The sequence below is a fragment of the Cynocephalus volans genome, chromosome 4, assembly GCF_027409185.1.
Source record: "Cynocephalus volans isolate mCynVol1 chromosome 4, mCynVol1.pri, whole genome shotgun sequence".
In the NCBI taxonomy this organism is placed as follows: domain Eukaryota; kingdom Metazoa; phylum Chordata; class Mammalia; order Dermoptera; family Cynocephalidae; genus Cynocephalus; species Cynocephalus volans.
In genome coordinates, this window is record NC_084463.1 from 41,764,878 (window position 1) to 41,836,966 (window position 72,089).

A 72,089-nucleotide genomic window follows, 5' to 3' on the forward strand; every position below is an offset into this window, starting at 1 on the left:
TTTTTAATTTCACTGAACTATAGTTGTGCATAAATATAATGTCTAAAGTTATAGTAGATTTTCACTTTTTACTGTGGAGTAAATCTTTTTCATTACATTGATTCTTAGTTTTATTTTAAATCATGTCAACTTCTTTCCCACACTTAAAAAGCCCTGTCTGAATTTTGATTGAATTTGCACTGAACTTAGATATTACTGGGCATCCACTTGGGCTAGAACACTTCATCTAGGTGGGGTGGGCCATTCCTAGGAGACCAGGCTACAAATGCAGTGTTTGGGATACAATTCTATATTTAATAGATCTGCAACATAACCACTGCCATTTTAGACAAGCCCAAGTACAAAATGGCATCAGCCACCTCCTCCCCTCCCCTTCCCCATTCTCTTTTACAAGAAGCCTCATGGTTTCAGAGAAAATGAAACTTGTTATTTCCGCATATGCAGAACTCTCCATTCCCGGGACCTAACTCAATCCCCACCCTGGAATTACATCACCTAGCTCTTGGCACCAACATACCAATATAAGCTTCCACTCACTGCCCTATGTTAGCCGCTGTCCCCCATTTTCAGGGCAGTCCCAGTCTGTCCTCCATTTTGAGGACAGCCTGGCAGATTTCTTTCTTTAATAAAGCTTGAGCAGTACCCAGCATCTCAGCTCATTTTCTTTCATTACGGTGCCCAAACCCAGGAAGGGCCCTGGCTGGACCATCGGATGATCCCCTCTCTCTTGGGTTGATTAGCTCCTGGCTGCTCTTCCCAGACCTGCCAAAACTGGATGCCTCTGGGACTCTCACTGTTTCAGACCAATGCATCCAACACCAGTCTCAATTCAGGGTGAGTCAGTGGGTCTGTCCCGCCTACTTCTACCAGTTCCCCTGACTACTCTCTATGGCTCTGGTCTCTATGAAGCCCAAGTGCCTAGCCAAAGGAACTCTTCTTGTGCCCCCCAGATATTGGAAGATGCTCCTCTAGCTGGTCAGTGGCTCCTCTCAAAAAGAAGGTGGACACCAAAGAGGACGCCCTTTGCTGGCACTCTTGTGCCAGGACTGGCTGCCCTTTCTTACCCTCTACATAGGATCCTCTCAATCCAAACCTCCATGCTCTACACCCTTGGGCTGTCTCCTGGCCAATTTTTTGGTCTCCAGGGAGATGTTAAGCCTAAACTTCTTGTTTTCTGCTGACTCCACACTCCACGCCTCTGGGCCATCTCCTGGCCAATTTCTCCACCTCCAGGGAGACAATTAAACTTGAATGCCTTGTTACAATGGATCTCAGTGGCCACAAGATGGCACTCAATTTAGATACTCACCAAAACAACAAAAGTTGTAGAGATTCCTGTATGTTCAAGCCTTCTCCTATCTCTGAATGTGTTCTGTCAAAATTGTCCTATGTCTCAAATTCTCCTACCTCATGCTCAACCTCCCCTTCCAGATTTGGATCAGTCTTCTGATCTGTCAGCCCTCCACATTTCTCTCTCTTCCCTCTACCTGGTCTTGAGTTGCTCATCCTCAGCCACCGAACACCTCTCCTCTGCCTTCATCAGGTAACAACCCTGCCTCAGCTCCGGCTTTTTATAACTCTTCCATGAAGTGGCTGGTATGGAAGGAATTTTCTGAGTCCATGTACAGGGAGCAGGTCTGGATGGTGGCTCAGGTACATGCTCAAAATAATAGGTGGCCTGTGGGAACCATTGCTGTTCCTTGCACAGACCCCAGTTGGAACTACCAGGCTGGCCACGGGGATCAGGATCTCCAGGATAACATGATCACACACTTGATTTATGGCCTCCAAAGGCTCACAAGTCAATTATGACAAGCTTAGAGGAATCACAGAGAGATACACTGAAAATCCCAGTGAGTTCCTAATCCACCTCTCTGAGGCTTTATGTGAATACACATGTATAGAGCCAAACTCCCCTGCAGGCATGGTCCTCTTACACTCTAATTTCATTACCCAATCAGCCCCTGATATTTGGGGGAAAAAAAAAAGTATGAAAGAGATCAGGCCAAATGCCAGCTCCTGGCTAATGCCATCCATGGCTCACATACTCCAAAGCCAGCTTCCTTAAGAGGCAAGCCACCTGAGAACTTCAAATGCAGTCCACTGGACCACTTGGCACAGGCCTGTCATAACCCTAGGCCCCCTCCTGGGGCCCTGTCCTCACTACAAATGGCCAGGCCACTGGGGGATTGACTGTTCCACTCTCCAGAAAGGGAGTGGCCCAGTCCCTAACCCACAACCTTCAGCTCCACAAGCATCTCTACTGGAGCTTCTAGGCTTTGCCCAGGAGGAGGACTGATGATGCCCAGGGCCTGAGGCCCCCATGGAAATCAAGGCGCCTGAGCCCAGTGTAACTCGCCTTGTCACAGGTAAGCCAATCTCTTTTGTCATTGATACAGGGGCCATTTACTCTACCCTTCCTGAATATGCAGGACCAACAACCCCATCCTCTCTCACAATAGTAGGGGTCATGGGATGAGAATACCACCCACAGATCACTTAAGCCCTCCCCTTCACCCTACATTACACCCAATTAACACACAAATTCTTAATAATGCATCAATGCCCATCCCCCTTACTGGGACAGGACATTTCTTTTCAAATTCAAAGCTACTCTTACCCTAAACACTTTAACTCCCATCTCCAGCAGGAAGTAGCTTCAGAAGAATGAGATCTCCACTCTTTTCTCCTTTTTCCTATACTTAAAAGGCAGGAATAATAGATCTGCAACATAACCAGCGCCATTTTAGACAATCCTAAGTACAAAATGGCGCCATCCACTTCCTCTCCTCCCCTCCCCCATTCTCTTTTACAAGAAGCCTCATGGTTTTGGAGAAAATGAAACTTTTGACATTTCTGCATGCACAGAACTCTCCATTCCCATGACCTAACTCAATCCCCACCCCGGAATTACATCACCCAGCTCTTGGCACCAACATACCAATATAAGCTCCCACGCACTGCCCTATGTTAGCCACTGTCCCCCATTTTCAGGGCAGCCCTGGGCTGTCCGCTTTGAGTACACCCTGGCAGATTTTCTTTAATAAAGCTTGAATGGTACCTGACATCTCGGCTTTCTTTCTTTCAATATTTTAATACATGTACTTATTGTGGAATAATCAAAACACTCACATACCTATAATCTCACATCCTTATTTCTTTGTGGTGAAGACGTTTAAAATCAACATTTTTAGCAACTTTGAAGTATTCAGTACATTACTATGAATTGTCTTCACTGTGCTGTGCAATAAAGCACCAGAACTTACTCCTGCCTACCTGAAACCTTGTTCCCTTTGACCAACATGTGCTCTTTTTCCATCCCCTGCTGTCCCATGCCTCAGTCTCTGGTAACCTCCATTCTACTCTCTGCTGTTAGTCTGATGAGAGCTCCCTTATAGGTGACTTGATGCTTTTCTCTTGCTGCTTTTAAGATTCTCTGTTTTTGAGCTTTGCCAATTTGACTGTAATGTGTCTCAGAGGATCTTTTTGGATTGAATCTGTTTTGGGATCTTTGAGCCTCCTGGATCTGAAGGTCCATCTCTATCCCTATACCTGGGGAGTTTTCCACTACTGTTTCATCGAATATGCTTTTAATTCCTTTTCCTTTTTCCTTTCCTTCTGGAACATCCATGATTCAGATGTTTGTGCACTTTGGGTTGTCTGCTAGCTCTCTTAGATTTTCCTCATTTTTTAAATTCTTTTTTCGCCCACCTGGGTTATTTTGAGAAGACTGTCTTGAAGATCAGGAATTCTTTTTTCTGCTTGTTCTAGCCTGCCATTTGTTTTTTCTTTTATCAGATGAACACTTCAGCTCCATTAACTCAGCTAAACTCTTTTTTAGAACATTAATGTCTTTGTATGTTTTCTCCTTCAGACCCTGGATACTTTTTCTCATTTTGTTGTGCTGAGTCTTCTTGTGTGTCATTGACTTTCACTAAGATTGTTGCTCAGAATTCCTTTTCAGTCATTTCAGGGGTTTCCTGTTCTGTAGGATCTGGCATTTGAGAATTACTATATTCCTTTTTAGTGTCTTCTTTTCTTATTATTTTTTTAACATAGTTTTAGTCTCTCACGTTGATTTCTGGTCATCTGAAAGATCACTTGCTTCTTTTATTACTCTGGAGTCTGGAGTGGACTTTGAGGAGAAAGACTGACTCTTCCTTTTCCAGGCAGCTCTGGTGACTCTTCTCTGTGTCAGGGCAGTTGAATATGTGGTGGGCCCCCCTGCATGGTGGTCATGGCTGCTCTGTGGTGGCAAGCTGTCCTTGTGGAGGTACAATCTGTGGTGGCTGCTGTTGTGGTCCACATCCATGGAAGTGGTTTGTGGCCTCTCTGTCCCTGTCGCAAGACTCCTCCTGCCTTCTGCATGGGCCGGAGTGGGGTTGTTTGGGCCTGGGCATTTCCCTGCTCTAGGCCTCACTGTCATGGCACCTGTGCTTTTCCTGCCTCCTGCATGGGTGGGGGTGGAGTTCTTCCCTTCATCTTGAGTGTGGTGGTTATTTATTTGTTTTACCAATTTCAGTATACACATCTAGAACCCTGATTTGGAGGCCTTGTCTAGCCAGGGGTCCCAGGATCTTCCTTCAGACATACGACATCCACCCAGTTAATATTCACAGGTGCTGTTTTGCTGTCTTTGTGTGCACATATGCAGGGACCCTCAATGATTCATCTATCACCCATGGAAAGAGTGAATCATTTACCAGCTGCTGGAGTGTCCTGCATCATCTATGCAGATCTCCGAATACCTGTAGGTCACAGATGCTGTGTGCAGCCACCTGGGCCTCCCATAGCAGAGGAGGATACGAAACTGTGGTAAAAGGGTTAAGAATAAAAAAAAAAAGAATAAAAATAAAAAATAAAAAAATAAAAAAAATAAAAAAGAATAAAAAAAAAAAAAGGGTTAAGAATATTTTTAAATTTTATTTACACAAAAGTTTTCTGATTTATCATGTTTGATGCCTCTATAATTACCATTTGTATGTATGTGCGTGCATAATATGTAAAAGTTATTTGATTAGTTCTGTGTTGCTGATTTCTTAACTTAATTCTATTACTCTTCTCAGTTTTGAAATCTGCTCTAAACATTCATTTAAGGTCACCTTCCTTGCATATGGGCCTGAGATAATTCTAGGACATATTAACTGGGATTAAACCCTGGCTCTACCATTTACTGGATATTTGACAAAATATTCTCATTAAAAAGCAAGATTTATGTATTTGCTCTGACAGGTTATTTATGTGGTTTTATACATTAATATATTTTTTTAAAACTGCTAGAATGACATCCTGTGTATAGTCATTGGTCAAAAACAAGCGGTGTTGCTATTCTTAATGTTATATTGAAGCCTGTATGTCACGTACAATCCATTCAGTTCAAAGTCATCCAGGAATCCTTTCCTCAGTATTCTACCTCTGTGCTACTCAAAAGTGTGGCATTTGGACCAAAGGCATTGGCATCACTTGAACTTGTTAGAAATGCTGACACTCAGGACCAACCCAAGACATCTTTAGATCAGAATTTGCATTCTAATAAGATTTCCAGTTCATTGTTGCACACATCAAATTTTGAGAAGTATGCGTCTTACTCACCATGACTGTTTTTCTTCTAAGAAATATGCATGACTTATCCTAAGTGATATAAATATGGAACTCCAAAATGTATATTCGTATACTGATGCTTTAATTTTATATTTTATATCCCATAAAAGCATAGTGTCTACACTGGTTATATAAATCTTATGTCATTCTTTTTGCAGAGTTAAGAAATACATTAGAGAATATTACAATGTTGATAAGTATCTTATTGGATAATTCAGGTCACTTATGTGAGTCAGGACATGTTTTCCTAACTCTGTAATTTTATCTTGGGTCAAATGAAGAACTCTGCCCATGGTCACATGGTTGTTGTGCTATCTATCTATCTATCTATCTATATGTATCTATCTATCTATCTGTTTTTTTTTTCAGGGACTGTCAGCATTTGGAGATGTGGCCGTAGAATTTTCTCCAGAGGAATGGGAATGCTTGGACCCTGCCCAGTGGAATTTGTGTAGAGATGTGATGTTAGAGATCTACAGAAACCTGGTCTCCCTGGGTGAGGATAAATCCCCTCTAGAATTCCTAATCCACACCAAGGTTTTTATTTCCTTTCTATGTAGAAGGTCTCTTGAGAGATTGTGATTTGCATATGTGTATTTAAGATTTCTGTTTTCAAGGAAAAAAAAGTTGGGGTTTGTTGGTGGAAAAGAAAATCTTCATGATGTTTTATCTTGACGTTAGTCTTCCCTTTCTTGAGGTGATCTTGATCCTTCACTCCAATTTAGTAACAATTCTAGAAACTCAGTGGCATAAAATATTGTCACCCACACCTTAAAATACATTTCCCCCTTTTGTATTTGATTCGGTAGTAATTGGAAGTGGAGATCAAGATCCACAAATTTGTAGTGCTTTCAAAATATTCTAATGGTTGTGCCAGGAAAGTATTTTGGGATATAGTTTTGTACAGTCTTCCAGAGTGTTCTCTATTCTCCACTGAGCACAGAATTAGATGGATTAAAAAAATTTCATCAAGAGTCATGTGACTTTTTCTGATAAAACAGGCCTTCCTGTCTTTAAGCCGGACTTTGCCATCTTTTTGGAACAGAGGAAAGAATACAGGAATATGCAGAGAGAAATGACCGTCGCCAACCCAGGTAGGTGAGCATACGTGAGCAGATAACATAGGTCAGGACAGGTCCAAAGGTCAAAGAAGAAATCAGACCTTAAAGTGGGAATTGGGAAGATCTGCTCCAGTGAAAATAATTTTTGGGGAGCCTAGGTTTATTTCTCTTGTTCTCACAGAGGTAAATCTTCTATTTAGTGCTCTTACAGTTTTCTGATCATTTTTCTTCCCCTTCAGTTATCTTTTTTCAAATTAATAGTGAGAGCTAAAGCTTTCTTTATGGTCTCACAATCTGACTACTCTTCCACTGATTATGCAGACCTGGGTTAATCTGGGCATTTGTCTGAGGACCTCTATGTTAAGTCATTTAAAGTTTTTTTTGTTTGTTTCATGTCAGAAGTGTGTGACAGGTGTGGTGAAACATACTGGGATTTAGTTCAAAAGTCCTAGAAACAGTGTAGACAGATGTCATGTATTTCCAATCCCATGAAGTTTTCAAAGGCAATTATACAGAAATTCGGACTCAGTAATTGCATCCTAGCACAAAGCATCTCCTTAAATAGAGGAAAATCTAACCCTATATCTCACCTCTAAATTTTCTTTTTTTTCTAGCCTAAAATAAGATAGGAATTTAAACAAATTCTGCAACTGTGAAGTAGTGTAGTACATTTCTTACTATAGAGAATTCTTAACTAGTGTCCATGGGAGCTTAGAACATTGGCTAGCATGTAGTAAAGTTCTGAGTGTTGCTTTACATCTTATCAGTGTATAATTTTGTCTGATTTAGTATGAAGCTTACTAAGAATGTGTCCTCTGTTTTTTCTTGCTTTTTTGCCCCTCTCCTCCGTTTCTTCTTCACTTCCCCCCCTTTTTTTTCGTGACATGGGTTTTTTGCAAATATAAATTGTATATATTAAAGCTGTACATTGTGATGAGTTGATATAAGTATATATTGTGTGATGACCAACATAACCATGTTAACTAACACAGTCATCATCTCACAGTTACCATAATTTTTTGTGGTGGAAACACAATGTGGTCTCTTAAAAAATTCCAAGTGTACAATACATAGTTAACTATAGTCACAATGTTTACATTAGATCCCCCAAATTTATCTTGTAACTGAAAGGTTATAGCCTTTGATCAGCGTCTTTCCATCTCACTACCCCTGGCTGTCAGCACCCACCATTCTGTTTTAACTCTACCTTTTTTTTCTTAGATTTTACATGTAACTTATATCAAAATATTTGTACTTTTTCTGTCTTATTTCAGATGCCATAATGTCCTATCAGGTTCATCCATGATGTCACAAGTGGGAGGGTTGCCTTTTTCTTTATGGCTGAATAATATGTATATGAAGGTACTTTAAAAAGTTAATGGCAAGAGTCAAATTATCTTTTCATTTTATTTTTCCAAGAACTTCTTGAGGTATCCTCATATATACCACATGTTACTTATCCACTCTTCTGTCAGTGGACCTTTAGGTTGTTTTTATATCTTGGCTATTGTGAATAATGTGCTATGAACAAGGGGGTACAGAAATTTCTTTGACATACTAGTTTTATTTTCTTTGTTTGTATACCCAGGTGTGGAATTGAATGATTGCAAGGTAGTTCAATTTTTAATTTTTGGAGATGTCTCCATATTGTTTTCATATTGACTGGATCAGTTTACATCCCTACCCATAGTGTAGGAGAGTTTCTTATTTTCCACACCCTCAACGTTTGTTATCTTGACTTTTTGATAAAAACTATCTTAACAGTGTGAGGTGATATCTCACTGTAGTTTGATTTGCATTTCCCTGATGGTTAGTGATGCCAAGTGGCACCTTTTCATAAACTTGTTTGCGAAATATATATTTAGGTCCTTTACATATTTTTCAATTAGATTTACTACTTTTTTTTTTTTTTTGCTTTTAAGTTTTGTTAGATCATCATTACTTACCAGGTATATTTTCTCCCAGTCCATTGGTTTCCTTTTCATTTTGTTCTTTGTTTCCTTTGTTGTGCATAAACTGTTTAGCCTGATAAACTCCCACGTGTGTGTGTGTGTGTGTGTGTGCGTGTGCATGTGTGTGTGTGTGTTTTGCTTCTTCTTTGCTCCTTTTCATTGTGCTTTTGGTGTCATACCCCCCAAAATTATTGCCACGGTCAATGTCATAGAGATTATTCTCTCTGGCTTCTTGGAGTTTTACAGTTTCTGGTGTTATATTAAGTGTTTAACTCATTTTGAGATAATTTTTGTATGTGATGCAAGATAAGTGTTCAGTGTCTTTCCTTTGCTTGTGGATATCCACTTTTCCCAGAAATTTTTTTGACGAGACTACACTTTCCGTTTTATGTCTTGGTGGTTTTGTCAAAGATTAGTTGATCTATACTCATGGGTTTAATTGTGGTCTGTCCTGTTTCATTGGTCTGTGTGTCTGTTTTTATGCTTGTGCCATGCTCTTTTGATTAGCTTAGCTTTGTAAAGTAGTTTGAAGTGAAGAAATGTGACACCTCCAACTTAGTTGTTCTTTAAAATTGCATTGGCTATTTGGGGTCATTTGTGATCCCATATGAATTTAGAATTTTATTGCTGTTTTTCTGAAAAGTGCCACTTGAATTTAGATGGATTCCTTTGGATCTGTAGATCAGTTTCTGTAATATCAACTTTTTATGGATATTAGTTTTGCATTTCATAAACAAGGAATGTCTTTCCGTTTATTTGGGTCTACTTTAATTACTTCTATCATATTTTACAGTTTTCATGGAACAGATTTTTCACCTCCTGTGTTAAATTTACTCATAAACATTTTATAACTTTTGATGCTATTGTATATGGGATTAATTTTTTTTCTTGGATAGTGCATTGTTAGTGTATAGAAATACAACTGATTTTTGTATGTTGATTTTTGTGACCTGTAACTTTACTGAACGTTTATTAATTTTATGGTTTTGTTTGGTATAGTCTTTAAGGTTTTCCATATATAAGATCCCATCATCAGCAAGCAGAAACAACTTTTATTCCTTGTGTATTTGAATTTTGTTTGTTTGTTTGTTTGTTTCATACCTAATTGTTGTAGCTCTGTCTTCCAGTACTATGTTTACTGAAGTGATGAGAGTGGGCATCCTTGTCTTGTTCCTGAGAGTAGAGGAAAAAATTTCATCATTTTTCCACTGAGTGTTATGTTACGTAAGTGCTTATTATATATGGCCTCTGTGCTGAGATATATTTTTTTGTACGTGTATTGTTTAGAGATTTTATTATGAATGCATGTTAAATTCTGTCAGATGTTTTCAGTGCATCCTTTGAGAGAGTGGTATGAACTTTGTTTTTCATAATGGGATTGTGGTATACCATTTTTATTGATTTGCATAGGTTGAGCCATCCTTTCATCCCAGGGATAAATTCCACTTGATCATGTTAGAGGATCCTTTTCAGGACCTGATGAATTTGGTTTCTAGAGTTTTGTTGAGGATATTTACTGGTATCTTTATCAGGAATATTGCCTCATAGTTTTTTTTTTCTTGTAATGTCCTTACCTGGCTTCAGTATTAGGGTAATGCTGTCCTCATCAAGTGAGTGTGGAAGTGTTCACTCCTTTTCAATATTTTGGAAGAGTTTGGTAAGGATTAGTATTATTTTTTCTTTTGATTCTTGGTAGAATTTACCCACAAAGTCATCCATCCTTGGGCATTTCTTTGTTGAGAGATTTTTGATTATTGCTTCATCTTCTTACTAATTATTGGTCTGTTCAAATTTTCCAATTTTTTATGATTTAATCTTCGTAGGTTTTCCATTTTTCAAAGTTTATCTGTTTTTTCTCAGTTATCTTATATTTGTCATACACTTGTTCATAGTGGTCCTTTATAATCCTTTGTATTTCTGTGGTATCACTTGTAATGTCTCCTCTTTAATTTGTAATGTTTTGAGCTCTCTCTCTTTTCTTAACCGTGGTTAACCTAGCCAAATCTTGCCAATTTTGTTCCCTTTAAAAAAAAAAAAACAACTCAATTCTTAGTTTGATGTTTTCTGTTCTCTTTTGAGTTTCTATTTTATCCCTTTACACTCTAATGTTCTTTCATTCACCATACTAACAGTGGCATTATTTAATAGTTTATTTTCAAGTTTGTAGTAGTCCATTCCTTTTGCTTAAAAGAAAATACATAAAACTGGGTAATTTGTAAGAAAACAAAATTTATTGCTTACAGTTTATGGAGGCTGGGAAGTCCAAAGTCCATGGAACACATCTAGTGAGGTTCTTCTTTGGTGATGGCTTTACAGCCATGCAGGAGTCTCAACATGGAAGAAAATGGTGGAGCAGAGAGAGACTCTCATGTGCTCTCCTTTTCAAGCCCTCAGGACCATACTCCTGACCATTATTAATCCATTCACTTCCACATGGTCCTACAGTCTAATCATCTCTTCAAGGCCACACCTTTCAGTTACCACACTAGGATCTCCCACCCTCCACAGTTACAATGGGGACCAAGTTTTCAACATTTGGAACTTTTGGGGATGCAGTTTAAGCTTCAGTGAGTTTGGGGTTGGACATTCAATCCACAGTATTCTACTCCTTGCCCCCCAAAACTCATGTTCTTTACCCATACAAATAAATTTATTTCATCCCCAAAGTCTTCACTTGTTTCAGCTCAAAAGACCCAAGTTCAAAGTCCCATCTGCAAAATCAGAATAAGTTATCTCCTTCCAAGATTCAGTTGTGGGACAAGCACAGGGTACATATACCTGTTCAAAAAAAGAGAAATAGGCCAGAAGAAAAAGGTATAGCGGGTCTCGATGGAGTTTGGATGTGTTGTCCCCTCCAACACTCGTGGCAATTTGATCCCAAATGTGGCACTGTTGGAAAGTGATTGAGTCATGGGGGCAGATTCCTCATGAATGGATTAGTGCTCTCTTAGGTGGGGGGAGTAATGAGTGAGTTCTTGCCCTATTAGTTCTGCTATAGCTGGTTGTTCATAGGACTCTGGCACCTCCTTCCTGTTTCTTGCTTCCTCTCACCATGTGATCTGCTTGTACCTGCCAGCTGCCTGCCACTTTCCACCACAAGTAGAAGGAGCCTGAGGCCCATGCCAGATGCTATCCCAGAATCATAAGCCAAATAAATAAACCTCTTTTCCTTATGGATTACTCAGTCTTAGGTATTCTGTTATAGCAACACAAAATGTACTGATACAGGTCCCAAACAAGTCAGAATCCCAGAAGGGCAGGCACTAAGTCTCAAGCTGGTGAATCCTCTACCTTGACTGCATGTTTGACGTCTTCTGCATGCTGTGCAGGGGTTGGGTCTCCAGGTCCTCAGGCACCTCCACTCGTATGGTTTTCCTGGTCTAAAGGCCATGTTTCAGCTCTCTCAGGCTGGCTTTGCTTGCTGGTAGCTTCACAGTTCTGGGGTCTCCATTGTGGTCCTGCTTCTACCTCTCCAGTAGGCATGGAGCTGATGGGATTTCACTTCTGCCACTCTAAGCTCACATTTCCACTCAGCATTGCTCTAGTGAAGGCTGACTGTGGTGAATTTGCCCTGTGACAGATCTCTTCTTGGGTTGCCAGGCTTCTCTGTGTCCTTTGAAATCAGGGTGCCTCCACCTTGGGAGCCTCCACTGCTCTGGCATTCTGCCAGCCTGCAGAATTAACAGTGCACGGATGCCTTCAAGGCTTCCAGCTTATATTTTCCAAAGCTGTGGGTCCACCCACACCTGGGACCAGTTTAGCCACAGCTGAAGTAGCCAATGCAGCTGAGGTGCTGCTGTGGGGAGCAGCATCCTGAGGTGGCCCTGGCCAGTGAGCCTGCCGTGGGCACCGCAGGCCTGTTCCCCAAGACCATTCTGTCTCCTTAGGCCTCTGGGCCTGTAATGGAAAAGATAAACCCTGAAATCCCTTCAGGATCTTTTTTCCCTTCTCTTGCTAATACTTTTCTGTATTCCTCTCCTTAGCAAAAGGCCCCTGGTCTACACTCTTGCTTTTGTGGCTGGGCTGGAAGTATTCAAATTATTTGAGATATGCTTTCTTTTGAATTGTAAATTCTGGCTTTTCCTCATGCCTTTACTGCTATAACTCACTATAGATGGTTACAAGTAGCCACATAGCTTCCTTGGAAATTTCTTTCATCAAGAACCCAGGGTTAGCAACTTTAAGTTCCACATTCCATAAAACTTGTGGGCATGGACAGAATGCAGCCATGTTTCTTGCAAGTTCATAACAAGGGTGATCTTTGCCCGAGTTTCCAATAAACTGCTTAGTTTGATTGAAACCTCCTTAGAATGGTCTTTACAGGACATATTTCTGTAAGCATCATTTAACCAGTCTCTAAAATATTCCAGACTTTCCCTGGTTTTCTTGTCTTTTAAACTCACACCAGTGTCTACACTTTTTCTAGCCTGCTCCTTCAGATTCTTCCAGCCTTCTGCTCATTACCCATTTCCAAAGCTGCTGCTTCCACATTTTTGAGTATGTGTTATAAGCAACACCCCACTCTTGGTACCAGTGCTCTTTTGTTACTTATGACAAAATACATGGAACTAGGTAATTTGTAAGAAAATAAAATTTATTGTTCATAGTTTTGGAGGCAGGGAAGTCCAAAGTCCATGGGCCACCTCTAGTGAAGGTATTCTTTGGTGGTGGCTTCATAGCAGTGTAGGGGTCTCACAGGGCAGAAAGTGGCAGAGCAGAGAGAGAGACTCTCCTGTGCTTTCCTTTTAAAGCTCTCAGAGCCGCAGCCCTGACTACCATTATTAATCCATTCACTGTGACATGGTTCTACACTCTAATCACCACTTTAAGGCCCCATCTTTGAATTACTGTAATAGGATTTTCTACCCTCAGCAGTTACAGAGGGGGTCAAGTTTTCAACACCTGGAACTTTGGGGGACACACTTTAAGATTCAGTGAGTTTGGGTTGGGACATTGAATCCACAGCAAATTTCCTTGGGGGTTAAACTTAGATCGTCTTTTCCAGATCCTTTTTTTATTAACGTAGAAATTATTCACTAGAAACTTTTATCCTAAAGTGCTTTTGCTTCATCTCATAAGTTTAGTTTGTTTTTATTTTTGTTCATCTGAAGATACCTTTTGAATTTTCTTTAATCAATTGGCTTTTCAGAAGCACATCTGAAGTAGATTTGATTTCCAGTTTTATGCCATTGTGGTATTTAAAAAACCTTGATATAAATGAATCCTTTTTAAATTTGTTAAGATTTGTTTTTTGTTTTTTGTTTGTTTTTGCCTAACATATATGTCCTGTAGAATGTCTAAAGAATGTTTCATGTATGCTTAAGAAACATGTATTCTGATACCTTTGGACAAAATGTTCTGTATCTGTCTTTTATGCTCTTTTGGTCTATAGTGTTATAGAAGTGCGCTGATTCCTTGGTTTTCTGTCTGAATGATCTATTGTTTTAATTCAGGTTTTGAAGTTCTCTATTATTACTATATTTCTGTCTTTTTTTACAATTCTATAAATATTTTCTTTATATATTTAGGCTGTGTGAGTGTGTGTGTATATATATATATATTTATTGCTACATTCTCTTGACAAATTTACCACCTTATCACGTAGTGATCTTGACTCTTGTGACGAATTTTTCCTGGAAGGCTATTTTGTCTAAGTATAACTACTCTGGTACTCCTTTGGATATGATTTTTATGAATTTTTTTTTATCTCTTTTAGTGTCTGTGTGTTCTTATATCTAAAATGAGTCTCTTGTAAGCTCTGTACTGTTGGATTTCATGTTTATTAATCAATTAAGCCACTCTGTCATTTTCTGCTGCTTTAACAGTACCACAGACTGGGGAACTTATAAAGAGTAGAAGTTTTTTCTGACTCATGATTCAAGAGGCTGGAAAGGTCAAGTGCACAGTGCTGACATGCTGATAGGGCCTTCTTGCTACATCATAACATCACAGAAGGCATGAGGGTGACAGGGGGCACGAGAAAGAGAGAGCTCACTCTTATTACAGGTGTATTCTCTCAGTAACTAACCCACATCTGTAATAATGACACTAATCCATTGATGAAGACAAAACATTTATGATCTAGTCACCTCTTTAATGACCCATCTCTTAATGCATCACAATGGCAATTAAATTTCAACATGAGTTTTTTTTTTTAATTATAAGAGGTTGTGGAGCAGTTGGGGGAGAGGAGGAGAGAGGAAAAGAGAGGGAAATAGAGTGGGAGGAGGAGACAGGAGAGTGTACATGGTTGAGGCCTGTGGTACCCCCCTCATTCCAGCAGGGGATACCAGGCACTTCCCGTGGTGGCTTGGTCATTGCTGGGCTGGATGCAGATGTCAAGGGGGTTTGGCTGAAGCCGTTGGCCCCTACCATCAGCCTGAGTTTTCAAGGGACATTCAAACCATAGCTTCCTTTCCCTTGCTCTACAAAACTTGTGTTCTCACATACAAAATGTATTTATTCTGTCTCAGTAACCCCAAAGTCTTAGCTTGCTTTTTAGCATCAGTTAAAAATTTTAAAGGCCTGAGTCCCATCTAAATCAGACACGTGTGACACTTTAAGCTTGATTCATCCTGAGGCAAATTTTCTTGAATTGTAGGCCTGGGAAATCAAAACAAGTTGTGTATTTCCAAAATACAATGGTGATCCAGACATTGGAAATTTTATGAAGTTTTAAAGAAAGAAATAGACAAGAATAAAGGAGTAATGGGCTCCATATAAGTTTTACATCCAACAGGGAAATATTAAATCTTAATCCTCCGGAATAATCTTCCTTGACTCCATGTTTTGCTTTCTGGGCACATTGATGCATTCTGTGCACCTGCAGAATGAACACCATTGGAACACCACCAAGGCTTATGCTTGTACCTTCTAGATTGGTGGCCTGAGTCACACCTAAAATCCAGGGCCAATTGAGCCATGGATAAGGTGACTACAAAACACTCGCAAGATTCATGGGGCAGAGACCTGAGGCAGCCCTGAGCCATGAGACTTTTCTGTCCTTAAGGCCCTATCTTTCTGAGCCTGTGATGGGAGAGGCAGCCTCAAATATCTCTGAAATGCCTTCAGGGTCTTCATTCCATTGTCCTGATGCATAGCACCTGGCTTCCTTCTGTTCATGGTACTTTGTTTAGCAAAGCTTCTCTTGGCCACACAGTTGGTTTGTTCTCCTGAAGATGCCTTTATACTCTTTACTTGGTCAGGCTGCAAATTTTCAAAATTTTTCTACTCTGCTTACTTTTTAATTATAAATTTTGTCTTTAGATAATTTTTCTCCTTTTTCATCTTACCGTGTGCAATTAAAAGGAGCACACAGCTTTTTCAGTATTTTGCTCATAAATTTATTCCATCAGATATTCTAATTCCTTGCTCTTAAATTGTGCCTTCCCTGTGGTATTTCTGAGTGGCACAATGGAAGTTTTCCAAGCTCAGTTCCCTGTATGAAGGATAGCGGGGTGGCAAGCATTGGGAGTGTCTTGCTTGGCTCTTGCCATGTGAGGTTAATAATATCACTGTTCTCTGAACAGTCTTGTTTCTGGTGCAGGTGACATCAAGCTCACCAAACATGGCAATGTACTGCTCCATGAAATGGTGAACTGATGCTGTTACCTTTAATAAAACTTAATAAGAATTAATTAAGAACTTAGTACAACTTGTATATCTTTAAGCCATGGATGTCAGGTCAATATTGCAGTCTTGAGATATGATTTTTTGATTAAACCTCAATAAAAAATGTTTTTTGGCTGTTTTCAAATCTTTGTATAGGCAAAGTAGTAGCTTAGGGATACTTATGAATTAATAATGTTTTCTATAGATACAGCATTATATTCTTTGTAGTCATGGAAAAATAAAAAATACTTTGCAGTCTTAGTGAAGGTATTCATCTTTCAGATTGGAGAAATTAATCTTATTTTGGAAATGTCACTGCATTCTAAAAAGTTCAAACCTCATACTTCTGAATATTGAAATTTTGGACTTGACATTTACTAAGTATTGATAATATAAAACTGGTAAACTTGTTAAAAAAATTAATTAATTAAAATAAATAAATAAATTGTGCCCTCCACAAGTTCTAGGACATGGACACGATCCTGCCACATCCTTACAACTATATAACAATGATGGTCTTTTTTCCACTTTCCAATAATACCTCGTTCCCCAGTTCTAAGACCTCATCAGAATGGCCCGTACTGTCTACATTTCTGCCAACATTCTGATCACAACCACTTAAGTAATCTCTAAGAAGTTGCAGACTTTCCCTACGTTTCTTTTTCTGAGCCCTCACCATAATTTCCCTTAATTCTTTGTTTATGGCAATTTAAGCTTTTCCCAGCCTGCTTCTCTAAATTCTTCCAGCCTCTACCTTAAGGGGTGAATGGGTTGTCTTCATGTGGGGAGGGGAGGGATTAGAGTGGGGACTTTGTCTCCCAGTTTCTTTGGTAGTGAAGTTTTCAGGTGTTGCTGTTGATACTGTAAGTTTTTCTAAGGCCATGGGGTTCTAATTCCCTTGGGGTCAGTTCTGTGCAGCTCAAGGCAGTGGTTCTCTTTAGTATTTACTTGTGAACTGTACCTGATTGATTTATACTTCTGTTAACAAGACACTTCTTACCTTTTTTATACACCTATTCTGTGATACGACGTGACTTACGATTGAGTGTTGAAGAGCAAAGACTGAATGTGTTTTTTACAGGCTGGCTTCCTGTTATCCTTGAGTCCCTGCAGCGTGGCACATGTCTGAGAGGCTCTTATGTCTGATGGACTCAGAAGTCCATTAGGAGAGTTTTCCTTAAATGGGGTCTCCCTTTTTCATTTCTTTCTTAAATGGTGGGTCCCTTCAAATGGAAATCTAACATTGGCCTCTGTGTGGTTAGTATCAGATGATGTATATTGATTCCATTACAAAGGTTATGTGATAATCAGTGGAAACGTAATAATCAGGAAAGAGGAGGTCAAAGAGCACGGTCTGAATTGACCTCACCTCTTCTCGGTGCACACACTTGCCTGTGAGACAGTCTTCATTGCCTTGGCCTCATTTTATTTTTGTTAGTAATTTAGAGGGTAAGTTGTTATATGAAATTGAATAGGTAATTGTACATATTTTAATAAGAATTCCATAGCCTTGACTATGAAACATAATGAGTAGGTGATTATCGTGTGTGCAATTTGTAAAGTAGATATTTCTCTCAGTATCAAACTTAGTGCTGTGGTTTTGTTTTCCATTTGCTAATGGAGATATTTAAGTGGTATTTAGTATACATTTATTAATAAAACAATTTTTTTCCAACATGAAGGTAGCTTTAGTGTGTTTATGTTGTCAAGATAAAAATTTAAGCTATATGTAAAAACAAAGCAAAAACACCAGAAGGGGCACTGTCCGCACATCCCACATTACCACGTGCTGGTGAGCACGGATGTGTGCACGTGGCAGGGTGTGTAGAAAAGTGGCCACCATCAGGGCTGATTTGCTCTTTTCACTCACGTGTTGTCAAACTCTCTTCATGGCAGTGAGTGGAGGGATTTCATTTTAATGTTGCTCTTTAAGTTTAAAAATTAGTCTTAAAAACTCCTAAATTTACTCCTAAAAACTTCTGAGAACTTCAGAGCTTTTTATTTATTTGGGTTATATTTGTTGATATTCACCCCATTTAAAATTAAAAATGAGACAAAGTTTTTATTTATTCATTTTTAAATACCTTTATTTAAAATAATAATCGTTTACATGATAACCTAACAATTCAATGAGAGAGGTGGCATTGTTTTAAAAGTTTTTACAGATCTCTTTGTCTTAACTGACAGCAGCTGGATTCTCAGATCTGCTGCTACATTCAAGCTAATATCACCATCATTTAGCTTCTGGAAAACTCTGTTATATACTCCTGAGAGGGTGACAGAGGCACAGAAAATTCTAGTGTTCTGAAAATAGCTTTGGTCCTGGGGACCTCCTGAAAAGGCAGCCCCACTGGACCACCCTTGACCACCGTTTGAGAACCTTTGCTCTCCGTGATGATTACACACGTTCTATTGTTGTTAAAGGAGAGTTTGTGGAACTGCACATCTTTAAATAAGTATGCTTCAGTTATTTACTTCAAGCAGATTTTTGAGTATTACAAGTTGAGCATTAACATTTATAATGGTTATAAAGTTATGTATCCTAATACTTATAGTTGTTTTTAAGTAACAACATTTTGGGAGGCTATTTTTTTTCTTTAGTTTTTAAGAAATTCACTTCTGGCAGCTTAACATTTTGATGAGTTGGGGGATCTGAAGGGAAAATCCTAGAGGTTGTTGTAGAACACTCTTGTGGAAAAAAGTGTTTAAAGTTTCTTCTGATACCTGAAGTGTGGATATGTACCGCTGCTTTGCACATATCAAGGGTATTTTCAAACTAGTAGAAATTGCAGATTACAAAGGCTCTCCAGGTGTGTTCCACGGACCCCTGGGAGTCCCCCAAACCCTTTCTGGGCCTGAGAGGTCAAAACTAGCTGCGCAGCAGCAGCCGGGCACTGTGAGCTGACATGTGCACTGTGGTGCAGAGGCGGATCAGAGCGCAGGTGCTTTGTGCTCTTCCCCGCCATGCACTGGGTGGTTAAAATATGCCAGTTTCCCTTCTGGGAGTCCTTGATGAAGCAGTAAATATTAATTTTAGTAAGTCTCAACCCTAAGATAGACATCTTTTCACCTGTCCCTGTGATGAAGGGACAAGTATACAGGACATCTGCTGTATCCGGGGGTGGCATTTCCAGGAAGGCTATGGTGGGACTGGCTGAGTCCTGAGCTGTTCAGCTACATCTCAGGGAAGCCAGCCCTCCTGGGCATGACAGCAGACAGACGGCACTTTTGCAACTCTATTTGGTAAATCTTTTCCCCAAAATGAATGATGTGAGTCTCAAGGAAAGCAATGGACAGTATTTGCTACTAATGATACAGTTCAAGCTTTCATGCAAAAATTAGAATTCTGGGAAATTTGTATCTGCCATCATGACTTTGATGATGTCTTCCCAGTAATTAAAGACTTCTGAGGAGGTTGGAAGTGACATTAACAAATGTGTTTTTTTAATACCCTCTGATGGAGTTTGGATGTGTTGTTCCCTCCAAAACTCATGTGCAATTTTGATCCCCAATGTGGCAGTGTTGGAAACTGATTGAGTCGTGGGGGCGGATCCCTCATGAATGGATTCATGTTCTCCCTGGGGGAGGGGGGATAAATGAGTGAGTTCTCACTCTGTTAGTTGCCACGAGAGCTCATTGTTTAAAAGACCCTGGCATCTCCTCTCTCTCTCACTTCTCTCTCTCTTGCTTCTTCTCTCACCATGTGATCTGCTTGTACCCGCCAGCTGCCTGCCACTTTTCTGCCATGAGTAGAAGCAGCCTGAAGGCCCATGCGAAACACAGTTGTCCCAGAATCGTAAGCCTTATAAACCTCTTTCCTTTATAAATTACCCAATCTCAGGTAATTCTGTTATAGCAACACAAAACGGACTAATACATCATCTAATGAAATGTGTTGACATTTGGCATCTCTGCCCAAAACTTGATGAACCAGTGTTTCCAGATGACCAACACATATGAGTAAAAGATATGTTTAAAGTGCAAAACAGTGGGTTTTAGTTTAGAAAAGTGTGAAAAGTTCATTCATATGGTTTCAGATTCCATGTTGCAGCAAACTTTTATGAAACTACTACTTGTTAAGATTTCGTATAGCATCAAAGAACATCCATAATTATGTGAAAATATTGTAAAATGCTCCTCCATTCTTAATGACATCTGTATGAGGCAGGATTTTCTCTCATTTTTTCACCCACAGAATATGTGGACTGACTGCAGAAGGAGACTTGAAGTCCCAATGTCCTCTATTAAGACAGAGATTTGCAAAAATATAAAACAGTGCCACTCTGGCTGTAATTATTTTAGAGATAATGTTACTTTTTTATTTAAAAAGTGTGCATGTATAATGGGTTTATTTTTTAATATTTAAAATTTAGGAAATATCAATGAATATATGAGAGTGTTTTAAACAGTTCATGGAAAAACAGAATTAAAAGATAATGGTAATCTTTCCATCAGCTTTTTGAAGACCCCTTAAACAAAGCTCTTTGTGGTCCTCAACTTTTAAGAGTATAAAGGAGCCCTGAGAAAAAGTTTGAGAGCTGAAGTGTGAAGATCAGCCACATGTCCTTGCTTGAATTGTCACTTTCCAGCCTTTTTGTTGCAGGCTTTGTTGTTAACAGACCTATTAAGAATAGTCTAGACCTATTAAGTCTAGACTACTATCACACATACATATATACACGTGCACAAATATATATTTATTTTTTAACCCAAGATTTTGTAGCGTTATCCTGACTTCTTGAGTTAGTAGGAGATGGAGTTTTCAGCTGAGAAAAAATGTGTGCTTAGAAAAATAACTTTGAGTTCAGTACATTCAGTGTTACCCTACAGTTTACTTTCCCAGTTTCAGAGATGCCCACTTTTCTCTTCCTTTCTGGAAAAAAAATTTTTTTGTTAATATGATGTGTTTGACCACATTCCACCTGTAATGTGCTGGGTAGTGGGCAGAGTAATGTAGTAATTCTGAGTTGTGTTGGATATTTAACATTTTTTAAAAAAATTTTTGACTTGATATTCATGTTTTTATTTCTCAAGCTAAGTGAAATTTCATATTAGATTTTTTGTGTTGAAGAAATTATGAAAAATCAATTTTGCATGTTTAAAATGGTCTATGCTATTCTAAGTATGTCCTTTATCTCATTGTACTTAACTAAAATAACTATATTTTTTTCTGATTTATAATTCAGAACTCAAATCAAATCCAGAAACATGTTTATTTTTCAGATTAACAAATAAATTGAATTTTTTAAAATGGTTTTTCATTCCTGAGAACATATCGATTTCTTTGCTTTTATAAATGTTCAGTATTGTGAAATATAAAAGTGTATTACCAAATAGTTTCTGAATTCTTAAAACAATCATTTTAAGGGTAGGTTTACTTCATTGAAGAGATTATATGACTATGGTGTTGTTATTGGGCTAGTTGGTGAACTCTGAAGTCTTAATGGTCACCGTCTCTTTAAAAGGATGAGGCGGAATGTTTGCCTCTCTGTTCCGAGGTCACCAGGGAGACCACAGTTAGAGGAGGCAGCTGGAGCAGGTGAGAAGTTAGGAGGTGGTAAGCACTGCTCAGGAGGGTGGGCTCTCGGGCAGATGTGCTAGAAAAAGTAGAAATTCTGGTCCTAGCTGGAAATAAAGGCCTGTTGAGTGAATGTTTAGGATGTGGCTATTGAGAGACTCTACAAGGAGAAATGTTTTTTAAGTACATGTAGGTGAACTGTGGAATGTTGGTGTTCAGTAATCATAAACACTAGTCTAAAAATTTTCTTAGGTTTTTAATTAAAATGATGACATAGTGACAATATTGAGAATTTTTGAATAATTAAATTTATATATAATTTTGTTCACCCTTTTCACATTTTGTTCACGTTTCTCTGCTCTGCATTGGGTTTTATTGAGCTGGGTTCATCCCAAGACCAGGCTCATACCGGGAAAAAAGCTGATGCTGGATGGCTGATCTCTGAGCCCTCATCTCCTGCACCTCTGCCAGCCTCCCCTGAGCAAGTCCAAGACTGGCCTCTCCTTCTGGGCTGTCCTAGAACCTTCTCTCAGAGTGTAGTGATAATGTATGCTTTTCTATGTAAAAGTCCTTAAAGGAGAGGGTGTTGTATTTTTTTTTTTTTCCTAACTCCCTGGGTGTCTTCTGGTTGACATAATGTACACTCAAATATAAGATCACTCAAATTTTGGTGCCTTTTTATTTTAAAACTACTGATATGCGGTTTTAGTTACAGGTATTTAAGAGCCGTAATTTTTTGTTTTTATGTTTTCTTTTAGGAACTTACTCCATGGGAGTAGTCTCTAGATATTTGAGTTGTTGAAAACATGAATCCTGTTACTTGTGAACAGTGACTGACAACAGTGATGTGAGGCCTGGTTGTCTATTTGGACCAAAAGATTTCATCGGCCAGGTTTTTTGTTGTATTTCTGATTCCAGGAGAAAAATTGTCCAAGTTTTCAGTGTTTGGCAGGTAAAGTATCAATTGTGTTAAACAGTAGCAATTAAATTTTAACTTAAGTCTGTATTTAGCATTTCTAAAGTGGCAATATGTGTAAAGAAACTGATTTAATGTACCATTCATGTTTATTTGAAATATTCTAAACTTTAGCCTAAAGTTTTTAGTTGTGTTTAATTATTTGTGAGAATTAGATTCAGGTGCTAATACCAAAGTCAAGGGTTTGGATATCCTTACCAGCCAGCCACCCAAAAAACAAAAACAAATATTTGATTCACAATGTTCCTTCATTCTTCCTGCAGGAAGCCATCCCCATGGAGGCAGGTTGCAGCGGTGGGTGGACTGCATCCATATGCCTTGTTGGTGAAGGCTCCTCAGGCTGTGTTTAGTAGAAATTCAAAGTGTGTTGTATGCGAATTGAAACTTGATCCACTTTCAAGATGTCTATCAAATTTGCTGCAAATTTGCTGATTTATGGAAGCAGAAAATTTTTTTTCCAAAAAGTAAAATTTATAGAGAGAATGAGTAAGCAATTGTGATTTAACATATGATTATATTGTAATTATAAGCTAATACTGTAATATAATAACTGCTCTGCTGTATATATTTATAAGGAGCAGGTCTCTGCATTTCATGTTATTTCTCACATTTAAAACCCACAACTTTTGAGGTCAGCGTTGCCTCCTGGATTGTGACTTGCTTTGGATCCCCAGCTGGCATGGGAAAGCCCCCCCTTTGTGTTTGGCACCATCATGGAGGTTCCTCTGCATTCTCTGGAGGGGTCTGGGATTTCCACACTGATGCTGGGTCACTTTGGCAGCTGGTTTAGTTCAGCTGTGTTGGGGGAGTAAGGAAGGGGTTTGATTCTCCCCTCAGCAGCTTCTGAGTCACCAAGGAGTGTGTGGGTCAGGTTTGCAGTCAGGCAGCACCTATAGCTAGACAGAAAACTGGGAAATGACAGCATTTAGACAGAAGAAGGAAAAAAAAGGTTGCAAGTGATTTTAAAGTTTGTGTATTTTATATGTTTTAAGGTTTTCATTTTATACCTGTCCTTCCCATCGGATGGAATATGGCATAAACCAGAGTCATAATTAATATTTAAATGTGATTAAAGACTGGACAGCTTAGAAAATAATTCTCATTGTACCGTCTTGTTCAGGTTTTGTTGGTTTAAACAAGAGTAAAAGTTTCACAAACATGACCCTTTAGAAGAATATATTAGAAAGTGAAAGAAAAAAAACAGAGAAGAATGGTATACCTTAAAGCTATTGCCTAGGTCAGTGTTTTCTAGGTGTCTAAAGTTATCTGTCGCTGAGGACAATATCCCTAAAACTCAGTGGACTAAAACAAGGCCCGTTTCATATCTCTGAACCATGTGGAATCAGGGTGGTCCTCCTCCCACTTGGCATCCAGGAGGGTCATTGAGAACTAGCTAGAGTCAGGGCTGCTGTGGAGGGTCCACAGCAGTGTCCCTCCTGGGCCTGGGTGGGGGTGGCTGAAAGCTGGGCTCAGCTGAGCTCCTCCCCTCCATGAGGTCTCCAGCAGGGGGTGGTCAGCAGCCTAGGGCTCCAGAGCCCAGAGTGGACATGGCCAGTCCCCTTGTGGGTTGTCAACCTCGCTCTAGTGATCGTGTCCTTACCCCACTCACGCTGGTGCTTACTTCCTATGTTCCCTGCTCCATGTTCTGTAAAGCCTTGTCCTAAGCAGGTAAATGGCAGCAGGACACATTTGACTTGCTGACCGTCTTTTCCTACTAAACATTAGATATGTAACTAATTGAAGTTTCCTTAATGAGTCTCTTGAAATCATCTCACACGCCACACTTCATGAAACACTGATTAACAGGACTGACTGCTGCACTGCTCCATGTCTTGTAGATAGAAGGTGGATGGTTCCATTTCCTCTTATTTACATGTAGGCAGGTTATGCTCCCTCCTGTGTGCGGTTGAGTTTGTGTGATCTTTTCACTCAGTGGCTTGCTGCTAATGATGTGATGACATTTTCTCATTAGGTATGGAAGATAAAGGTGACCCAAGCAGTGCGGAGGCACCTGAGACTGTCAAACCGACAAGGAAAGGCTTCAGCCAAACCCGGGGATTTGGAAGAACCACTGTTGCTAAGCTAGAGAGGGTGTGGGAGACATGGAGGCAGGCTCGCTGGGGCAGCAGCCCCTGCAGCAGCACAGCCTGGCCCTGGGATGCACTGGGAGGCAGCCACAGCGCACCGAGCGGGTGGAGGAATTCCTTACAGCAGCTCAGCACCAAGGAAGACAGAATGTTCCTGTCTCCCTTGCGGATTCCAGTGAGCCAACATCTTGTCCAGTCCCAGATGTTGAAACTGCCTTGGAAGGGAGCGTAGGAAGTACCTCTGAGATGAAAAGTGGTCCCCACTCTGGTTCCTTGAGTGTACAGGAGTGACCTGCCTCTTCTGGAAAGGCCACAGAAGGAGAGGACAAGGAGGACACCTCTGACAATGACAGTGATGGCCTGACTTTGAAGGAGCTTCAGAATCACCTTTGGAGAAAGCGAGAGCGAGAGCCACCTGACAGGCCCCTGAAAGGCATCCAGAATCACCTGAGAAAGAAGCGTCGGGAGGAGAATCCCACAGAAACTGTGCATGTCAAGGCAGGCACTACTGTCGAGAATGCTCTGCCCAGCAAGCAAGAGCCAGAGAATGTCCAGAGGGTTGTGTCCCAGTCAGTGACCGATGACCAAGAGAGTCAGCGGGAGAGGGCAGCAGCTCAGCAAGTGAAAGGTGAAGAGAGCAGGGACTCGGGCAAGCCTAAGCCTGAATGTGAGCTGCACGACCCAAACACCCTGGACCGCATGTGTCTCCAGCCTCGTAACAACAGGTGGGTCATGGGAGGACAGGGATGGGCTGCCCCAGCTTTAAAAGAAATCTGTGTGGTGAAAATAGTGTTTATATTTGTTTTGATTTTAAATGTTACAAAGCTAGGCTGGATGAATAATTTGTTCATTCAAAAAAGACGAATACATCATTATCAAAAAAGGAATGAAAGGCCTGCCTAGAGCCACCCCTCCCCTGTGGTAGCCACCCAACATGTGGCTGTTTACAGTCAAAGTGATGAGCATGGGAGGAGGTGAGAATCCCCTGCCCCCACCCAGCCATGTGCAGCCAGTGGCTGCCGAGTAGACCACACGTGGTCTCAGTAATCTGTCAGAGAGTGCTCCCCTAGACTGTTCCTTGGGAGACAGCAGAGGGCCAGGTGCAGACTGGTTGAACTCCAGTGTGGACCTGGGGGCAGCTCAGAGTCTTCGCTAGACTTTGGTGTTAAGGAATCTCTGTTGGCTTTTTGGTGGGACAAAGGCATCACTGCTGTTTTGAGGAAGTGTACACTGAAGTAGTTTGGGTACAATGCCTTGAAACCCTATAGCTCACTCCAGCCAAAAAAGGATAAAAATGACTTACTTGCATGTTAATAAAATCAAGAGAGGGACATATGCATCTTCTTCATTCTGTTCTCTGTACATTTCTCTATATTGGTATTTTCTAAGCAATAAAATGTTAAAACTAATTGGACTTCTTAATTTGTCAAAAAGTGAGTGTTTGTCCCTCACGTCCCATTCCTAATATCACTGTTTTGTGATTTCAGGTTTATGAGTTGCTGTGACCGATGTGAAGAACGGTTTCGTGGCGATTGTGGGAGCGCTTCTCAGGCTCGAGGAAGGCTTTTGGAAAGGAACAGGGAAGATTATATCTGCCCAAACTGCACCGTTCTGCAAGTGCAGGATGAGACTAATGTAGAAACCACAGATCATCGGGAAACTAAATTTAGACCTGGAGATGCTGATGACACAGATTTTACAAGTACAGGAACAGTGGAGCAAAAATCTAGTGAAGACCAAAAGATAAAGAGGAGAGTTGAGAAAGCTGCAAATCCAAGCAGAAAGAAAAAACTCAAGCTTTGCCAGCCTGTGCGTATTTTGCCTACCGAGGTAAATATTAAGGGGTTGACCTTATGGATTCCAGACTTGCTATTGGTAGAAATATCAAGGCTAGAAAAATTTGTTTTGGAATAAGCTAATTTTTACCAGGACAGCTGGTGTATGTGGAGTGGGGTCTCAGGAGCTCTGCCCCCGTCTCCTGCCCACACCATCTGTACCTACCTCGTCTGCTGTTGTGCACTTAATTCTTAACAATCACTTTTATTTCAATGTTCTTGATGTTACTTACGTATTTTATGTGTATCAGCAGCATTCTTTGTCAATTGCTTAAGTGCATGTGCCCCCCTATGTGCCCACACACACCTTCTCGAGCTGCCTCTTGGTTCTTGTGCCAACTCAGTGTGGGAAACCCTGAGTGGTGGTGGGGCCTGCATCAGTCCAACCCTCACTACTTCTTGTCCTCAGTGTATCACTTCTCTGTCTTGCGGCTCTTTCCTTGACTTTCCTTCCCACTTGGTTTTTATGCCCCTCTGGGGCTGTGATTGTTTATCATTTTTCCTACATATGTCAGCTTCTGCTGTTGAGAGCTGTCACATGCTGTCATAATCTCCATTCCAGTGCCAACGAGGGGGTGTGACTCAGAGCATGTTTCCTTTGGGCCTTACTGAGTCCCTGGCCCACCCCTACCCTGGCAGCTTGTCTTCTAACAGAGGCCAACTGAGCAGGAAGCTTTGAGGTTGCTGTGTCTCTGCCTTATGAACACTCTTGCACTGTGTTAGCTGGAAGGTGGAAGTGGAGGGACTGAGCCATTTGAATAAGGACTGAACCATGAAAGTATTAAGAGGGACTAAATGGAAATATGACATTACTGTCACAATCATTAAGAAAAATTAATAGGAAAATTATCTATTTCATGTCTTTATTGTCAGTGTCTTTGACTTAAGCCTATATAAAATTTTATTCTCAGTAAAATAGATTCTATGGAGGAAAAATAACTATGTTAATAATTTAATTTGAGAAATAAGTTTTCACTTAAGTACACTTGAGGGACGCATTCATGTGTATTTAGTCTTGACCATCAAAACAGAAGCAACCAAGTGTACTTCTTGTGCTGTGTTAGGTTTCTGTTACTGTATAACACACTACCACAAACTTAGCTTAGAACAACACATATTTATGGTCTCAGTTTCGGTACCTCTCAAGCCTGAGCATGGATTAGCTGGACCCTCTGCTCAGAGTCTTAACAGGACTGCAGGCACTCATCAGAGGCTCAGCAGGGGAAAGATCCCCTTCCAGAAGCGCAGAAGCGCTCATGTTGTTCAGTATATAAGTATGTCCCATGCAATTTTTGTGGCATACTTATGAAATGTTTTTTGTTTATGTGAAGTTCAGATTTAGTTGTGTGTCCTGTATATTATCTGGCAGCCTTACTCAGATCCTAACCTTGGTTGTCCCTCTCAATATGGGGCAGCTTATTTCACAATCAGTAATATGGAGTCTCCTCTCTTAAGAAAAGGCCAGTTTTTCTTAAGGGATTTTGCCTGATGAAGTCAGGCCCTTTCTGGTCACCTCATTTGGGGCCTTGATTACATCTCTGCACATTTGCCGTATAGCAGAAGCTGCTTGTGGATATGAAATCTCATCATGTCCACGGACCTTGCTCACACTCAAGGGGGAGGGAATTATACAGAGGACATGTACCAGGGGCCGGAGTCCTGAGGGTCACCTCAGAGTTCTGCCCACCACAGATGGTGTGAAGGACAGTTAAAATGTGAATGCCTTGCCTCAGTGAAATACATTCATATAGTTTGAATACATAAAATAAGGTTTTATTCATATTAAAAATACTGTTGGTATCTCTTCATTAAAAACCGTGAGCTTGGTATTCTACATCGTGATTTTACACAGCACTTTAATGCTGAAATTGGCCAGCGCACTGTCTGAAGCTCCCTGTTTTGCTCTACAGGTGGTAGAGGCTCCGGGCACCTCCAGGTGTACCTACCCTGGGCGCTCCAGTGTGGTGCAGCCCAACCTGGCCTACTGCAGCAAGGACAGTATTCTTACACATGCTGAAGTTACTATGAAATGCCTAAGTTCAGGCAAAGAACAGAAGCCAAAATCTAAGGAGAAGATCAAGATGAAGCCAGAAAAGCTCCAACTTCCACAGGATGGTGTTCAGGTAAGCTGGCTAAGACCAGCCACTTGAACAATTGGAGCAAAATTTGTGTAAAAGTGTTTTCTCCCCGAGACTTGTTTTTTTTAATTTATCTGTAGAATGTAGGGGACAGCAGGTACAGATGTACTGCAGATAGTAGCACCTTTACTTTTGTCTTCCACCTTTTCCATGTATTTGTTTTTTTATTACCCGCTAGCTGAAATTCAGTCATGTAAATGCAGTAAAGCAAAAGCAGACAACTCACTGCTGCCTGGAGAACATAAGACTTCAGGACACTGGCAGCAGTCTTGAAAAAAGAGTTGGCAGTCACCCGATGGAGTTTGTATAGAGAGTAGACACACAGGGCAGTTGGGAGGGAGGTGAGCTCTGGACAAGGCTACGTTCTTCATTTGAGACCTCACTCACAAGGACTGTTTGTTTATTATTTTCATTTATTTTTTAATAGACTTTACTTGTTGAGCAGTTTTAGGTTCACAGCAATATTGAGCAGGAAGTACAGTGATTTCCCACGTATACCCCTGACCCACACATGTGTAGCCTGTCCCATTATCAACATTGCCCAACAAAGTGGTACATTTGTTACAGTTAATGAAACGGATTTTCACATCATTATCATCCAAAGACCATAGTTTACATTAGAGTTCACACTTTTTTGCGTATTCTGTGGGTGTGGACAGATGTTTAATGATATGTATCTACCATGGTACTGTTGCAGACTTTCATTACCCTAAAATCCTCTCTGCTCTGCCTATTCATCCATTCCTCCTCCATAACCTCTGATCTTTTTACTGTCTCCATAGCTTACCTGTTTTTATTTACTTGTTTTTTATTTCAGTTTTTTTGCTAAACTAGAAATTTATTTAATACAAATGTGAATATTAGTGAAAAAGAAAGATCTCAAATCAACAATTATCTTTGCACCTTGGGAAACGAGAAAATGAACAAACTAAGCCCAGACCTAGCAAAGAATGTAAATAATAAAAATTAGAGCTTAGAAAATGAAACAGAAAATAGAAAAAATGGGAAAATCAATGAAAGTAAATGTTGGTACTTTGATGAAATCCACAAAACTGGCAACCGTTATCTAGATGGACTAAGAAAGACTCAAATAACTAAAATCAAAACCAAAAGGTGTTGTTAAAATCAAATTTACAGAAATCAAGAGGGTTATAAGAGTATACTATGAATAATGGTTGGTCAACAAATTAGATCATTAGATGAAATAAATGAATCCCTAGAAACACAGCACCTACTAAAAGTGAATTTTGAAAGAAACAGTTTGAACGGAACTATAACTAGTAAGATGAGTGATTACATTTTTTGGATTGCTGCTGTAGGACTCCCTTGAGGATTTCTTACAGGGCTGGTGATGTGGTGGTAAACTCCCCCAGTTTTTGTCTGGAAAATACACTATTTCTCTCTCATTTCTGAGGGATAGCCTTGCTGCATATGGTATGCTTGGCTGGCAGTTTATTTCTTTCATTATTTTCAATATGTCATCCCACTTCCTTCTGTCCTGCAGAGTTACTGTTGAAAAGTCTGCTGTTAGTCTGATAAGGGCTCCCTATAAGGTGACTTGATGCTTTTCTTCTGCTTCTTTTAAAATATTCTCTTTATCTTTGAGCTTTGCCAGTTTGACTGTTGTGTGTCTTGGAGAGGATTATTGGGGTGAATCTGTGTGGGGATCTTTGAGCTTCCTGGGTCTGAAGGTCCATGTCTCTCCCTGTTCCTGGGAAGTTTTCCATTATTATTTTACTGGATAGGTTTTCCATGCCTTTTCATTTCTCCTCTTCTTGAACACCCTTGATTTGAATTTTTGTGTGTTTAAGGTTGCCTGCTAGCTTTCCTTTTTAAGAACTTTTTTTTTTCTTTTCTTTTTTTCCTTTCTTTCTTTTTCTTTCTTTCTTTCTTTTTTTTTTTTTTTCCTGCCTGGGTAATTTTAAAAAGTATGTCTTCAAGATGGAAAATTATTTCTTCTGCTTGTTCTGTCCTGCTGCTTAAGGCTATTGGTTGTATTATTTTGTTGAGTGAATCTTTTAGTTCCATGAGTTCTCTTCATTCTTTTATAAGGTATTAATCTCTTTGTAAACTTCCTTCCTTATATCCTAGATTTTTTTCTCATTTCATTTTGCTGTCTGAGTCTTCTCTTATCTCAGTGAGTTCCTTTAAGATTGTTGCTTGGAATTCCCTTTCAGTCCTTGAAAGGACTTATTGCTATATAGGGTCTGGTATATCAGAATTACTGTATTCTTTTGGTGGTGTCATTTTCTTGGACTTTCTTATTTCTAGTATCTCTATGTTGATGTCTGGTCATCTGGTAGAGAATAGTTGCTTCTTCTGTTACTCTGGAGTGGGCTTTAAAGAGAGGGATGTACTCTTCTTTTTCCAGAATCCACTGGTGGCTTTCCTTGTGTCAATGCAGTCGAGGGTCTGTTGGGCTGCCTGCATGACAGCTTTGCTACTGTGGTGGTCTTGAGCTGCTTTTGCAGCAGCCATGGCTGTGGTGGTGGCTGTGGTGGCCCACCCACTTGGAAGTGGTGTTTTGGTGTGCTTCATGCCTGCTTCCAGGCAGGAGATGCTGCCCTCTGTTCATGCCAAGGACTCTGGGCATGGCCTGCTTCCGGCTAGAGGAGACTGCCCTTGGCTCGTGCCAAGATTGTCCTGTTTTGGTACTCTGTGGAATTTGGGGAGAATTCAGGGATGGCTGGAAATCACAGGTTCTTGTCCAGGCCTGTCCTGGGGCTCAGGTTGACATTACATTTATGACAAGCAAAGCATTAACTAGCACTGTTTGGAGAGTCTTCTTGATGATTTTCAAATGCATATGTATCATTTAGGTGACTTAATTTTTAAAGTTGGTAGTTTTGAATCATAGAACTGACAAAGAAGTGGCTGCTGCTGCACCCAGGAGGAGAATGGCAGCACCAAGCATGCGCTGGGCGTGGCAGAGGATAAAGAAACATCATTTGTGCTCTTCTTGCATCCTGTGTCACTGCTCTCATACCTCAGCAAGGATCCCTCTGTGTCAGGGATCTTCTTGTCGCTCAAAAAGTTGGAATCCTGAATAAGAGGTGCGAGTGGTAAGGGTTGGCTGGATGTGCAAGGGTAGTCAGACTGCTGCTGAGCAAATGTGGTGTGCAGACTCAGGGTAGATGACCCAAAGAAGAAATAGGATTATGACCTTTCTTTCTCAGTGAAATGAAGTGGAGGTGTACTTTCTGGCCTTCTTAATGATTGGGGATTTACTGATTATCCAGGGAGGCATTAAAAGCTCTTCTCTGCACAAGAGACCGGCTCCAGAAAAAAGTGAAGGCACAGTGAAGAAGGCGGTAGTGGCTTTTTCTAAGATCAAATCCCTCAGGAAGGAGACAACTTGTGAAAGCAGCATGCCGTCCTGGCCATGCAACCAGAATTACAGTGCAGTAAAGCTGGAAAAGACTTCCACTGTCTCGTCATCACTGTTGTGCAAACGTATGTATCACCTGGGGGCTGGCCTCCTGAACCCCTCCCTCTCTTTCCAGATAGCCGCCTCCTGAGCCTGTCCAGGACTGGGGGTTGCAGTTGTGTTTTAATGCTGATCATAAACAGTGGCTACACCATCAAGGCTGGAAACTAATGTCCATGTCCAAGTTACCACCTGACACTGAAAATCTATCTCTAGTCTGTTAGGACTTCCAGTCAGTGTTTTCCAAAAAGCTGTACAAACCTCATTACTAAATGTTTCATCTTGATGATTAAGTTTTTTAACCTGTTTTTATTATTAGGCTCTGATAAGTATTTGTATTGTCTTCAGCAAAATCTGAATAGACTGCCCAGCGTTTAAAATTCCTCATTGTCCAGACATTAGTTAATCTTCTTACAACCCATATAAAACTTTAGTTTTCACACATGATCTGCTCTCAGCACATAAAATCAGCCCCTTTTTTTATCTGCTGTGGGAACCTCTGCAAATTAGTGTTGCATCTGATGTTCAACTTAGGTATGCTTTTCAGGAGTTAAGTTTATTTCTGACTGGACAGGTGGGAGTTTTTTCATGTCCTACTCATATACCGCACGCCCACATAATGTGCATTTGAATTTGGAAGAGCATTTACTGCTGCTCTGTAGATCCCACAGTGTTGTGCTCACACACGTGGAGCTGCAGGGTGTCCTCACTGAAGGGAAAGTGCTGAGAATTCTAAGCATGAGTGGCTCCCTAGTATTAAAGGTCATATCCTGGCACACATTTCAAATTAATGAAATGAAGTTATTTCAGATAAATCCATGAAACTCCAGATTAGATCATGCAGCTTTAGATCTTGTTTCTCAGACTAATGCTGCACAGTTAAATTATAAAAATTTAAATTAGACTTATCAGATACATTTTATTCTATTATAAAACTATGCTCAAATCAGTTATTTATGCCATTCATGGTGCATTTTTTGCCTTTTAAAACACCAAAAAGGTTAAATAGCCCTAGATTTCAGGATTATAAATGTGTTCTGTGTTTTCCTTTTGTTTGCCTTTTAATACATCACTGACACACACACACACACACACACACACACACACACACACACACACACACACACACACACACACACCCCGTTTTAGTTATGTAAACAGCACAAGACCTAAGAAATGGAGTCCCAAGTAAATTGACTTAACCAATTACTGTATTATAACGAATCTCCATACACCTTAGCTTGTTTGAGCTGAGAATTTCATGCTAGCAAATAGCACATCTAATATGTTCATTAAGTTACAGCATGTTTACACAGCTGATGAGCAGATGTAAAAATAAGCATCACCTTTCTGTGAATGGGTTGGGAGCAGTCACCTTTTAATACTCTGGTAAAATGCTTTAACTGAGTTGGTTATAGCCACTTAACAGTAAAGGAAAGAAAACCCGGGGGGTATAAATAACTACGGGAGAGATAATTTGGGTGATTCATTTTAGTTCAGTTAGTTTTCCTCTGTGTCGACCAGAATTGGAGAGCTGACCCTGAGACTCCAAGTGCGGGGGTTGAGGAGAGTGTGCATTGGAGAAAGGAAAAGATGAAGAAATAATTTGCCCTAATCTCAATCTTATCTCCTACGTCACTCAACTTTTGATGGGGAACAGGGATGGATGGAAGCCCAGATCAGTGAGGCTAATTTCTGTACTCATAGGTTTTCTCCTTTGGCCTTTCCCACTTCTTCCATCAGCTCTTCACTGATGCTGATACGGCTGATTAACCTTCCCAGCACATCTCTACATCTCAAAATTGAAATGGATGGATATCCAAAATTTATAAGGGACATACTTTTGAGCTACTTGCTTCTGATCATTTTCTGTTTCCCCAGAAATTTCATCTTTCCAAAAGATGGTTGGGAGTAGAGTAGGGTCATGGGTAAAATAATCTAAATTCAATGTGCCTCTACCTCTCTCTCCCACCAAACATCTCTTGGACTTTGTGGTAGCAGGGCACATCCTCTGAGTCCTGACAGGTACAGCGGGAGGGGGCAGCATGAACACAGACCATCGTAACTCTGCACCCCATGAAGACCCTTCCTTTGCCTCCCTGGCTGGCTGTGGAGATGTCTTCAGGTGGTGGAGGTCTTGAGGCTGATACCGGGTCCACTTCCAGTCTGTGTGACTGTGTACATTGTGAGAAGTCCTGTGGCATAGAGCTGAGCATCGTTGCTGCTTGTGGAGGTGACTGTGACGACATCCAGTGTGCTTCCATGTGGCTGGTGCTGCCCTCAGGGTGTGGGCACAGGTACAGCTTCTCAGTGACCTGGGCCTTGCTGTGCAGGAAGCTCTCTGCTGCTGCTTTAAGGAGGTGTGCTGCCCGTTAAAGTATCCTTCACGTTCTCAAGGTGATGGGATTAACATGCAAATGTTCCTCTGATTTTTAGTAAATTGATTTTGGGGGATTTCTATATAATTTCTTTAGTTTACAGGCAAAATTTTTATTTTAGTGCTCCCCAAGAGCATGATGTTTCCCTTGTGTTTTTATATCTGTTTGCTTCCATATTGCTTCTCTTTGTTTCCACTGTTTACCCCCCATTAGTCAAGGCATGAAATGGGCTGAAATTTTTTTTCTAAAGTATTCCTCGTTCATTGCAATTTTGAAATGGAAGTGTCTGGTATTTATATTTACAGGCACAATTCCCAGTATTTTGTACTCCTAAAGGCTTGTTAAGTAATTTAAAACACTTGGGATATGAACAGATTTTAACTAGAAAACAGATTTCCACAGTTTAATTCTAGCTGTGGGAGTTGAAATGGAAAACTTGAATAACCTGCAGACCTAAACCCAGATAATTGCTTGTGCATATTCCCCATCTCAAAGCCTTGTCCTCCTGCTCATGTGTGTGTGCCACACAGGTGGCCAGACACAGGGTGAAATGGATCCAGTAGAACAGGTGTCCTCAAGGATAAATTGTGGCATGGGCTCCAGAAGCATGTTGCAATGAAATCATAAGGAGCAAATTTCCTGTAATAGAACAAATATATGGAAGAATACTAGAACCCAAGGATGTTTTGTAGAAATTTAAAGCTGGTGGTGGAGGGCGTGTCTGTATTTTAAAAGTTGCATAAGCCGTTTTTTTTGTTTTTTCCGTCTGTCCCAGGGTCGTCAGTGACAAATAAATGAGGCTGGGAGTAACCAGACATTGTACATTTAAACCAATATTCCCCTCCCAATTTGAAGAAATACCAAAATTTGTACTGATAAAGGATTTACCTTGACAGCTGGTTTTTAATGTTATCCACATAGCTGGAATTTTCTTGAAAGCCAATAATGACATTCTTTTTGTATTTAAAGTGTCTTACTTTTAAAAATATTGTTATTAGCATATTCATTATTACAAATCATGATTTTTCTTTATGCCCTTTACCTGACCCATCACGCCCCCAACTCCCTCCCTCCGTCCATCCCCCCATCTCTAGTAACCATTGGTTTCTTCTGTCCTTCTGAAAGTTCAAGGAATTGTTGTAGTCTGTTCTGTTTCTTTGTTACTTTATTTCTTAGTACCTAGTTATAAGTGAGAGCATGTGGTATTTATCTTTCCTTGTCTGGCTTATTTCACACATCATAATTTTCTCCAGACTCATCCAGGTTTTTGCAAATGGCAGAATTTCATTCTTTTTTATAGCTGAGTAGTATTCCATTGTGTACATATATCACATTTTCCTTATCCAGTCATCTGTCGATGGGCACGGAGGTTGGTTCTATATTTTGGCTATTGTAAATAGAGCTGCAATGAACCTGGGAGTGCAGGTGTCCCTTCGATATGATTTCCGTTTCCTTGGATATATACCCAGTAGTGGGATTGCTGGATCATATGGTAGTGCTGTCTGTATTTGAGGAAACTTCTTTGCTGTTTTCCATAGTGGCTGTGCTAATTTACAGTCCCACCAACATTGTAGAAGAGTTCTCCTTTTCCTGTATTCTCAGTAGCATTTGTTACTAATGGTCTTTTTAATAATGGCCAGTCTAACTGGGGTGAGATGATATCTCAGTGTGGTTTTGATTTGCATTTCTCTGATGACTAGTGATGCTGAACATTTTTTTCATGTACTGTTGGCTATTTGTGTGTCTTTGAAAAATGTCTATTCATCTCATTTGCCCAGTTTTTAATTGGATTACTTGATTTCTTACTGTATAGCTGTTTGAATTCTGTGTATATTCAGGATATTAAGCCCTTGGCAGATGTAGAGTTTGCAGATATTTTCTCCCATTTTTTAGGTTGCCTTTCTGCTCTGTTGATTGTTTCCTTTGCTGTGCAGAAGCTTCTTGGTTTGATATTAGCTCACTTGTTTATTGTTTATATTGTTGCTTGTGGCTTTGGGGGTCTTATTCATAAAGCCTTTGCCCCTTCCTACTTCCTGGAGTGTTTCCCTATGTTTCCTTTAAATTTAAAGGTTTGGGGTCTTTTATTCAGCTCTTTAATCCATTTTGAGTTGATTTTGGCATATGGTGAGATACTGGTCCAGTTTCATCCTTCTTCATATGGATGTCCTATTTTCCCAGCACGATTTATTTACTGAAGAGGCTGTCTTTTCCACAGTGTCTTTTCTTGTTGACTTTGTCAAAGACAGTTGGCTGCAAGTATGTAAAGTTGATCCCCTGGGTTTTCTCTCCTGTCACATAGATCTGAGTGTCTGTTTCTGTGACATTACCATGCTGTTTGAGCTTTGTAATATAATTTGAAACTGGATAGTGTTATGCCTCCAGCTTTTTTTTTTTTTTTTTTTCTTTTTAACCTCAAAATTGCTTTGGCTATTCAGGGTCTTTTTTTATTCCGTATGAATGTTAGCATTGCCTTTTCTATTTCTGTGAAGAAAGTTGTTGATATTTTGATGGAGATTGCATTGAATCTGTAGATTGCTTTGGGTAGAATGGACAGTTTCACAATGTTAATTCTTCCCATCCAAGAGCCTGGAGTGTCGTTCCACTTTTTATGTGTCCTCTTTAGTTTCTTCTAGGTGTATTTTGTAGTTCTCATTGTAGAGATCTTTCACCTCCTTGGTTAAATTGATTCCTAGGTATTTTATTTTTTTGGTGACTATTGTAAATGGGCTTGCTTTCTTGATTTCTTTTTCTGCTAGTTCATTATTGGAGGATAAAAATGCTACTGATTTGTGGGTGTTGATTTTGTACCCTGCAACATTATCAAAATTGTTAGTCAACTGTAAGAGTTTTTGGTAGTGTGTAAGTTTCCTATGTGTGAGGTCACGTCATCTGCACACAGGGACACTTTGACTTCATCCTTTCCAATGTGGATGCTCTTTATTTCTTTCTCTTGCTTGATTGTTCTGGTTACTATCAATACTATGTTAAAGAGGTATGGTGGAGTGGGCAAACCTATGGTTTGTCTATTTTATTTATCTTCTCAAAAAACAACTTTATGATTCATTGATTATTTGTATCATTTTTGGGGTCTCCATTTCATTTAATTCTGTCCTGCTAATTATTTCTTTCTCTCTTGTACTTTTATGATTGGATTGTTGTTATTTTTCTGGTTCTTTGAGGTGTAGTGTTAGGTCATTTTTGTGAAGTGTTTCCATTCTTTTTGATGTAAGCACTTATTGCAATATACTGCCTTCTTACTAGTGCTTTTGCAGTATCCCACAGGTTGTGGTAGGATGCATTGTTTTCATTAGTTTCAAGCAATTTTTTGCTTTTTTTAAAAAATTTTTTCTTGGACCCATAGGTCATTCAGGAGTCTGTTGTTTAGTTTTCATGCACTTGAATAGTTTCCAGAAATTTGCTTGTTATTGATTTCCAGTCTTAGTCAATTGTGGTCAGAAAAGATACTAGGAATGATGTCAGTTTTTTAAAGTTTGCTGAAACCTGTTTTGTGACCTAACATGTGGTCTGTCCTGGAGAATGTTCCATGTACTGATGAGAAAAATGTGTATTCTCTAGTTGTTGGATGAAATGTTCTGTAGATGTCTGCCAGGTCCAATTGGTCTAAGGCTCAGTTTCAGCCCTGTGTTTCTTCGTTGGTTGGTGGCCTGGAAGGTCTGTCCAATGCTGAGAGAGGGGTATTCAGGTCACCTCATATTATTGTGTTAGGGTCTATCTCTTTTTTTAGGTCTATGAGTGTTTGCTTTACATCTTGGTGCTCCAGTGTTGGTTGCATATATACTTATGATTGTTAATATCTTCTAACTGGAAAGATCTCTTTATCATTATATAGTTACCTTCTTTGTCTCTTTTTATGGATTTTGGTTTGAAGTCTTTTTTATCAGATAGAACAGCCACTCCTGCTCAGTTTTTGTTTCCATTTGCGTGGTTTATCTTTTTCCACCCCATCACTTTTAGTCTGTGTTTCTTTATAGGTGAGGTGGGTCTCTTGAAAACAGCATATGGTTGGGTGTAGCTTCCTTAGACAATCAAGTCAATCTGTGTCTTCTTAATGGGGAGTTTGGCCCATTTGCATTTATGGTTGTTATTGGTGACTATTGCTTTATTGCCTGCCATTATATTGCTTTTCGTTTAGATGTTTTCAATATTATTTTTTCCTTTCTTCCTCTTTTATTTTTCACCCTCCATGTTCGTTAGACTTTTCAGGTAACACGATTTAACTTCTTTCTCTTTCTTGTTAGCATTTTGGTTTTTTTTTTTTTTTTTTTTTTTTTTTTTTTTTTTTTTTTTAACAATGAGACATATACAGCTTTATTTAATAATCTGTAAAAAGTTGTACTCTGGCACAGTAACACATTCCTTATCTCAGCAGAAAGCAAACAATGTGTCTGAAAAGCCCCTTCCCATGATTGGGAACTGTGTAACCCTGAGCTTACATCTTGATGCTCTGGAGAGCTGGGCTCTTGATGTGTGGCAGTTGGTCTCCATGGTTCTTTCACCCTTGTCCAGCAATACTCTCTGGCTGGCTGCGACACCCTCACATAACAGTAGACAGGAGGCTGAAAACAATTTTACCTGGACAGAGCTACCCTTACAGATTGGCCCCTTCCCACCCACAAAAGGGAGTTCATAGGATCAAGAATCTTTCTGAGAAATGGGTTCCTTATCAATTTAATTTAGCTTCCATTAAGTCTGCTGAAATCAAAGCTATACTTATTAAACATAATATTGTATTAATGGCTGTTTCTCTCTCCCTACCTATTTCCTCACCATCTACATGATTTTTAGGTTATACTCTCCCTTTTTTGGGGGGGATTAATGGATAGAGAAACACTCTCCATCTCAGACCTGGGAGGCACTTCTTGCGAATATGTGGATGTCTGGTAAGTGGTATCAGACACTACAGCAATAGCAGTTTTGCTCTTGCAGAGTGAAGGCCTGGCATTTTGTTTTCTACCTTCCTGTACTAAGACAGTCCAGTAATTAAGCCACATGCACTCCTTGGAAAAAACGCCCTGTTGTATCAGAACCTCATTGTTCATGGGCTTCTAGCAGAAGATATCCCTCCCTTTTATTTATAGACTAGTATATTCAATTCATTTGGACAGAAGGAGGTGGCTGGCCACCCTGCTTGCCTCTCTATGTAACAGACACCCTTCTATCATTGGTCACAATCAATCAATGCTCCAAAGAGTAATTATGATCTTCCACATTCCTCAGAGCTGCTCTCTCCTGAAATCACTTTGCAAATCTTATTGACCAATTTGGAACCAGAAGAGAATGCAGGGGCCTACCCAACCTATAAATCTGTTCTGCACATTTCCCTTAAAAACACCACGGAGAATGCAAAAAGTCCCTTTTTTGTTTTTTGCAGAAGCATGTCTAAAATCACGGAACTATATACACACAAACACAGACACACGTGCTTGCAAACACATGGAAGTGGGATCAAAGAATCTTATCAGATACATAGTTGGGGGAGCACAAGAAAAAGCTGGCAAGAGAAGATATGGAGATCTGACCAGCTAAAGGTGTTGGAATGTTACAGTAATGGCATGGAAGTGGTTCTTGGTACATACAAAAAAGGAGGTGGGTGGGCAGAGAGAATGATAAATCCAGGCTACTAGAGAGAGGTTCAGTGGCCATGCATGAGTTAAAGATAGTAGAGGCCAGTTTACTGGATGAAATGTTATATTATGGAGTGGTCATTTGAGGAAGGATGGATTTGCATGGTCCAGGGAAGGAGCATCTGCTTAGCAGGACACTTCCATGGTCTGGTGTCTTTCCAGGACATCAGGGGACTCACAGGACTCTTGAGTTCCATCCGACTGATTGCTGGTGACAGACCGGCTGAAGGGACTTTCTCCAGAGCCGATGCTACTTGAGGTTGAGTGGGTTCGTGATCGGGCAAGCCGGGTCATGCTGGCAGATGGTATGTAGCCCATTCCCTGCAAAAAGTACTTGAAGGCCTTGGTGAGCTTCCCAGGCTGAACTACTTGGGGCAGTCCTCCACAGTCTGCCATCTTCAGTAAAGTTGTATTTATAGGATTCAGACGAGAATTGCATTCAACCACAGCCTCAACTGCAGGTGAATTGTCCCCTACCACCAGTAAAGTAGAACACTTTAATGTTTTTAATCTGCTATCACTTTGGCCCAGTATGGGTCTTTCAATCTCTAGGTCTCTGCGTCCATTATAGGAACCCAGGAAGAGCTGCAGATTTTCTTGGTTGATATCCTGGGCAATATGCAGTCTGTAGGTTTGAATCAGGTCCAGGTTGGCCTGTAACTCTTCCTGCCCAAAATGATGAGCCAGAATAATGTCCACAACATTGGTTGTCAAGCCTGAGAGTTTGGAAGCTGCCCAGTCAATCCAGCCTTTAGTACAGGGGTCAATGTTAATAAGCACAAGGCCTTCCACAAGCTCTGGATGACTGAGCGCAAATCTGCTGAGGATGTAAGCTCCAGCTCCAACTCCAATCCCAATGACGCTTTTCAGACTGAAGTGGGTAAGAACAGAAGGCAGCATTTCAGCTAGCTCATCCATCGTTGGGTACTGGTATCCTGTTGGGAAAGAGGGTGCACCTTCCTGCTGGCCTGGGGCATCCACATGACAGACAGCAAAGTGCTGAGTAATCTCTTGCATGTCCTCAAAGTTAAAGAATGCATTGAAACAGGATTTATGGTTGAGGCCAATGTCATGATATGTCAGTATAACTGGTCTGTTTCCCTTCGGTAAGCCTCTTATTGTGACATGGACCACACCATGAGTTGTTTCTATGTCATGTTCCTGACAGTCAAAGTCCTGGAAGTTTCGTGTACCATTCTGAGGCGCGGGAACCCGCCGTCAGTGCAGCGGCGGCGGCGGCGGCAGCTGCGGCGGCTGCGAGAGCGGCGGGGGAGGTCAGCATTTTGGTTTTAATGGTGGGTTTTGGTCTTTCTTGTAAATCCATGAGAGTGATTATCATTTTTGAGTTTCTGGATGCAGGACTCCTTCGAGAATTTCTTGCAGGGCCTGTCATGTGGTAGTGAACTCCCATAATTTTTGTTTGTCTTGGAAATACACTATTTCTCCCTCATTTCTGAAGGAAAACCTTGTTGGATGAAGAATTCCTGACTGGCAGTTTTTTCCTTTTAGTATTTTGAATATATCATCTTACTTTCTTCTGGCCTTTAAGGTTTCAGTTGAGAAGTCTGCTGTTAGTCTGATGGGAACTCCTTTATAGGTGACTTGACACTTTTCTCTTGCTGCTTCTAGAATTCTCTCTGTCTTTAAATTTTGCCAGTTTGACTGTAACGTGGCTTAGAGAGGATCTTTTTGGATTGCATCTGTCTGGGGATCTTCGGGCTTCCTGGATCTGATGGTCTGCATCTCTCTCTGTGCCTGGGAATCTTTCTGTCATTACTTTCTTGGTTAGGTTTATAATGACTTTTCCTTTCTCTTCCCCTTCTGGAATACCCATGGTTTGGATGTTTGTGCACTTGAAGTTTTCTATTAGCTCTCTTAAATTTTCATTTTAAATACCCCGCCCCTCTTTTTTTGTCTGCCTGGGTTATTTAAAAAAGACCGTCTTCTGGGTCTGAAATTGTTTCTTCTGCTTGCTCTCACCTGCTGCTCAAGCTTCCTGTTCTGTTTTTTATTTCACTGAATGAATCCTTCCTTTCTAGTTTTGTTACGTTCTTTTCAAAAGTATTAATCTCTTTGTAAATTTCCTCCTTCATAACCTGGATATTTTTCCTTGTTTCATTGTGTTCTCTAATTGATTCTTCTCTTATTTCTCTGAGTTTTGTTGATCAGTGCTTGGAATTCCTTTCCAGACATCTCAAGGTTTTCCTGCTTGATGGAGGCTGGAACTTGAGAATTACCATATCCCTTTGGTGGTGTCATATCTTCTTATTTATTTGTATTTCTGTTATTTTCATTGGTGTTTGGTCATCTGATAGGACACTTGTTTCTTCTATTACTCTGGAGGGGGCTATGAGGGAAGAGACTTTGTCCTCTGTTTGTAGGCTGTGGTGGTGACTCTTGTATCAGTGCAGTTGGGTGCATGTTTGGCTGCCTTGGCTCCTTTTGGGTCAATGTGCATGGCCCCTCTGGGGTTCTAGTGGGCCTGCAGCTGCAGAGGAGTTTGGCTTGCAGGATCCTGCACTCACCTGGGTGATGGCTCAGTTGGTATGTGGAGGCCCCTCCAGGGCTCTTGGATGTGTGCGTGGACCTACAGCTTCATTAAGGAAGTGTTTTACTTTTTATAAATTAAAGAAGTAGCCTACTGTTGAGAAAATTATATCAGGGAAAGGTTTCACATCTCTGTAAACTTGAACCTGCTGGGTGCGATCCCGTCAGCACTATCCTGTGGCATCCTTAAGTCTGTCCCTTACCTGTTCCCTTTGTTCTTGTTCATCAGCCACTTGGGGAAGTTGGGTGAGGGGTAGAATTTCCAGCCAGTAACAGACATATGAAAAAATGCTCAACATCACTCTGCATCCGGGAAATGCAAATCAAAACCACATTGAGATACCATCTAACTCCAGTTAGGATGGCTAAAATCCAAAAGACTGTGAACGATAAATGCTGGCGAGGCTGCGGAGAAAAAGGAACTCTCATACATTGTTGGTGGGACTGCAAAATGGTGCAGCCTCTATGGAAAATGGTATGGAGGTTCCTCAAACAATTGCAGATAGATCTACCATACGACCCAGCTATCCCACTGTTGGGAATATACCCAGAGGAATGGAAATCATCAAGTCGAAGGTATACCTGTTCCCCAATGTTCATCGCAGCACTCTTTACAATAGCCAAGAGTTGGAACCAGCCCAAATGCCCATCATCAGATGAGTGGATACGGAAAATGTGGTACATCTACACAATGGAGTACTACTCAGCTATAAAAACGAATGAAATACTGCCATTTGCAACAACATGGATGGACCTTGAGAGAATTATATGAAACAAGTCAGGCACAGAAAGAGAAATACCACATGTTCTCACTTATTGGTGGGAGCTAAAAATTAATATATAAATTCACACACACACACACACACACACACACACACACACACACAAAAACCGGGGGGGGGGAAGAAGATATAACAACCACAATTATTTGAAGTTGATACAACAAGCAAACAGAAAGGACATTGTTGGGGGGAGGGGGGAGGGAGAAGGGAGGGAGGTTTTGGTGATGGGGAGCAATAATCAGCCACAATGTATATCGACAAAATAAAATTTAAAAAAAAAATAAAATAAAATAAATAAATAAATAAAATAAAATAAAATAAAATAATTATTACCAAAAAAAAAAAAAAAGAATTTCCAGCCAGACCAGTCAGTAAATTCGCCTGCTCTTCAGTAACCTTCATAGAGCCTTTTAGAGCTACGGATCTACTCTAATACACCCTAAAGGTTAGTACTCTAGGAAAGTCCCTTCGATGGCATTATCAGTGTCAGAGATTGCAAAGGTCTCCTCTGAAGAAACCTGCTACAGTTCCTCTGGTATAGTGCACAAGCTACAGATACATTTGTATAAAGTTGTAAACTATTTAATATTTGTTTGTTATACACCAACACTAACATAGTTATAGTCTTAGCTTTGGGGAATTAGAGAAGTAAATTTAGGAAATTTTGCTACTTTTATCTACTTAAATGAAAGTTGAGGCAACTTTTACTCGATGCAAACCTGGAAGTGTTCAGTGAGAAGAACACATGGTAACTGGCCGCACATCCTGCACTGTGATTTGCACAGTGCCTTCAGCTCTGGGGTTCTGTGCATGTGGCCCTCTTGGACAGGGGGAGTGTAAATGGACTATTTTAACATGCTTCTGCCTTGCCAGTTTAAGTAGTAAACAATTTAGGCACAAAAAAAAGATAGATGTTTGTTAAAATTTAACCTTATTAAAGTGAACAGTGTTTGTTCCTGGCTCGGAAAATCTGGACAAACAGCACCTCTGCTCCCAAATGAGCCATGGCTTTGACAGCCAGGCACATAGCTGCACAGCTGGGAGGTGACCCGCACTGCAATTGAGAGCAAAATCCCCTCATGATATGAAATTCACTTGAAAACGTTCAAGCATATTGAGGGAAGCAAAAGCAAAACATTTTCTTTTGCTACTGGCACCTTGATTTTTCACACCAGGAAAAATCTTGATGTTGAAGAAACAGTTGAGATGGGAAATGACATTGTGCATGTGCCTTACTGAGATCTAAAAATAGAGCAGAATTTACTCACATGCTTTATCCACTGTGTCTCTTCAGAGCCTACGCTTGCAGGTTCATAGAAGAGAAACAGTCCTTACAGCTGTAGCTGATGGTGAGGATTCGGGACACAGTGGGCGTGAGAGAGGGTTTGGAGCCCGACTTCCCTGAGTCAGTCACCAGCACTGAGAAAGGGGTGCGTCTCACCTGTTCCTTTGCCTGTGTGGAGCCATCCAGTGTGTGCAGTCACTGTACATGAGTGTCTGTGGGGTTGGTTGGGACTGTGCTGACTTGATCTCTTCTCCGTATTTTTCATCCCTGTCCTGCTGCAACTTCCATGTGGTTTATTGGGCAGATTCTACCCAGAGGAGCGAGCACATTAGCATAATTCCTTTGCTGGAGGCCAGATTATGTCGTCCTGGTTTCTGTGAGTCCTTCTAGTGCCACCCAGTGTCCTGTGATGCTGTATTGCCACAGCCATCCTTGTAGTGAGACAAGACACCTAGTTTCATGCTTTGGGGGAATTAGCCCACTAGGGTGTGCTGCTGCTCCCTGTGCCAAGGGCCTGCTTCATTCTGTAGTCGGCTGGACCCCAAACAACTTATTTCCATTGTAAACAAATGGCCAGGCCCGGCAGCAGCAGTTTCATCCGGGGCCGTGGCCTGGCCATGGGAGCTGTTCCTCCTGCTGCTAAGGTTTAAGCCAGCTCCCTAAGGTGACACCTTTCCTCCCTACAAGCAGGCCCCATGGGTGCTGAAGGAGGCTGTGTGGACAGAATGGCTGCCCTCCTGTCCAGTGGACAGATGTGAGGGGACTGGGTGGCACACCTATGACCATGACACAGTCAGTGCTGCCGGGATGACATCACTGCTGACCAGCAGAGAGCTCGGCAGCTGGCAGGGGTGTCTCATCCCTGAAAGGCGGTGCTGCTGTTTCTCTAGAATAGGTTTTTTTCTGGTTGGTTAAAGAGTTATTCCTTATTCTCCTGTAAATTTATACACAACATAATTCACTAAAAAGTGAACTTGTAAGTTACATTTTAGCTGTGCTCAAAAATGAGTTTCTCTTTCACTGCCATTCCAGCAGAGCTGACCCAAGTCCAGCACCACCGATGCGGTTGCCACTCACAGTGGGACAGAAGTGAGTGCAGGTCCCTGGGGCGGATGCTGGGTAGATCTTTTGGCATGTTTTGAACATTTTCCCTCAAAGTAGAACAGAGGCTTAATATGTGTCACAGGAAACCAGCCGGTAAACTGTGGGCAACTGGCCACTGATGTCTCCCAGTTACAGAACATTTTATCAATAATTTACTTATTCCTATTTATGTACTCTTTAAAGAGTAGGTAAAGGATAATGATGGTTGGTTTTTAAGAGAAGCAGCTGATTTTATAAAATATCATCTTCATAGTTAAGGAAGGCAATTACCTTTTTTAATGTATTACATTAATTTACTATTACTGCTCTTCGGTAATCAGTGACTTTAGTCACATGTCTTGGAAATGTCCCAGAAATAACCTCTTGGTTTTTCCTTGAATGAGGGAGAAAATACATCAACTAGAGCAGTTGTGGAAGTTTTAATCTTTCATGGACATCTCATTTTAAAGCTTATGGTCTGGAGAAATGTAGGTAATGTTTCTGAAGTGAACGTGTATTTTTAACCCGAAACAATGTGAACGTTAAATGTCACTAAGGTTTGGTTTCAGGTCATATCACACAGGTTTCCAATGTGCTGTATTCAAGGTGCTTTGTTGAGGTTTCTGGAAATGCCTTAGACCGGTTTTTTAGAGTTATCTAGAAGTATAATGTTAAAATATTCTCAGAAAAATTTCTGTTTATAAAGGCAGTGACTGAACTGGTTTTAGGTCTCGATTTCTATCATGATAGGTTCATTCTTTTCATGACTGCTGGCTGGTCGGCTTCCTGGCTGGTGGGTGGTTTCATACAACTATCTAGGCCAATAGTTGCTTCATGGTGCCCTTGCTCAATGTCAGAGTCCTTTGACATTGTGAATCTAGCACTACTTCCTTGCTGTGCTTTACATGTTCAGCCCTTCCCTGTCCCCTGCACATCTTCTCCCGTGGAAAGGGGACTGTGCTGATTTCATCTAATCTAAACTCTGGGAGCCATTCAAGTTTGATGCAGCGAACCTCGCTAGCTAAATCTGAGTTGTTAAAAAATAAATTTCCAAATACTAACATACTGTGATCCCTTTGGTATACAAATTTGATCTGATAAAATAATACACGTAAAAATGTTAAAACAAGGTGTCTAGACAGTAAAAGGTAGTCTTTGTTGTTTTTCCTAGTGTGTCTCTGTTTTCTATTTTGTCAGACACTGTCATTGCTGTATAGCGCACTTCAGTTGAAAACTCAACTCCCAGAGGCATGAAACATTTAGAGAGGTGTGGCTGTTGTAGCATGTGAGCCACAGTCCCCAGGGGACACAGTGGTCTGTGGAGAGCCTCGACCACTGAGGCTTAGAAATGCTGCCAAGTATGGGGTTCTGTGGGCAGCCACCTGTGGCAAGAGGCAGGCAGGGTGTGTGAGGTTGGAAAGGCTCTAGGAGAGGAAAATATGGAATTTGCCATTTGTGTGAATTACCATTAAAAGGAGGGTTAGGACAAAAAGTATGAAAGAAGTTGGGATTAAAGTTAACTTTAATGCCTGTTAACACTGTCTAATTGTCCTAAGCTTTGGATCCATGTAGTACTGTTGCAAATTTGTAAAACAAAGGAATTTTATTTGTCCTGTAAATTGGGAAAACTGCAGCTCCCAGGTTTTTAGTGAATTGACTGAAAACTGAAGGGATCGCTCGAACATATGTTGAATCCTCTCACTTAGATATTTGGGAGTTTGGAGGCTTGCTGCTGAGCAGATAGGTTGAGAAGAGCCTGTACCTCAACCACTCACCCTGGGAAACCCTCATCCCACAAGGCCCAAGACCACCTGCAGCCCTGTACCTGTTGGCATTTCACGCCTTGTCCCACTACCTGGATTTCTGACAAGTGACACGGCTGCCCGAACAAACACCATCCATCGACACGCTATCTGCACTGGAGCCCCTGCCTCCCTGAGGGGTTGCTGTGCTGATCTTTGAGTTCTGGTGGACTATGCAATGGGTTCTTTCCTGGCATGTAAAGGTTCAGGGCTTTTGAGGGTTTTTTTTTTTTTTTTTGAGCTTTTGACTACAATCTTTGTTTGATTTAAAAGCACTAATTTACTATCTACCACATTAATTCAGTTATGTCTAGAGGGCTGTAAATGGGGACATTTATACAGCAGCATTAGTGTATTGTTGGTTGCCAACTCTTAGTATGGGAAAATGACTGACTTTCCCTATGTTGCAAATTCCTGTCACCTTTCCATATGTTATTAATGGCATTACCTCCAAGTGACTTGTCCAATAGGACAATGTGGCATGTGAGACCTCCCTGCCCTCATGCTCAGATGTCCACTCGGGGTTGAATGTGCATGTAAGGAGCACTCGTCTGTTTACCCTTCCTGAGAAAACTTATGAAATTCAAGTTTACAAAAAAATTGCACTTGAATTCTTAAGTGCTACCCTAAATCCACGTAGGGTTTTTTTGTTTGTTTTAGGTAAAATGAAGTGTGTCCTTCAGTTTTAAAGCTCAGCTGAGGAGTAAATTGAGGCTTTGACTGTGTAGTTTATTGGGTGAAGTAAGAGCTTTAATATAATAATATAATAAAGCATTTTTCTTTCTGAAGTAAGCCATAGTCACTATCATAAATACTGTTAGTAGCCCTTAATTAAGCTTCTTTTTTGAATTTTAAGATTTTAAAAATTCTTTTTTCTAAATGTATCCTATTCAGTAATGCCTAGTAAGCTCCTGCTAGTTAAGGGTGGGCGTGTTTGAAGCCTGTTCTCCTGTGTCACCCACACACCTGCGCTCTCTCTTGCAGCCAGGAAGGCAGACGGAAGAGCAGAGGAGAAGGCAGCGGTGGCCTCGGCCTCAAAGAGAAAACCCTGCCCGGGCTGCTTGGTGGGCAAACGACCATCGCCAAGACATCTCGCTCCAAAGAAGTCTCCTTTTGCTAATGTGGCAGCAGCCCAACCGGCCATTTAAAAGGCACCCTCTGGCTTCAAGGGCTCCATCCTCAAGAAGCCGTGGCTCTCGGCCACCCCATCAGGTGACACTTCTGCTGTCAGGCAGACGGCGGCTTCCAGACAGTTCCCTGGATCTGCTGCTTTGGTTGGAACCATCGGGAAGCCGGTAGCAACATCTCTTCCTGTGGCCTCTCCAGTCCCAGAACACCTCAGGACCTGGAGCCCTGCCCAGTCACAGCCCAGTTCACAAATTCGGCAGAATATACGATGCTCCTTGAAAGAGATTTTGTGGAAAAGGTGGGCTGTTGTCCTTGGTTTTTATCTGTGTCAGCTCTTCCATGTATAGGGTGATCACATTGAGATTGCCCCACTGTTTCAAAAATGTAATATGTCTAAATACAAAGTGTTTATGTAGTTTCTTTTTCATTCCATTCAGAGTCAGTGACAGTGATGACTTAATCATGACAGAGAAAGAAGTAGGAAACATCACCCTTCATCTGGAGAAGGAAATGTTTAACTTGTTTCAAGTTACAGATATTCGCTACATGAGGAAATACCGCAGCCTCCTGTTCAACCTCAAGGATCCTAAAAATCAGGTGTGTGTGGTCTCTGTGTACTGCAATATTCCTGACGCAGAAGGAAACTTGGTGTGTGTTTTCTATTAGCTGAGTTTCATAGTAATACATCAAACAGCATTTGCAACATTTATATTCTTTCCATGAAAGTTAGAAAGTATTTATATCCTCTGTGACACTTCTGTATGCCCCCATGTACTTGGTGTTATTTGAGGATCTTTCTGTTCCCTACCTTAAGTGGACTCTTGTCAGGGATCTCACTGTCTGAAGTTCATCTTTTATTTCACCAGATTAGCCTCTTCTAAACATTACAGTGCCGAATCACATGCCCATCCCTTCATTTGCTCTAAAGTAAAGTACAGATTCTTTAATCTAGAATATGGCTGTGTCCATATTCTGGCTACAGACAGCCTTTTCTGCCTTATTTTTTTCTCTCTCAGCACTTGAGTGAGCCCGACAATTTGGGCTACTTCCCAGTAATAATAAGGAGCAGCCCCTCCAGTTCTCACCATTTCGACGGGTGCTGCAGGGCAGCTCAGTCCTCATAGCAGCTGTGGAGTGGGGGTTGTTCTCCTGTGATTGATCAAAATGGAAATGAAGTCTGAAAAGGCTGAGCTGCACACCTGCTACAGCCCCTTACCTCCTGCCTCCAGGGCTCACAGTCTTCTGGTCCTGTGTGTCACTCTCTGAGCTCTTAGCTGTGCAGTAGAACCAGGGTCAGATACTCTGCATCTCATCATGGTTAACAGCCCCCCAGCACAAGTCATTTCTTCCTGTCTATATTCCTAACATTGTATCTTTCTGACCTGTATTCCAAATTATGTACATGGTTTTGTTTTTCCTGAGGAGGTGAGTTTTATTTTTTAAAGAAGAGTCAGTACAATGTGGGCCTTGCTTGACTTTGACACCCATGTTTTCTGGGCCTCCATTTGTTTTCAGCTGGGTGGCCTGGTGCCTGCTCTCAAGGGACTGTTTGGGGAGGCAGGTGAGGTTGTGCCTCTGCAGGGCTCTGTGCAGCGCAGCCCTCCATTGAAAGCTTCTGTCTTTGTCCTGTGGTCCTTGAACCTCCAGGCAGAGCTTCTTGTGCTGCTTTGTTGTTTCTGTAGCCTCCACATTAACACACACAGATATTGTTTGAATGAATGAATGAAAGATGTTTCTTTATAGGGACTCTTCCGTCATGTTTTGCGTGGAGAAATCTCTTTGGCAAAACTTGTGAGAATGAAGCCAGAAGAACTTGGATCTAAGGAAATTTCCCTGTGGCGAGAGAAACTGATGAAATCTGTGAGTACTGACTTACGATGGCTGCTTCAGATACCAGAGACTTAACTTTACCAGAAGTAAATTAATAGACCATTTGCAGGAGTGATATGCTTTCCTCCTGGAAAACAAGGTGTAGGGCTTGATTGTTGTCTTTTTTATTTTAGGCGATAGAGTCCAGAATTAAATTGTGTAATGAAAACAAAAAGACTGACATTAAAAACAGGAAACCATTCCCAATATAAAAGATTCTACACTCCTGTCAGACTTAGATATGAGCATTTGGTATTTTCAGGTTTCACAAAAGATAGAGTAAAATTTATCCATTTGAAATGTTTTTAGGGTGCTCGCATCGGCAGCACATATACTAAAATTGAAATGTTTTTAGGTGTCTTTAGTTATTGGGCAGGACACTGAGCTTATAACAGATATATATAATTTTATTAATTGTCAAGTACTTGTATCCAGTGATCTTTTTTTTTTTCATCCAGTGGTTCTTAATCACATCAGACTTTTTTCATGTGTGCTGTTAATTTGGAAGTGGCATTGGAAAATAAATTACCTAGTCATTTTTTTTTCTTTCAGGAACAGCAAGAATCAGTACAAGCTGTCCCTGAGAAAAGCCCCCAGCCCCTTCTAGACGTCCGTAGCAGTTTGTTGAAAAACACAACAAGCCAGCATGAGGCGCATCTTTTTAATCTAAATTGTAAAATCTGTACAGGTGAGCATAATTTTGGGATCCCATTAAACTGGATTTTGCTTAAAATCACTAATCCTTCCAAATGCGATGTTAAACCAAAAAAAAAGGGAGGGGGGTTGAATGGATTTCTGGAGTTTATGAAGTTAGCTCCTCTCTTTGCATTGTTGCTTTTGGGTTCTCGTAAGTAATTACCTGCTCAGGAGCACGCTGTGGTCTTGGATGTGTCAGATTTCTCACCATGTCTTTCCTCATCTACCTCAGGTCAGATTTCCTCATCAGAAGATGAGCCACCTCTGAAAAAACAGAAATTGTTGGCTTCTGCTAAGAAAGAAGACTTAAAATCCAAGTGTGTCAGCTCTCCATCGGATCCAGTTCCTAACTCAGCTGATGAAGGAATACCAGGAACTCTGCCCAGAAATGCTTCTGAACCAGACCTGGAAAGTGCTTCTCATCCAAACCTGGAGAGAAAGTATTTCCCTGGGCCCCCAGGAGATGTCATTCTTGAGCTCTCCCTAGTGGAAGGCCGTGGGGATGCAGTGGTCACCACTGTCACTATGTCCAGCTGGGACTCCAGGACTGCTCCAAGTGGATCGTGCACAGTGACAGCCTCCATACCAGCCCAGCCAGACAGTGCCCATGTGGTAGAAACCAAACAAGGCACACTGATGCCTGCTTTGACTTCTTTGGCGGTGCCCAGGTTCATACTGGCTAAGCCGTCCTCATCCCCTGACCCAGGACACTTGTCAGTTCCATCAGAGAATATCAGGTGTGTATTTTAGATATAGTCTGAAAGAGCCAATGAAGTTTTCTTTTGAACTAATGAACGGAAAGGCAATTGGTGATTTCAACTCTGAGTTTTACTCAGAAATACAATTCAGTTTGTTTTTCTCTTACCAAAATGTCTATTTATATCATTATGATTAAAGCGTTTATTGGCAAAAGTAAGCTACCAAAACTTGTAGGAATTCACTTTTACTTTTAAACACACAGTCTTCATTGTTTTGAAATTCTCATTGTACAAGAGAGATTTCCTTATTTTTCCTGGTTTTGTTTTACAGTGTCTCAGAGTCACGTTCCTCTCCAGAAGGAGATATGACCTGCTTTTTATCTCAACTCAGCACCATTTGGAAAGGATTTATTAACATGAAAAGTGTAGCAAAATTTGTCACTAAGGCATATCCTGTCTCTGTGTGTTCTGATTATCTCAGTGAGGTTAGTACCAAAAGTATATGTGTGTGTGCTTTTGTGTATGTGTCTTTCACAGGAGTTCCTCTACTACGGGCAGACATGTGACACTCTTACGCTGGCTGCCTGGGCACTTAAATACCTCCAAAGGCAAGATAATGGTTGCCACAGTGGGTCAGCCGGTCATGCAGTTTGCACAGAGCAGAAATTTGGCTGAGCAGTTGGGCAGCCCAGTGATCTGTTTAGCAGTGATCTGTTTAGCAAGGGCATTTACCACACGTGTGTGCCCAGCCACCAGCATGGCCAGGTGTCTATAACCTGCATAGTGTGGGTGGCAGGTGTAACCCCCTGACAGGTCTTTCATTTTTCAAAGTTAACAAAGATGGCACTAGAATTTATGACCTTAGGAAGGAGTGGCAAGTCAGTTATCCTGGTAATAACTGAATCATTACTGTATGTGTGTGTGTGTGTGTGTTCACAAAAGATAACGTAAAAAGGTTGGGCAGCAGTTTCTAAACAATCCTGTTTATCAGAAGGTTATTATACCACCTTTGGGTTTGGGAGCTTGTAATCCTGGATGGTAGTTCACCAGTCAGTATTTACTACAGTTATCACCATTTTCCTTGGAATTGTTGTTTTCTTGAAGTTTGGGTTGTTTGGTGCCTTCATGTTACTGCATTAGTCTCTTTTTGAACACTAGAGTTTCACAGGTGATTTACTCAAAGTACTTTTTATTTAGGACTTGCCCAACACAATTCACATCGGTGGGAGGATCGCACCGAAGATGGTTTGGGACTATGTTGGTGAACTCAAGTCTTCTGTGTCTAAGGTATCCGCTTATAGTATAGTCTCTGCAACAATGGAACATAGAGCTTATTTAAACATCTTTTTTAACCTTTCATTTTGATGGTTCACGCTTGAAATGTCAGCCTGCAACTTACTAGATACTTTCAGGTGAATGTTAAAATAAGTTTATATAGTTACATTCCTGTGTGATGGTGTGTTTGAGAAATACGGTGATAGAAGGGGTTTTTTTCCTTTACTGTAATCATATGATTACATTTTAGTAAAAAAATGTAAAAACTTTATTTTCTCATTTTTATTTTTATTTTTTTATGATTGAAGGAGTACAGTGGGAATTTGGAGGTGATCTGCAAAAGGCACCGAGCCTGGGCTCTTGAATGGGTTTTGGTTTTCTGGGAACCCCTGAGGTTTAGCTACAGCTGCGTGTGTCTGTATGTACAGTTTTCCATCAGATTCCCAAGAGGGTTTAGACCCTGTGCCTAGTTTAACCCTCCCATGTGGAGACACACAGGGAATGGCTGCAGATCATGCAGCTGCTCACCATGCCCACAGCCGCTGTGCATGCGGGAAAGCTTACTTTGCTCCAGATGCAGCTAAGCCTACACCTTACATGGCCTGTGCCTCTCACAGGACAGTTCTCTGAAATCGAGGCTGTGAGTGGAAGTCATTTTAAAGAGTCTCCTGCTGAAACCAAGTTTTGAGTCGGAAAGTCGGATGCTTGATTGTGAGTTTCTTTTACTACTTCATTATCTCATTGTTTCAAATGTTGGACAATAAGGCTATGAAAGTCAAAATCAGAATTGCTAAAATCTCCCATTTCAGGCTGTACTTTTGAGGTTTGGGTACAAATTTTAAAGCAGATGCTTTCCTCGCATGGCCACAGGTGAAGGCTTTCCCCTGTCCTCTGTTTGCCTTGTAGGAGGTCTGTCTGATCCGCTTTCACCCCCTGACAGAGGAAGAAGAGGTTGCCTACGTTTCTCTCTACTCCTACTTGAGCAGTCGTGGCCATTTTGGTGTTGTACCTAATAAGACCAGGCACATCAAGAACCTCTACCTCATCCCACTGGGTGCTAAGGACCCTATTCCATCCTCACTCTTGCCCTTTGAGGGACCAGGTAAGCACCAACTTTCTGGGTGGTGATGAGGAACATCTGATACCCACCCCTTTTCTCCCCCTGACATGGAGTCCTGCTGAGTTGTCGCAAGGTAGATCTGTCATATCCAGCCATGAGTCTCTGGGAACAGAATTGTGAAATACAGATGAAGCCATGTTTAGCAGAATAATTCATCCTGTAGGGTAGAGGAGTGTGACACTAGGAGTGCCCCTTGTTTGTAGCATAAATTATCTCTGAAAAGTTGTATATGAAGGAAAAGGCCCACAGCTCACAATCAGCCTGTCATGGCCTCAGATCAGTGGGTTGATCAATTGCTCAGGGTCAGTGGAGAGGAAAGGCAGTGCTTTGTATCTGCTCCTGTCATAGTCTTCTCTCTAAATGGAACTCATGTTTTAGTCTCAGCCCTGGAGTAAGCAGATGTCAATAAGTGACTTTCTTCCTTGCACATACAAAAAATAGTGATATATATAGAAGAATATTTCTGGAAATAGTTACTTTTATGTCTACTGCTCAAATTTTATTAAGTTATTTCATCTTTGGCAAATTACTTTTTGTTTGCTTCTCCTTAGAAAGTACTGTGGGAAAGGGTTATTTATAAGTTAACCTAAAAGACTATTTCAGATTTGTCAAGGGTTGAGGGTGATTCCAAGGGGAGCAGGTCTGTTAGTGTCCAGTTTTCTTTGCCCCTCAGAGGAAATTGATGTGACTTCAATTAGTAAATTGGCACCAGCTGCCTAAATTGGAGTGTTCTTGGCCACGAAGTCCCCAGAGGATTGCTCTTATCTGAAAGCTGGTGTTTCTGACACACAGCAAGTGCTCTTCCAAGTGCTTTGTCATAGTGGCAGCAACTAAACACCCTGAGCACTGACAGGTGCTGCCTAGACCCTGTGCCTTTGTCCCCATCAACAGCTGCACCCACACGTCACCTAAGCCAGGTGGGATCCTGTAGGGGTCCCTCCACTTCATGGGCTTGTTCAGGGGCTGGAATCCATCACCCCCAGCATGCCCCAGGCACCGACTGGAACCCATTCTTAACACCTGGCATGGGCTTGGCTTGTGCCAACTTTCTGGAATTAAATGCCCATAGAGGTATTGATTGGTATCAGTATGTACCTCTTGTCCTTGGTTTCTTTTCCCATACATGTGGCTTAATTCTACTACTGAGTCTGAGACTAGACCTTCCACCATGAACTCAAGGGACACAGACATGGGGCTAAAAAGTCTTCATATACACTGTACACGCTGGTGTTTTGGAGGGCATCAGGTGGGGGTGTCGCCTCTGTGAAAGTGGAAGATGGCACATTTAACTGCACCTGGTCTTTAAATATCTCACCTACCTTCTTGCTTATTTTCACACACTTTATGGATAGTAAACCTCACAGTAGCCCTCATATGGGAGGTGGGTAAGTAGCATCCTGTGCCCAGCTGGTGCCCGGCCTCCCACAGGGCTGCCTCCTCCCTGCTGCAGCCGGCATGGCCTTTGCTTCTGCGCTTTCTTGGGACACACACCACTCTCCAGGTAAAAACTCATGACACAGGAGCTGCAAAAATGGGGTGAGCCCAGAGTTACCCCCGGGAAACCTGGTCCTCTCTTGCTCCTCCCTTAGATGTGGAGCACAGTTGGGGGTGTTCATGTGGCCCTTTGCCCTCATTTGTTTGGTATTGTCATGCTGGACACCTGTATTACAGCAGGGTAGAGCTTCTTTAAATTTGAGACAAGTCCCTTCATCTCAGTAAGCATTGCTTCTAAGGTCCAAGATAAGTGAATTTTATTGTTTCTTCCATGAATATAAGTTTTGGTTTTATTGTTTCTTCCAGGAATATAAGTTATTTCCAAGTGCTAGTTATATTTCAAATATTCATGGAACCGTAACATGACATAAATATGTGAGTGAGGTGATAAGACTTGACTATCTCAAGATAGGAGTATGCATTTTGGGACAGGCCTATTTAAATTTGAAATCTTTGGGAAGATTGCTGGGGATGTTCAAAACTGTGGAGCTTCACTAGATCATCTCCCAGTGTGTGCAGATGAGATGGGCGAGAGTTGAAAGTATCTAAAAACCAGCAGCTTATTAGATGTCAATCTCTAGATAGCTCACTGTTTTCAAGACCAACACAAATATTACGTAACATCACCTATGATAAATATGACAACAAAGGTCAAAGCCAGCTTGTCAGGGCTGAGATACCCTAATTCTTTTCATCTATAAGCATATTAGGGTATTAAAAATAGTTGGAGAGAAGCACCTTACAGAGCCTGGGGACTGTGTCTTCCTGAGTTTAACACAATGGTTAACCCAGCACACGTAGTTGATTGATGCAAGAAATTTGATTTGTGCAGGAGCCCTGATGTTAGACCTTTAGAAGTTGAGCCTTTCCCTGAGTGAGGTAGTCCCTGGTGACTTCCGCATGCAAAGACCCCCCCAGTCCTTGCCATCCAGTGCCCCACCCTGGACAAGCGCACTCCTACTTCTGCTCCTGAGACCAAGTTTGTAGGGAGAGAGCCTGGCTTACAGAGCTGCCCCACAGACAGAACTTCAGCTGTGACTCAGTAGGTCCAAATGTGCTCAGCAGGTAAACCTGTACTGAAGCTATGGGACCATCTGCAGCAGAGATACTGGGTCCACAAAGGCCGTGATAGCTGATTTAACAATTGACCAAACCCCAAAACTGTCTGTTTCAATTAGCTATAAAGTATTCGGTAAATAGCTATTACGGTGAAAGAAGTAGTATTTGAAGATAAAATACCCATAATGAATGCTAATTAGGAAATTAACTTGATGAGTTGCTCTTCGCATTGGCCAAGCAGGAAATTTTGGAAGTGCTCTTCAGTGTGGTGGCCAGACGCCACATGCTATCCCCTCCTTTGCCTTTTCTTTTGCTGACACACTGCTGTTACCAGATGGGGCAGGGAGAGGACGTTTTGACAGAAAGTTCTCATGAGAGGAGGGTGTCATGGTACTAGGATATGTTGTGATCACAGCTCACCCAGGGGTGCCTTCAACACGAATCTCTTACACAGCAGCCTGTGAAGCGGGAGACCTTTAGGACACCCTTAAGCAGGGAGGGGAGCAGAGCGGCGTCAGTCTGCGGAGGCCGGGTTGCCCGAGTTCAACCTGGTGTCCTCCTCCTAAGTGGCGGGCAGGACATCCACCTGCACTTGTGTGCTCAGCTGTCAGTAATCAATTCCGTACTGAATTTTGGAAGACTCACAGCAAACATATTTAGAACTATGAAAACAACCATGTGAAGTGATGTGTGATCATCTCTAAATCGCAAAAAGAACAGGACAATCTTAGCAGTGCTTTAAATTGTAAGAAAAAAGTGTGATTATCTCCTGTATATTATGTAATGTTATCTGTAAACTGAATTTATACAGTTTGACTGATTGTATCCTTATGCTATTGAAACAAATATTCTGTCCTTTGTGAATCATTTTTCTGTAAGTTACTGTTTGTGACTTGGCTGTTTAGTTAGTTCCCCTTTGGGAATTCTTGATGGAGTGTGACTGTGGGGGTGGGAGATCATTATGGGAATGTTAGCATTCCTGATGTAAGTTGTCACAACTTAGGATCTTTGGAGTAACGTTTCTTAACAAATACCTATTCTGTAAACTGATGCTGTGCCCTGAAGCTCCCAGTCTGTCTCCATGTGACTGTCCTTCCCCACCAGTGTGCTGAATGCCTCGGCGCTTTACTTAAGCACAAGCCCCGGTGTTTACAAAGACTAGAACATTAGCTAGTTTTTGATAAATTAATGCTCATTGAATTTTTTTCTAAGCCTCAAACATCTACTCTAGCTATTTCAGTCACCATTATTGTTTCATTCATTGTAATTCTGGTACCAGAAACTAATGAATTTACTGGTGCACTCACTGGCTGAGTGCCGGTCACGAAAAAGACAAAAAAAAATAATAATAATAATAATAATAATGAATTTACCTAATGTTTTTTGTGCTTTACTGATTATGCAATCCTATTGGTCGTTGTAAATTGAGTTGAATTGGTCCTTAATCATTAACACATAATACTAGTATATTTAGCTTAACTTATGTGTTGCAACTCATAAGTGAATGACAAAAAGGGCTGTTACCTTCTGGATATGTCACAAGAGGCACATAGGAGCATATCTGAGATCCGTTTGTTTAAAAGACATGCTGGTCCACATGCACTTTTGATCCCTGCAGGTGAACAATGTTAGTCTTTGCTGTAGTGCCCTTCCCGCCGCCTCCACCATGCTATTGCTTTAGCATTGTGTGTAATTTTTTATAAAACATGTAACAAGTTCTGACAGTTGGGGTGAGTTTACTCGTGAATTGGGCGCTTGGTTCTGTAGTTGGTGGCTAGGGGGCTAATCCCTCCTTTTCAGCGGCCACCATCAGGGCTGGGTAGGCCTGGTGGTGACTTCGTGGGACGGGAACCACAAGCTTATTTGCAATAAGCTCCTCAAACACTTGGCTTTATTTTCCCACAGGATTTCCCACATGAAAGCCCTTAATAAAATTTACCTCTGAAGGATGAAAACTGGATTTAGATTCTAAAATTCACACAAATATTTTGTTTTCAGGTCTTGAGTCACCACGTCCAAATATAATCCTTGGATTAGTAATCTGTCCTAAAATAAAACGTCCTTCAAGTGCTGGAGAGTTAGACAGGATTGAGAAGAAACGGCCCCGACTTCAACAGGAAGAAGTGGACGTTTCCATCTACCCCAAGATAACCGCAGCCCCGCGGTCTGAGGAGAAGCCCTCCAAGTGTCCCCTGTACCCTGCAGGCACCGCTGTTGGCACCACACCCACAGGGTCCCCTCCACCTCCACCCTCTCTTCCAGAAACATCAGTGTTAAAAATACAGTCATCCATCAAGCCAGGAGCTACCCAGATTGACACAGCCTCATCTAAGCGAGCAGCAGTCACTACAGCAACTTCCTGTGTCGTGTCAAATATGTGGAAAACAGCTTCACCACTGGAATCCATCTTGCAAATTCTCTTCAGAAAGAAGAAATCATTTGAGCCCCCTGCCAAGGAGTCTGTCGGAGCTCTTCCTTCCTTCCACCAGGACTCCAACACCACGGCAGACGACGGGGTGTCCGCAGCTCCTTGGCCAGATCCGACTGTTCAGCCGTTTGGTCAGTTCTCAAAGGCTCAGGCTCTAGAGGAAGAGGAGGAGGATCAGCCGCACAGCCCTGAAGAAGAGCAGAACCTGGAGAGAGCCTTGGATGCACAGCTCGCCAAGCGAGGGAAAATAGTGATTATTAGTTAAAAAACTACAAATTAAATAGAGAACTTTTCACTGTGAAGTACAGGATATGCCTGTTGTATTTTTCAAGTCCTTCTGAAGTGTGAAATAAGAGAAAACCTGGCTAATTTATTTGACTGTACTAATACATGTTGATAATTTTTATATTTTCATGAACTTTTTCAGATGCAAAATTAGAGAATTTCATATGTTCTTTTGGAGTCTATTGCATTACACATCACTACAGATTTTCACTTTATAGCACAAATTTTTAAGGAAATATGGAGAACATGTCTATTTGGGGTGTTTGTGTTATAAACCAAGTGTCGCTATGTTAAATTACCTTAAAGCAGGGGTCATTTCCAATATTTAATATGTTGTGAAGGTTTTTTTTTTGTAATGTAAATATACAAAAGTAAAAATGAAGTTTGTTTCTTTAGGTTTTGTTGACAGAAATTTCTGTAAGTTGTATTTATGTTGCAGAGTATTTTATCACTGTATATTGGGCTGTCAGGTTCTGTTATTTGAAGGAGAATAAATATCTACAAAGAGTTTTGTCTCATGTGTCTTCACTCAGCATTTTTGTCCTAACACTGGGCAGTTAGAGGTTGGACAAGGGCACCTGGACCCCCAGCTTCTGTTGCCCTCGGCCCCTTCCTGAACTTGGGGGATGAGCCTAGTCATGACTGGCCACCCGGGTTCCCACATTCTTCATCACTCTGCAGGTGTCACACACCCCTGCTGGGGGCCACCAAGGAGCCTCCCAGGGAACCACAGAGTGTGATGAAGGTGGAAACGTGGTCACAGTGTAACAGTGAGGAGGTGCAGGGAGGGGCTGAGTATGTGGCTCCTGGGCAGGAGGTTGCCCCCAAATCCCAGCCCATTGGGATTCAAAGGAGACTCCAGCTGCCATTCAGGCTTTTTAGGAAGTGACTGGGCAGAGTTGGTGACCCAGACCCAGTACTTGCAGGTGGAAAGGAGATGGCTGAGCATGGCCAACACAGGGGGGAGCATGCAGGTTTGGGTCTGGCCCGCCTTTCATATGACAGATTGATCTGGTCACCCTTGAGCCAGCAATTAGCTTTTCAACAAGTGTGTGTGTCCACAACTCAGCCATGAGCATAGACACTGATGGGATGTTCCTGAACAAAGCGTTGACCAGCCCAGGCAGGACAGGCCTTGTGTGGCAGATTGTTCAGTGGGGCTGCTGTCTCATTTCCCAGCCAAGCTCATGCAGACCAAGCAGACCTGAGGCAAGTGTAACAAGGGAGGGGACTTCATAAGGGGACCCCTCTGGCCACCAGTGCTAGCCACACAGCCCCCACTCCCTTCAGACTGCTGTCACAGCTATTGACACTGTCTCCACAATGGCCCCATCACCTCATGGGCCATGGCGAGCTGAGCGGTGGCACATGTGCAAGTTTCCCTCATGGAAGACTGCTCTGAAGCAAGCTCCTGGTAGCTGACAGAGTGAGGAAAGTGGAGTTGGTTTGTCAGGTCCCCTTGCCTCATTTCCAGCTGGGTTGACTCAGCACATCCATTGTAAACAAATGACGTTAGAGTGAGTGCGCATGTGCCCAGGCACCCCTTGGCTCATTGCCACTGTTGTGTACTTCAGTATGGAAGGCAGCGGCTCTGAACTGGTCGGTGGAGCTCATGTCTGAAGAATAAAGCATGTCCACTTTCCTGGCAGCTGCTCGGTTTTTCTTTCCCTTACCTGACTCACTCAGGACCTGCACAGGACGAGGCAGAGGGGTCTGCAATCCAGCCTGACAGTGACACTTTGCCAGAGAGCGGAAGTGCCAATTCCACTACACAGACACTAAGGGCTGCCTGGCACAGCCCCTGGCTCCACACTTTGTGGCATGCAGGTTGCCATCAGGATGGCCTCCCAGATGCCTTGGAAAATATGCCCCCACATCAAAGCCCTCAGGCCTTGCAGGCCTCAGATGTTGTCTGGTCTCATTCTCGTTCACCCCAAAGCCCTGTTGAAACCCTCCTGCTGCATCAGGCAGCTCTGCCATGCTCCTTCCACTGCTCAAGCACCTGTTCACCCTGACATCCCCTCTAGGACCAGATCTAATGGCTCCAGCCCATGGTTCCATTTGGCCAACATCACCCACAACACTTGTGCACTGTGCCATGCATGGCTTTCTAGAAACCTGACAGGTGAGGAGTCCAGCCCCAGCCTGTTCCTGCACAAGGGCACAGCCATGTCCACCTCACAGGGCAGAGAAATGCCAGGGACAGAGATCCCGGGCTGCCAGTGCACAGGGGCCACTTGTGTGTGGCTCCTAGTCCTGGCACATCTGCCGAGGCAGCTGTCAGAAAGTGGAAAGAGCCATCTCTCTAGAAAACTCGAAGGTGTTGGGGCCTCCAGTGGAGGTTAACACCCAAAGGGAATGGGTACCCCTGCCCCTCCATGCCACGCCAGGCCCTTGGCCCCAATGAACTCCATGGCATCAGCAGTGGTGGCAGTAGTGGGGCCCCTAGCTGTGGCTGTGCCCTGGATGGGGCCTGACCAGGAGGAAAGGAAAGGAAAGACAGGAGCCATGTGGGTTTGAGCACAGGCAGGACCTTGTGCACTCAGTGGCAGGGCAGGGCCAGGGCACTCGACTGGTAGCCACTGGGTCCAACACCTGCTTCCTGCAGGACACTCAGCAAAAGAGAGGAAGTAAAACCAAAGTCTCCCATAATTTTATACCCAGCGCTGACTGCTGTTGACATTTTGGAATATTTCCTTAATAATCTTTTCCCTTCTCTCATATTTTGATTAACATCCCATTTCTTCATCCAATAAATCTGTTAAATAAAATTTCTTCAAATATTTAAACACTGCATATTAAACATTTAAACAATAAATTCAATATTTAACAGTTAATTTTTCCAAATATTTAGATATCAGTTATGAACATATTTAATCAAGTACTCTTAAGCACTTAATTAAAATCACATACATAATGAAGGTTTATCAGATGCTCTTAGGTACTTACACCTTTAAGAGCAAAGGAAACACAAATCCCAGTGGTGACAAGACACGCATCATGTGGTGTCCACACTTCTGGTGCCACAGACACACGCCCCTCCCTTTCTCTTTCTTCCTCTTCCTTGTGTCAGTCTGTGGCCAAGGAGGAGAATGTGACAGGACCAGATGGATGACAGCCAGTGAGGGGGACAGTGGGAGACAGAGACAGACAGAAGTGGAGAGACAGGGAGAGACTGAGACAGACAGAGGAACAGAAACAGATCATGAGAGATAAAGGCAGAGATAGGGAGACACAAAGACACACACACAGAGAGATGGGGAGACAGTGAGACAGAGGGACAGAGACAGGGTGAGACAGGAACAGTCATGGTGGGACAGAAAAAGGGACAGTAATTTTGAGACAGGGAGAGATGAGGGATAGATATGGATAGACATGAAGAAAGGGAGAGACTGAGGGACAGACAGGGAGAGAAAGAGATGGCAAAAGATAGTGAGAGACAGAGACAGCAAAAGATAGACAGCAGGAGATAGAGAGATAGGGAGAGACAGTGAGAGACAGGTGGACAGAGACAGGGAGATGGAGAAACATACAGAGACAAGGAGAGATAGCGAGACAGAGTCAGAGAGAGATAGAAATAGGGAGAGACAGAGACAGAAGCAGGAGAAAGAGGCTCTTTCAAAGAACCATCACTTACTTGATCAGAAAACCACAAGCAAACCTCTGTGAGAAGCGCTCCAGGTGGAAGAATCCGAAACTGGAATTGGCGAATTCATAAAGTTTGAGTCAAAACCTCTGGGGTGACCAGTCTTGGAAGTTTCCACAAATTAAGGAGTTTTAACACCAGAAACACTACCAGGCTCTCACATAGGTCACAAAATAATGGCTTTCAGCTTCCAGCAGGAGGGAGAAAGTAGGCATTTAAAATACACCCATTGAGGGCAAAAGAGCTAAGTAGGCATTTCTCTAAGGAAGATATCCAAATGGCCAACAGACATATGAAAAAATGCTCAACATCACTCAGCATCCAGGAAATGCAAATCAAAACCACATTGAGATACCATCTAACCCCAGTTAGGATGGCTAAAACCCAAAAGACTCTGAACGATAAATGCTGGTGAGGTTGCGGAGAAAAAGGAACTCTCATACATTGTTGGTGGGACTGCAAAATGGTGCAGCCTCTATGGAAAATGGTATGGAGGTTCCTCAAACAATTGCAGATAGATCTACCATACGACCCAGCTATCCCACTGTTGGGAATATACCCAGAGGAATGGAAATCATCAAGTCGAAGGTATACCTGTTCCCCAATGTTTATCGCAGCACTCTTTACAATAGCCAAGAGTTGGAACCAGCCCAAATGTCCATCATCAGATGAGTGGATACGGAAAATGTGGTACATCTACACAATGGAATACTACTCAGCTATAAAAACGAATGAAATACTGCCATTTGCAACAACATGGATGGACCTTGAGAGAATTATATTAAGTGAAACAAGTCAGGCACAGAAAGAGAAATACCACATGTTCTCACTTATTGGTGGGAGCTAAAAATTAATATATAAATTCACACACACACACACACACACACAAACTGGGGGGGGGAAGAAGATATAACAACCACAATTATTTGAAGTTGATACGACAAGCAAACAGAAAGGACATTCTTGGGGGGGAAGGGGGAGGGAGAAGGGAGGGAGGTTTTGGTGATGGGGAGCAATAATCAGCCACAATGTATATCGACAAAATAAAATTAAAAAAAAAAGATTTAAAAAAATAAAAAATAAATAAATAAAATGGCAAAAAATAAATAAATAAAATAAAATAAAATACGCCCATTGAATTCTGTCCTCCTTAACAGGTGCTGCCTTCAAAGGAAACCGATTTCTTAAGAGCCTAATAACCAACTGAGATTTTACTGGGGCCAAACCTCCTGGGGCAGGGGAAATGCCCAACTCCATCCCTCTCTAAGCTTCCAGTCCCAAGAAAGGGATAAGGACTGAGAAGCACTTATAAATGTCATAACCCAAAGAAACAGAGTTTTCCTAAAATGAGGTCAATGGAATGCTCCCCTCACCCCACAGCTCAGCTCTATATCAAAAGCAGAATACACGTGTGATAACAGCACAACGCAGCTGGGAGGACTGTGCGCCTCTGACTTTACTTAAGAAGTCTCTAAGTGTATGCCAACAGTTTACACAGCTAATGTCTAGAAACACACAATGTCCTGACACCGAGTCATGAGGAAATGGAAACTCTGAAAATGGAAACCGACCTACAGCTGGAGACTGACCCTGGTTCCAGAGAGAGCAAAGCACATCTTACTTGCGAAGTGTTGCACTTGCACGTTACAGTCTCTTTGGGGGCTACCAGAAGGTCTGAAACAGGCTCTCTTTTCCATTTTGTCTAAGTCAGATGCCAATCAATACAGAAAATTCATAGAAATTGCTTGAAAATGTTAAGCAAACAAAAAGCCTGGAGCCACCTAGAAGAATAAATTATGCTTGACACATACAATAGATCAACTAAAGCCCCAAAGGAAAAGCCGGAGTGAAAATTCATTTCAGTAATGAGGTATTCAAAAGCACCCAGGACACTGGGGAACTAAGAGAGCTTTGTGCGTGCTGGGAAATGTGGGGACACTTTTTTAAAAAGACCTGAGAAAACCCTCATTTTTAGCACTGGCTGATTTCCAGGCTTGGTTCAGCAGGAAGTGAAGGCTGTCAGATCTTGAACAGCCTGGGTGCAAATTAAATAAGTCCCTCAGCACAGAGTCATCCACAAAAACTGCAAAAGGTGAGGTTCTTCTGTTTGCTGCTTCTCTTTTTGGAATTCTCATTAGTCTTACACACAGATATTCACATATTATGTATGTATTACATAAAGGTGTGTGCTTTTAGGTAATTGTATTTAATATTTTATCAACATTTTATCATTGTTTTCTGTGACAGTGTTAGTTCAACAAACTACCATCACTGGAATTCAGAACCACAATCTTGTTTGCTGTTTAAATTTTATATAAATTGAATTATGTAGTTGTAGTGTGCATACTTCTGTGTCTGGTTGCTTTTATGGAATATTATATATGAGAAAGTCATTCATGTCACTGTATATAGGTACAGTCCATTCATTAAAAAAAGTTTTGTATGTGTATTTTTTATTCTTGTTTTATACATGAGGTCATCAAAAATTAATTGAAATATTTGTATTATATTTTAATTTTATTTTTCTGTGAACTTTTTGAAGTACACTTGTATGTGCATATATGTATAGATAGATAAATATAATTTACCATTTCAAATTTTTTTTTTTTCTTTTTCGTGACCGGCACTCAGCCAGTGAGTGCACCAGCCATTCCTATATAGGATCCGAACCCGCGGCGGGAGCGCTGCCGCACTCCCAGTGCCGCACTCTCCCGAGTGTGCCACGGGCTCGGCCCCATTTTAAACATTTTTAAGTGCACGGTTCAGCCAGTAAGTACATCACAAAATTTTAAGGTGCATAACATTCTGTGTGAATAAAATAATGGCTGAAGAACAGTGTAAATATACTTAATGCCACTAAACTGTATACTTCAAATGGTTAAAATAGTAAATTTTATATATTATACACCTTAAAATTATAAAATTTTCAATTATGCCTTAATAAAAATGGAAAAAATTTTAAAAACCAGACAGAAAATGTATGTTGATGAGGACATAGGCAGACTGGAAACTTTGTGCTCTGTGGGGATCATTTTAAGACAGTACAGACTGGAGACAAAACAGTATGGTGGTTTCTCAAAAAAATGAAAAGTAGACTTTTCTTATGATCCAGCAATACCATTTCTGCATATGTGCCCAAGTAAATAAAAGTGTGAACTAGAAGAGATATTTACACATTCATGTTGACATAGCATTTTTCAAATTAGTCAAAGGTAGAAGCAGTTTAAATATCCACAGATGTATACATGAATAAACAAAATGTGATATACACATACAATGGAATACAACTTATTTTTAAAAAGAAAGGAAATTCTGACATATTTTACAACATTCATGAACCTTAAGCCCATTATGTCATGTAAAAAAAGTTACAAAAATCCAAATGCTGTATAATTCTACTTGTATGAGGTACCTAGAGTAGTCAAATGCATAGAGACAGAAAGCAGAATGGTGTTTGCAAAAGACAGGAGGAGGAAACATTGGGAGTTATTTTTTAAATAGGTAGAGTTTCACTTTTGCAAGATGAAAAATGTTCTGAAGATTAATGGTGATAATTGTACAACAAAGTAAATGCCCTTAATGCCACTAAAATATACACTTAAAAAGTGATAAAATGGTAAATTTAATAATATGTGTATTTTACCACAATTTTTAAAAAGTGATGGAGTTTGGATGTGTTGTCCCACCAAAATTCAATGGAAATCTGATCCCCAATGTGGCAGTGCTGGAAACTGATTGAGTCATGGGGGCAGGTCCCTCATGAATGGATTAATGCTCTTCCTGGGGAGGGGGGATTAATGAGTGAGTTGTCACTGTATTAGTTCCCAGGAGAGCTCACTGTTTAAAAAGACCCTGGCACCTTCTCTCTCTCTCTCTCTCTCTCTCTCTCGCTTCCTCTCACCATGTGATCTGCTTGTACCTGCCAGCTGCCTGCTACTTTTCACCATGAGTAGAAGCAGCCTGAGGCCCATGCCCGATGCAGCTGTCCCAGAATCATAAGCCAAATACACCTCTTTTCCTTATAAATTACCCAGTCTCAAGTAATCCTGTTATAGCAACCCAAAATGGACTAATACGAAAGGGAAGCTGTCACCTTTAGGTATGATAATACAATAGGCAAATATTACAGGTCCAAAAATAGAAAGTGATTAAAATCATTATTTTATATAAATCAAATCAGTCTTTAAATGCAGTCTTAAAAATATATCACTGATGAACAAGTGGTTTATGTAAACACAAATGACATTATAAAAACAGAAATAAAACATGGTAATTGTATGTAAATAATTGGGAAGAACTTTGTAAGTGGAAAATAAAGCCTAAGAGTCATTTAGGATAAGAATAATACATTTAAATGTCTTGCTTTTTTTCAGGAAGGTTAAATAGAGACAAAGTCTAAATCAATTACAGACCAAATAATGAAATAATGAGTAATAATTAATTTTATAAGGGATAATTATTTTTAAAAAATACTCCAACAAAGCAAAACTAACAAAACTTGCCAAATCATCTGAAACAGAAACAAATAATGCCTAAAAGTAAAAGTTCTCAAATCCATTTATGTAATTAGATAATTTCTCTTAATAAATGGTCACAGACAACAGATGTTACAAAAGATTACAGTATTAAAAAAAAATAAGTCAGTCTGTTTAGACAAAAAAAAAATACTCTTAATTTCAGAAAAGACACATCATGAGAACAGGTTTGATAGGTCCCCAGAATCTCTCATCCAGCTGACTGGTGTCAGACTTCTCCTAGAAAAAGCGACTTCATAAAGGTTGTGCCAGGTGGATCTTGCTGAATGCCTAAATCTTAGAAGATCACAAGAAATATTAAAAGAAAAAAATCAGGGAAACATAGCTGCATTAAAAGACCCAAATAAATCTTCACATCCCTAAAAAATGGAGATGTATTAATTACCTGACAAAGAATCCAAATAACCATCTTAACGATGCCCAGTGAACTATAAATAGGAATACAGACAACTAAACAAAATCAAGAAAAAGAAAGTATCAGCAAAGAGATCGAGCTGTAAAACAAAAACAAAAACAAAAGTGGTGAAGCTGAAGAACACAAAAAGAAATGATGTCTGAGAAATTCTCAAATTTAAGGAAAAAAACAGACATCAAAATTGAATATCTCCATGAACCCCAATTAGGATCAACACAGAGACATTAAAATTAAATTTTCAAAAGTCACAGACAGAGTTTTAAAGGAGCAAGAGGAAAGTGATGTGCCACCTACGAGGGCGCTTCTATGTGACATCAGTGAGTTTCTCAGCAGAAACCTTGTAGCCAGAAAGGAGTGGAGGGATGTGGTCAAAGTGCTTCAAAATCTTCCAATCGAGAATAGTGTATCCAGTGAAGCTGTGCTTCCTAATGAAGAGAAAATAAATAATTTTCATGATAAACAAAGACTGAAAAAGTTTATCACAACTAGATGTGCCCTAAAAAAATGCTAAAGGGGTCCCTCCCCTTTGGGGGGGATGATGGCAGAAGCAACACAAAATCATATAAAAATGCAAAGAATGTGTAGCTCTCTGGGAAACGTACGTCCATATGCGTGTATAGAATTCTGTAACATCATAATGAAGGTGCATAAAACACTTTAAATCGTGCTTTAGAATTGAAAGAGAAAAGCATAAAATAAGCAGAAAACTGTTAATAGGTAAAGAATACAAATATATGCTATTTGAAATACTAAGAAAGTTGAGAGAAGATGTATAAAGAAAAAAATAGTATGAAATTGAACTTGTTACCAGCTTAATAAAATATATTGTTTACCTTTAGGTGCTTTATGTTATCCCCATGGTAACCACAAAGAAAATAAATATAGAGATGCACAAAAGGAAATAACATAAACCAAATCATGTCACTGCAGAAACAAACAACACAGAAGGAAGACAGTGAGAGACAAAGAGGAACAGAACAGCTGCTGGGAACAGAAAACACTGAACAAAATGGCACTAGTGACTCCACCTACTTCAGAAATTTCTGTAAATATACATGGATTGAACTTTATATCAAAAGACATAAACTGGCTAAAAGAATTAGAAATAAAATGATGTTTATCAGAGAGTTACTTTAAATCTAAGAACACAAATAGGCTAAAAGTGACATGATAAAAAAAGACAGTCCGGGAAATGGGAACCAAATCAGAGCAGGGGTGGCCATAACTATATCAGGCAAAACACACTTTAAGTCAAAAATTGTCATGAGATCAGAAAGGACACTGTATGACATGTGAGACCCCCCTACAGAGCTATCCTGCAATTCTCAGGGTAAAAAGCGGGGAGAATGGCAAGGCAGCCCAAGCACAGAGGTGATGCTGGCATCGCACCAGACCCTGAGACTCGGACCTCCGGGTCTGAATGTCCTCGTGCTCACAATGCCTGTCTCGGCAGAGGACGCCTGGGTGAAACACACGGCTGGCCTCAGAGAGACGCCCCCTTCCTAGGGCCACTTCCCACCTGGGGGGCTGTCCCTACTGCATGCTGATCACATGGTGTCCACCACACTGTGATGACCTTAGGATGCCAGCTGGTCTCTCCTGGATTGGAGGGTCCCTCCATCCCCCCACCATGCTCTAAAGATCCCATGGGCTGGCTGGTTCACTCACTTGCTTAGAGCCTGGTGCTGTTAACACCAAGGTCGATGGTCCAGATCCCCTTACTGACCTGATGCTAAAAAAACCCCACAGACCTCGGGTGACAGCTGCTCTCCCACAGATGGGAAGTTCTGTCCATCATGCTCTAAAGATCTCGGGGTGCCAGAGATCTCCTGTGGATGTGGATCAGAAGACCCATCTGCCATGCGCTAATGACCTTGTGGTGCCTGCGGATGGGTCCCCCCTGTGACTTCCTGTGGTTCTGGGGAAAGGAATTAAATTCTGTTCTTGCTTCTCTACAGAAACCCACAATCAGCTCCTGTGAACACCCATCTAATAGGTATGGGCTCATCTAGATGCGAGGAGTTAGTGCAGCTCTGCAAACCTGTGTTCCAAGCAAGGTCTGGAGGTCTGTGAAAATAGAGAAACACCAAGAGAAGAGAATGAAAGCTTTAAAATGGCAGCCTGTGCTAATACAGCCAATCAGTTAGGACAGGGCCATGGAGACACAGGAGGGGACAACACCTGTGATGGAGGTGAGATAGCCTGGGACACAGCCAGAACACTGATGATCTTTGATGACTGTGGGGCCACCACCGTGCAGTGGGAGAGCCAGCAAGGAGGGTGCAAACAGAGGTGGGCACACAAGACACACACAACACACTCAACGCACCATGCACACATACATGTACCAGATATGCACAAACACCACACATGCACCATGCACACATACCACACACACGCCACACACACCATACACACACCACGCAGATACATGTACCATACATGCACACCACACACACACCATGAACACACACACAAGCACACTGCACATGCACCACACACTCACCACTCATACACATGCACTCACCACACATACAGATATACACACATCACACACATGCATGACACACACCATGTTAACACACCATACACATGCCATGCACGCATATGCACCACACACTTGCACGCACACTGCACACACACAAACACTCACCACACATACAGATGCACACAGCACACCAAGCACACCACACACACACCACACACCACACACAACATACATATACACACCACACGTATACATACATATGATGGCAGTGTGAGGAGAGGCAGGCACACACCACACACACACAGTATGAGTAGAGCCAGCCACTACACACACATACAAACACACAACAGGATAAGCAGATACACACACAAGATACTCTAATTAGAAAAATAAAAAAGAAGTTAAAGCAACAAACTTTTATTTAAAAAGCATAACCAGTTTGTTTTTGATTTTGTGGGCAGCTGGCTGGCGTGGGGATCCAAACACTTGACTTTGGGGTTATAACCCTGTGCCCAAAACCACTAAGCTAATCGGCCAGGCCAAAAAAGTGTAACTACTAAAGTCTACCTGACACATGGTTTTTTCTCAATTACCCTTAAGAAACCCTGTGTCAGGACAAGAATCTAAATATAGAAAATAAGATCTACACACAGGTTAAGGTCTGCGGGAAGCACATCTTTTCTGCACAGTATTGTTGAGACAGCTCCTTCCCTGGGCCCGTCCCCTCACTGTGCTTCCATAGTGATGTGTTTTTCTTGTAAAATTATCAGGAAGACGAGACAATGTTTTTTATTTTTATTCTTATTTATTGCTTTTTTAAAAATATCCATCATCCACATAGAAAAAGCTCCAAGAGCTTATTGAACACACAACACCCCATCCCCCCAACTCTGAGAACATATTTTTTACAATCATCACAAGAAATGGCTAAAAAAAATCATTGTCAGTTATAAATCTCTGTCAATAACCTGTGACAATCCATTTCTGTCACTTGCTTCTCACATGAGTAGAGATTTAAGCTGGGATAGATGGGTGTATAGTTTGACCTGAAAAAAAGAGTTTGAATTTTTAGTTTAATTGAGTCTACCACAAGTTTTCTACCATTTTCTAAGACAGTGTGAGGAGAACATTGCTTTGCAAGAGGACTTCTGCCTGAGAGTAGTAGAAGCTGCAGTGGTGCGAGGAGGATTTAATACTGCCTTTATTTACCACCCTTCCTAAGTAG

General features: G+C 41.3%; 2 protein-coding genes across 2 annotated transcripts; one reads left to right on the top strand and one right to left on the bottom strand.

The window, feature by feature from the left end:
* The first annotated feature begins 24,693 nt into the window (after positions 1-24,693).
* LOC134374585 (death-inducer obliterator 1-like) lies at positions 24,694-54,522 on the top strand. Its single transcript, XM_063092393.1, is given in 15 exon segments — positions 24,694-24,801; positions 24,804-25,531; positions 26,294-26,615; positions 28,552-28,764; positions 32,019-32,232; positions 48,713-49,154; positions 49,294-49,453; positions 50,600-50,716; positions 50,860-50,910; positions 50,913-50,964; positions 51,276-51,413; positions 51,654-52,158; positions 52,451-52,604; positions 53,317-53,406; positions 54,301-54,522. Coding segments are annotated over 15 exon segments (3,516 nt in total).
* Positions 39,984-41,422, bottom strand: LOC134374885 (protein NDRG3-like). Its single transcript, XM_063092969.1, has one exon. It carries the CDS (start codon positions 41,244-41,246, stop codon positions 40,356-40,358), a length of 891 nt encoding a protein of 296 aa, XP_062949039.1. The 5' UTR covers positions 41,247-41,422; the 3' UTR covers positions 39,984-40,355.
* Positions 54,523-72,089: the final 17,567 nt, after the last annotated feature.

What these genes read in the sequence shown, in the direction of transcription:
- LOC134374885 (XM_063092969.1), bottom strand. Translation starts at nt 41,246, where the DNA reads ATGCAAGAGATTACTCAGCACTTTGCTGTCTGTCATGTGGATGCCCCA.